Source organism: Coptis chinensis, chromosome 8 (genome assembly GCF_015680905.1).
Source record: "Coptis chinensis isolate HL-2020 chromosome 8, ASM1568090v1, whole genome shotgun sequence".
Classification (NCBI taxonomy): domain Eukaryota; kingdom Viridiplantae; phylum Streptophyta; class Magnoliopsida; order Ranunculales; family Ranunculaceae; genus Coptis; species Coptis chinensis.
The window spans coordinates 68873929-68946017 of NC_141463.1; the positions used below are offsets into that span (position 1 = coordinate 68873929).

At 36.3% G+C, this 72089-nt stretch overlaps 3 protein-coding genes and 4 pseudogenes across 6 annotated transcripts; 3 read left to right on the forward strand and 4 right to left on the reverse strand.

The window, feature by feature from the left end:
- Window positions 1–8859: 8859 nt before the first annotated feature.
- Window positions 8860–9591, forward strand: LOC147482661 (tubulin beta-1 chain pseudogene; annotated as a pseudogene).
- An 11291-nt stretch (window positions 9592–20882) lies between these two features.
- LOC147482662 (cytochrome P450 76A2-like) lies at window positions 20883–22724 on the forward strand. Its single transcript, XM_086577710.1, has 2 exons — window positions 20883–21764; window positions 21930–22724. The coding sequence occupies exons 1-2, from the start codon at window positions 21015–21017 to the stop codon at window positions 22362–22364; spliced, it is 1185 nt and encodes a 394-aa protein (XP_086433836.1). The 5' UTR covers window positions 20883–21014; the 3' UTR covers window positions 22365–22724.
- Window positions 22725–23888: 1164 nt separating this feature from the next.
- On the reverse strand, window positions 23889–25937 carry LOC147482663 (iridoid oxidase-like; annotated as a pseudogene). Its single transcript, XR_015206444.1, has 2 exons — window positions 24983–25937; window positions 23889–24660 (listed from the first exon to the last, which is right to left on the reverse strand). The product of XR_015206444.1 is annotated as an iridoid oxidase-like (transcript).
- An 8758-nt stretch (window positions 25938–34695) lies between these two features.
- On the reverse strand, window positions 34696–41924 carry LOC147482664 (ent-copalyl diphosphate synthase 1-like; annotated as a pseudogene). The gene is made up of 14 exons (XR_015205501.1): window positions 41879–41924; window positions 39725–39810; window positions 39339–39639; window positions 39075–39258; window positions 37742–37956; window positions 37539–37659; window positions 37322–37434; window positions 37003–37230; window positions 36791–36906; window positions 36491–36589; window positions 36176–36412; window positions 35968–36091; window positions 35684–35884; window positions 34696–35227 (listed from the first exon to the last, which is right to left on the reverse strand). The product of XR_015205501.1 is annotated as an ent-copalyl diphosphate synthase 1-like (transcript).
- Window positions 41925–48200: 6276 nt separating this feature from the next.
- On the forward strand, window positions 48201–49214 carry LOC147482665 (cytochrome P450 76A2 pseudogene; annotated as a pseudogene).
- A 1301-nt stretch (window positions 49215–50515) lies between these two features.
- LOC147482666 (iridoid oxidase-like) lies at window positions 50516–52568 on the reverse strand. The gene is given in 3 exon segments (XM_086580990.1): window positions 50516–51287; window positions 51612–51648; window positions 51650–52568. Coding segments are annotated over 3 exon segments (1533 nt in total). The 5' UTR covers window positions 52516–52568; the 3' UTR covers window positions 50516–50657.
- An 8730-nt stretch (window positions 52569–61298) lies between these two features.
- Window positions 61299–70188, reverse strand: LOC147482667 ((-)-kolavenyl diphosphate synthase TPS28, chloroplastic-like). 2 transcript variants are annotated; one of them, XM_086576535.1, is made up of 15 exons: window positions 69930–70188; window positions 68517–68582; window positions 66357–66442; window positions 65967–66271; window positions 65703–65886; window positions 64381–64595; window positions 64178–64298; window positions 63961–64073; window positions 63643–63869; window positions 63431–63546; window positions 63132–63230; window positions 62815–63051; window positions 62607–62730; window positions 62324–62524; window positions 61299–61830 (listed from the first exon to the last, which is right to left on the reverse strand). In XM_086576535.1, exons 5-15 carry the CDS (start codon window positions 65882–65884, stop codon window positions 61597–61599), a joined length of 1869 nt encoding a protein of 622 aa, XP_086432661.1. In that variant the 5' UTR covers window positions 65885–65886; window positions 65967–66271; window positions 66357–66442; window positions 68517–68582; window positions 69930–70188; the 3' UTR covers window positions 61299–61596. The 2 variants fall into 2 exon arrangements, with proteins under 2 accessions (XP_086432661.1, XP_086432662.1); XM_086576536.1 differs by having other exon boundaries at window positions 61299–61818; window positions 69930–70067.
- Between the last annotated feature and the right edge of the window lie 1901 nt (window positions 70189–72089).

A 72089-nucleotide genomic window follows, 5' to 3' on the forward strand; every position in this document is an offset into this window, starting at 1 on the left:
ATTGTAGTTCGCGGGTGGTCGCGCAGAAGCGTTGTTGACACCCGGAAGAGCTTATTGTTGGGCAAGGGGTGCCCAAGCCAAATTCGGATGTTGTTGCCAAGGTGCATTAGGGATGTTAAAAGCACAAGCCTCTTCAGAATATTGGGGTAGGCACTCGTATACCAAAGGACAATAAGAATCGGCATGCTCAGGACTTAAGCGAAGAGGACATGGGGAAGTGTTGGCAGCCATGACCTGTTTGGGTTTCTGATCATTTACTTGAAATGAAAGAGCATCTACCTTTTTGTTTAGGGACTCGATTAGGGTTTTTAATTCCGGATCGGGTTTGACCTCAAACATAGATGTAACTTTGGTATGAGTGTCTTTAGAAGATCTGGAAGAATCAGTGTTTCCCCAATGGGTGCTTCGTGAAGCCTGTTTCTCAAGGAAAGTGTATGCTTCAGTAGCACCTTTGTCCATGAAACAACCGCCATTCATAATATCTAATGTTTCCTTTTGATGGTCAGAGAGACCATTAAAGAATGAACGGACTAATACAGCGATGTCGAGTTGATGATGGGGACATTGGAGAAGCAGATCAGTAAATCTGCTCCATGCTTCCGAAAAGGATTCCTGGGGGTGCTGGCGAAAGAATTGAATCTTCTAAAACATTTCTGTAGTTTTCTTCTGAGTATAGAATTTTATCATAAATGCTTGTACGAGTTTGGCCCATGTGCTAATGGATTGCGGCGCTTGTCCAGCGAGCCAAACTGAAGCTTTATCAACTAAGGTGAAGGGAAACAACCTAAGCAAGACTTGTTCGTTGGTAACGGTTGGATGGCGGAAAGTGGTGACTACTTGTTGCATCTGACGAAGATAATTGTACGGTTTTTCATGGTTTAAATCATGGTAAACAGGTAACAAACCGAAAATGTTTGGCAGAATGTGAAAATCACCTACAATCGCATCGAGTTTAATGCAGGAAGCAGGTCCTTCCTGTAAGGCAGTATAGAAATCCGAAAGGGGTTTCTCGACTGTGGGATTTTCCTGGGCCATAATTCAGGGAGATAATGGCAACAAAGATGTTTGACGAGGTTGGTTTACGGAGGAGAAACTATGTCTAGGAGATAGCATAAGCAGTTGTTTATTGTATTTTCGACGATGATATGTAAGTTCTAATTCCTTATGTTTACCAAACCGTGGTCTCATACAAATACAATTTTAATTCAAGGCTTCATAAGGAACGAATTATGATTGGAGGTTTTAGAATTAAGGAAGGAAGGAGGTGAAGCATGTCTTCCTGAGCTGTTGCTAACTCGAGCAGGTAAGCTAGGACAACGTGTGAATATTCCAGCAGCTAGGTCACTTGATAGAATTGAGGGAGGTTGTTCGTGCTAGCACGTTCCTTAATTAGGCAACCTCAATTTTTTTCAAATTTCCTAGGCACTGATGGAATAGGATGATGATTTATGATGGTGTATTATGCGGGGTGCTATTAAGATGATTAAGATGAAATTTTAATAATTAGGATTTTTTTTTATTTTTTTTATTTTTAAAATTTTTAATTTTTTAAATTTTTAGTTTACGTAATTAATGTATTATGGAGACGTGATTACAAAACCGTAGGAAAGGCCGTCGGAAAATGTCAGTATTTCCCACGGTGTTAGTCTGTGGGGAAAAATTAGTTTTCCCGACGGTTATGGTCCGTGGGATAAGATATTTCCTACGGTCTTGGTTCGTGGGATTTGTTGTTTGCGTAGTGAATTTTGGTTTTTAGCTGGTGTTATTTGACCGTGGGTAAAGTGAACACCATGGGAAGAAGTGCTTTTGCGACGGCTATGGACCGTGGCAGAGTTATTTTTTTTTTTTTTAAAAAAATATTGATATTTTAATTCCTGGGTCATTTCACCTGCAATCAACAAAGACCTACCAAAACTCCCCTAACCATCCTACACCTCAAAATCAATCAATTAATGTAACTTTTCCACATACATTTTTAGAAGATACCCGACTTCGATTATCGACGTAAATCAACAGTGCAAAACAAGATAGCCTAATTTAGCAGGCCATAAATCCATCAATTAACGTAACTTTTCCACAGACGCACACAAGCTATCGAACGATACTAGAACATCCGATAATAAAATAAGGCGGAAGCGAAGCATGCTTCATCACCATGATTCAACAGAAACCAAGAGTCTGATGGAAAAATTAAAAAAATAACACAACTCCAAAACCTAATCTTCATGGGAGAAATAAAAAATTGACCATTTGGTTTAGCAGTTTGTGTGGCAAGGCGAGCCACGAGCATATTAGCAACAACCCCTGCACTAGGAGTGCCTCCTGTAGCTTCAAATATCTCCTCGTCGATTCTGAAAGTCGTGATGTTCAAAGATCTTCATCCACTCGGTCCGTTACATCCAAAAATGCTTCATCACAACTTCTTCACTGTTTCAAGAGATCAAAATTACAATTTTTTTTCTTATAGGTCACATTACGTGGAATAAAAGGGTGAAAATGAAACGAATTACATCTCTAAACATGTACACACCTGCACTCTATTGCAATGCTTATGCAAAATATCGTAAAACTGATTGGCAACCTGCCAATAACAGCACCAACAGATGAATTATAAGGAACAATATAAATAAACAAAAACAAATGTGCAATCTTGAATCCACACATCAATATAAGGAACTCGATGCACTGCTTACCACTTCATAAGCTTCAAAATTATACGGTATAATGTCAAGATGAGGACAAAGAGCCTTTGCATCCCTAACAAACATTTCAGCTTTTACTCCTACAATTATATTATTAATAAATTTATAAAACAGTGTCAAGGGCTCAAGGTACTAGATAAAACATGAAAAACTGAATTATAAGCAGAAAACTCTACAAAAAAGCAATCATAGTCTCGAGCAGGGTAATTTGTAGACGAAATTTTAGTTGTTCCTCTTGGGTTGTTTGAATGGCACACAGCTACAGGCTTGTCTCGCAATTCGGGACGATTTCGAGAATTCTTGACACAAAAAGCAAATTCCTGAAAAGCACATGGTTATCACCCCTAAAAGATGTATTTACAAATTTTATAAATAACATGTGACAGAGAATTTCTCCTCGAGTGTGCCCCACACACACACACACACACATAATTTGTATAGGGAATAACTGTATATCAGATAAGCAGAACCCCCACCCCACACACACACACACACACACAAAACCCTAAATACATAGACTGACAACAATACCAATTGTAATGCATCAGATCAAGTGAAGAGGTAGAAACTTCTAGTTGATAGCATATAATTGCAAACAATAAGATATTGCGGTAAAGCAATCAGGTCAAAATCAAGACTCTAATGGGTCATTCAGTATATTGCATGTAACATTGACACTCCATATTTTCAAATAAAATATGTGTCGGATACACCGGTATGTATCCATGTGTGTTACGAGAAACTGACATAATGAAGTACATATTGGGTTACAATATGCATTACTCTATATTGTAAATTTGTAATGCATCAAATCAGTAATATGATACACAAAATTACCCTGTCAATATGGATAACAGAAGTTCCTTGGTCAACATTAGAAGCATCAACAATGGGATTTTCATGTTTAAACCCACAGCTGGGAAAACGCTTACGATAACGATTCCTCTAAGTTCCAATGAAATGCAGCCTTGAGTTCTACAAAATTCAAAATTCTGGATGAATTGTAATGCAAAATTTTCTTCACCGGAAAATTTCATAAATAAAACACAAACAGTATTATGCCAATAGAGAACCGAACTGCTTGAGATGTTTCTATTTTTTGTATCCTAGCTCACTAAAAAGCATTTTAACAATGCAACATTGTTAAAGAGTTCTAATGATTAAAGATTGCTGATAAGAAAACAATATAACAAGTCAACTAGCTCTTGTCATATATACGGTATACCCGCGAATCTGAATATACATACGATTATGCGTTTCTACCCAAAGATGATCCAATGGTGATTAATTTTGAATTATAAAAATTTATACAAAGTGTCATTATGATGATAGTGCAAGCCGAACTGTCTTATGCCATCATCCAATAATCCTATATGAAAAGTTCGGCTACCTAAACCAATTGGTCATTTTTCAGTAGTATCCACTAACAATACATTAAGCAAAAATAGGGATACAAAATAATAATAATAAACATAAAACTAAGAGAGTGGTTCATAACAAACTTACAGCAACTATCAGCTATTATGAATCTCCAGAAGACTTTGTGCCGCACAGAAACAGACCGAACAGAATAATTTGTCCTCCTGATGATAAGTCGTTTATCTGTTGTCATGTGAATACCAGGTCAACTTCCCAAGTTCTCTAACGGAGCAATTCTACTCTCTTTCCCAGTATATACTACTTCAGAAGATCTATTCATAATATCAGCTTCGATGATCATAGTTCTTTCTTTTGCTTGTATATTAGCATCCATATTGGCCATTCACTGCAGTGACTCAGGAACAAATTCCGCAATTTTCTCAAGAAGACTCTGGATTATATAGAAAAAAGGAGGGGAGGGGAGGTTAACACACAATAATAATTTGCATAAAATAGTCCTAAAGAAAGTTCACCAGACAAAATCACATAAAATTGCATCAGCTGGAAATGCACATACCCTATCAAAATCGCTTGTGGTTCGCACATACCATCTCCAGCAACCACCCCAGCACCTGACAAATTCCTGGGTTCGTTATAATATTTTCTCAGTTCAGCCAAGGAAGAATCATCATTGCCAAGATACCATTTGGAAAAGGGACCATAGCCATAAAATCGACCACCCGAATTCCCATTCTTCAGTAGCAAAATCATCACCAAACAAACCTTTCAGATACTTCGCTTCGCTCTTCCCGAACAAAGTAAGTCTACCATTTGGGTGAGTGAACATGACAAAGTCCTGCTCGAGTACCTGAAACCCACTATCCCCAACTTACCCAAATCTACAGATTTATACAGCAGCTTAAAACCCCAACAGTGACAAATCCAATTAGCTATTCAAACACCGAAATTCCAACCTTACTTCACCAATTATCTGTTATACACAAATGGAAACACAGTAATTAACACAATAAACCCCAAAAAAACTGGAAAGGCAAAGGTACAATCATTAAATAGAAGAGTAAAATAAATGAATATGAAAACCCTTGAAGAAACTAAACTGACCTGGGTTTTGGTTAGCAACGATTCCAAGTTGAGACGTTGAAGGAAAAAAAACATGTCTTTGAGTAATGAAGAGAAACAAAGCTTGTAAACACTGAGAAAATTAAACTTGAAAAAATTTGTCAAATAAAACCCTAGAAAAAAAAATCGATGCTTGAAATAATTTTTTTGATTTCATTACCATTTTCAGATGTGAGAAGTAGAAAAAGGAAAAAAAAAATAGATAAAAAGGTAAGTGGTTAATTGTGCGGGGCGAAGCTAAGCGGTGGTGGGGATTGGGGAAGGAGAAAATAGCTTTAAATCCCTTTCCCACAATAAATCCTAAGAAAATTAAAGTTGAAATACGATTTTTGCTTCAGTACCTTATTGAGATGGAAAAAAAAATTGGGGTTGAGTGGTGGTGGGGGACGAAGGCTATGTGGGTGGAGGAAGAAATACCGTGTCTTTTTTGTTTTTTTCTAAGTGTTTTCAGCCCTAACCCCACGGTCAAAACGCGAAGAACAACCGTCCTGATTAAAAAAATTGTACCCGACAGTTTCGACCGTCGCTCCACCCACGGCCAATTAAACAGTTAAACCGTGGCTAAAGGTATTAAAGCTACAAAATGAGGAAAAACTTATTTGCTACGGTCAAAATTCGTAGGAAACTATGCAAGGGTTTATGACCGTGGCTAAAAATATCGGGAATCCGTGGGAAAAAGTCGATTTTCTTGTATTGGCAACTTAAATATGAGATAGGGGAATGTCGAGAACGAACTCATACAAATGAATACCGCGTACGTGAATTGATGTAATATACACATACAAAAATATTCTAAGCAGGTGGTTTGAAACTACACATACATCCAAATATATTCGAATCATATTAATCGTGTTAACGTGAAGATGTAATAACGAACCACATTTATATGCAAAGAGTTCTCATGCCAACACACAAACATGCAAGGTAAAATAGGTTATAGCAACAACCAAATAATATCCTCGACAAAGTTTGAGGAGTTTAAGAATTTGAAACCTGGCGTCCCGCGATTCCTCGTACAATGATCGAACTAACTCTCGAGCTCGTGAACTTACTGGATAAACTGGACTAGAGAGTCCAAAAGAGTACTGAAAAGGAAAGTGGCTCAGACGAAAACCGGAGTGTTGATACTCGGGTTAGTCTCACTACATTACTAATATAGTCTCGTCCGAGACTCTTTTGTCAGTTCAATGCTTCAAGTTCCTACGGAATACTTAAACTATGCTAATAAAAATAAACAAGATCTGGTTCACAGATATCTGTTAGTAGAAAAAGTTGGGGCAAACAGGTACGTAATACGTTAGTATTACAAAAGAAATGGAAATTAAAAAGATGAGGGGGCAGGGGATTTATGTTTGATGTATTTCAGTTATTACGTTAAATGTCTAGAGTCCTTCGGCGTGCAGCGGCGCCATTTGATATAATGTGAAATTATACGTTTATTGGTTTTAGTTACTTAAGTCTGAAGTCCACAGTCCGAAGTCCGAAGACCAAAGTCCAAAGTCCGTATAGTCGTTCGTTTAGTCAAGTTACCTTACTCACGTGGGTTTGGTAGGATAGGTCGAGTAAGAGATCGTCCAAACCTTAAGGCTCAGCAAGGTTAACAACTGGAATTACAACTTTTAATGAGTAGGATTTTAGGTTTTTTTTGTTGGTTTAATTAAATTAACTGTAATGTAAATAATGTAAATTACTAACGGTGATTTTGATGTAAATAAACAAAGATAGAGAAACAGGGAGAGGGTTAATCATGCTCATGTAATAATTATTTTTTAATAGTTTATATTACCACATCACTACAGCTCTAATTCGTCTCGAGTTCATAGACAAATCCAAGACGACGTCGAGTATTGATCTCTAGCGAAATGCCCACATCTCTGAGCCGCATCGCACTAGCATAAGAAGTTGAACTAATATTTCATCTCTAGAATATCATTTCAGCTCCTGGCTCGATTCTCATCATCACCGGACAAATTGGAGAGTCATCGACACTGAGAGTCGCTACGAGACATTTTGGGTCTCTCGCGAGACTGTTTTGGAGCATCAGCACTCCAACTTTATACAGTCTCAACCATTTTGGGACCGGATGTCTAATATACACCTAATTCCTAAGTAGTGATTCTAGAATATTAAATAGTCAATCCGGATTTTCACACGAGCAGCATAACCCTCCCCCCGAGGTGGGGGGGGATTAGCTCATGGTCATTGAAGGAATAATTAAACTTGCTGTATGCATTAAATAAATAAATGCAGGACAGAAATTAAACTTGACAAGAAATGGCTTTCATTAAGAAGAAAATGACTTACAGTATTTAAGCTGCTGGAATAAAAAGGGATAGAAATTAAGTGCTGAAATGAAAACTAACTGATTGCTAAGCGGAGGCTAAAACATGAAAATGCTAAAAGAGAATATCTGAAGACCCACCCCCTCATATATATATAGGCTAGATGGCTGGAGAAGGATTAATTGAGTTTTGGCCGTTTCTCAATTTGAGACGTTCAAAACTTTGATATTCAAAGTTTTAAATGCATGTGAATTCCTTTTAACCAAAGTTTTGTTTACGAAACAAAACTTTCATTTAATGTTTCGTCCTTTTGTGTTTTGCTTTTGTCCCTTTGCTCAATTTCATTTCAATCTTTGAACAGGTACGTGTCTTCTCACATTGCAAGGTGGCACAAATTTGTGACTATCTCTTGCCACCTGCCTATGCTGACTTGTCATGCCTTTTAGGCCTACCGAGTGGGTCCACTTAGTGTGTCTAGTGGCGGCGCTGATTTTGGCGTTTTTACAATTTTATGTCTTTGCGTAGGGTTCGTCGCCCTGGTCGATCTGGCAGTTCATTAGCCAACGTCGGCATCTAGATTTATCAGATGTGAGCTTCAGAAGTTTGCTGCTTCTTTATATGTGGACCCGTTCTACACTGGTTTTGTTCTTTTGGAAACTTCGGCTCTAGTCAGGCTTTGTTGGGCTTCATTGGGGTTGAGTGGGAAACTTCAAATATTCCAGTATTCCCGTACTTCGATGCATGTTTTATCATTATTTTCATGTTAACTGCGGAAACCTACAAAAGTACAAAATTATAATTATTACATGATTATTAAACACATAATTGATCAAAATGTTATGTCTCTCGGGGTTTAATATTACAGTTTTGAGTGCTTATCACCTACTATTCTTGTACATGCGTTTGAATTGAAGTTTTAGTTACCAACAGTCTTTTACTTGATTTGAAGCCAAAATTCAGTATATTTGTAGTAAGGTTTAAGATTGAACTAAATGTGGATATGGAAGTCCCGCAAGTCTTCTTTAGAACGCAAAAAGTCCCATTGCATTTCATTTTGTTTAAAAAGAGTTACACCCTTCAGAACCAAACGGCACCACCGATCTCCTTTATCTAGGAAAGAACACACAGGAGAAATTTAAGCTCTATTTGAAGTTGTTTTTAGAAGGTGTTTTTTACGGTAATATGTATAACATTCCTCCAATCCATAAAATTTTCTTCCAGTATGTTCCACTATACTTTCTCCCGAGTCCCATACTATGTCTAGATGGTGGGGAATATAGTTACTACAATTGCAGCGTGATGTCTGGTATCTGATCTTTACTATTTCATATTGCATTTTTAGGTGCATGGGGTTCCATACTATCTCAACGGGAGGAGGGACTGGATATGGAATGGGGGCATTATTAATATTGAAAATTAGAGGAGAGTATCTTGATAGAATGATGCTTACTTTTTCAATATTTCCTTTTCCAAAAGTATCTAATATTGTCATTAAACCTTATAATGCGACGTCTGTTCATCAGTTGGTTGAGAATGCTAATGAGTGTATGGTTCTTGATAATGAGGCTCTTTATGATATTTGTTTCAGGACTTTGAAACTCACTACTCCTAGCTGTAAGCATTTTTTTTAAACATGTTATGTTTTGTTTATTTAGTAGTTTTAAAGGTTAGATTTGTTTATTCTTGGTTCAATTTGTTTATTTATAGTTAGAGATTTGAACCATTTGATATATGCTACTATGTCTGGTGTGACGTGTTGTTTGAGGTTCCCTGGACAATTGAACTCTAATTTAAGGAAGATTGTTGTTAATCTAATCCCATTTCCGCGTGTTCACTTTTTTAAGGTGGGTTTTGCTCCACTTACTTCACATGGTTCTCAGCATAGGGCTTTGATTGTGCTGGAGCTTACTCAACAAATGTGGGATGCGAAGAACATGATGTGTGCTACTGATCCACGACATGGGAGGTACTTGACTACATATGTGATGTTCCGTGGGAAAAAGAGTACTAAGGAAGTCAACAAACAGATGATTAATGTGCAGAACAAGAACTCGTTTTACTTTGTGGAGTGGATTCCAAATAATGTGAAGTCTGCTGTTACTGTTTAAAGGTTAAGGTTAATGTGAAGTTTACTATTTGAAGGTTAAGGATAAAACAATAATTATATATATTTTTCTTTTTTTAAAAAAATTTGAAACATTTTAGCCACAGCCACTATCCGTCAAATCCTGTGAGAATATAGCCTTAAAGCCTTATATAAGTGAAATATTTGAGTAATGACATAAGGGAGAAGTAAATTCTGAATAGAGAAATCACACGTCCACTTACTTGATCACTATACCATATCCTAAGCGAGAATTTAGGCCCTTTTTGGATCGATATAGCCAGAAATTCAAACCTATATGAAATTATTTTCCGCTAGTCGCCCATCTGAGCCTTTCTTTAGCCTTTTCATAAACCGCAAATCCTTTACCATTTTACAAAAACAAAATAAAAATAAATTAGCCTACCCATTTTTGAATGAGTCTGAGAATAGAGATGAAATGAAGAAAGGAAAGAGAAAGACCTGTGGAATACAAAGAATTTGTTAGTTGCTTCAAATAAGAAAAGAAAATAAAGTTTCCATCCAAAGAAAAAATAAATAAATAAATAAAATAAAAAGTTAGAACTCCAAAAACATAATCAAATGAGTCAAAAGCCAAAAGAAAAAGGAAAAAAATGACTAAGGATGGAAACAAAGTGTAGAAGCAAAGTAGAAAAAGGTTTTCTTTAGTTACATATTTTGAAGACTCTATTATCTCAGACTTGTCCTTTTGAATATCTATTTCCTTCCTTCTTAAACTATCACCTAATCCCCGCAACACCTAATAAAGACCTCTAGCTCAATTAAGAATAGGTTAATGCAGTGTAGTAAAGGCGTTAAAGCGCACCGAAGGCGCAACACCCTCTTGTGCCTTAGGCGCAAGGCTGAAAGTAAGCGCCACTAGCCTTTGATTGAAGTAGCGTAGTAATAAAAAAATAGATATATCAAATAAAAAAAAAAATAAATATTAAATATGACATGAATTATCACTGGTTTGCTTAGCCAAACTTTAAAATTAATTTTATGTGATTGTAAACATAAAACCATTGTAGTCATTTAAAAGAAAAATCTTAAGCAATAAGTAAAGAGCAAAATAAAACTCATATCTCTCAATACAATCTAGCTCAACTTCAATATACTAAAATAATGAACCGATCGAATTGAGCCAAATGAGTTATTTATAAAATAGAACACGTGGTTCAATTTTAGAATCCCGTAAAACTTCATTTAAAATTTAATCTATCTTTGTGTCTTTTCTCAATCCATACAACTTAACAAAAACTAGTCAAAATTAAGTTTAAAGTGTACTCCACAATGAAACTTACTAAATTTGTACAATTTCTTATATCATACAACAATTGGATCGAGTGTAAATGTGTCACGTATAGCAAAAATTGTAAAAAAACAAAAACAAAAAACTGTAAAAGTTGATAAGGCGCGCGTCTTGTGCGCCTCGACAAAAAGCGCAAAAAAGCACAAAAAGCGCACGCCTTATATGACCTCTCGCGCCTTAGTCAAGGTGAGGCACTAAAAGTGCGCCTTGCGCTTTAAGCGTGCCTTGACTACACTGGGTTAATGTAATAGTAAGTGGCAGATGTGTTGGATCAACTTCGGCTTCCTTGTACGTCATTGAGTTTGTAAAGTAAAGTGTGGCCACTGCGCACTGGAGTGAGCGAAACTTGAGTGGAAAAATTAGAGTGTTTTTGTCTTGACATATTTGTGAGGACCTACTTATGGACACTATTCCAGAGTTTCATAAATGAATCTGTTATTGCATTTCATAGCATAGTTCATTATATATGTGTTTATCCGTAGATGATTGATTATTATGCACATATTAGCTTAGATTTCGAATTGATTATTTTGTATTCATTGCTAGTGAGATGTATAGATATCTGAGAATAAATAAGGAAACAGTAATTTTATTTCTTAGTCGTTGTAGTATAGATGAAGTTTGTGAGTACCTTCTCTGGAAAACTCTCACGAGGCTATAACTTGTCCACTAGGGAATTCCTAGTGGTTTAAGGCCTAATTGCATATGGTCAATTCAATCGCACTCGGTGAAATGAGATTAGTTAAGAACTCCATTTTGGTCACTTATTTTAATTTCTCATATTTGCTTGAGGACAAACAAAATGCTGTTTAGGGGTGGTTTGATAAGAGCCCAAAACTGTAGTTTTAACCCCTTAATAATATTACATTTAGACCAATTATGTGTGTAATAAATAAGAGTTAGTACTGTTTACGTGACGTGCTTTTGTGTATTTCAGGTATTGGAGTCAAATATGTGAAGAAATATGTCACTTTTGCAAGAGAAAGGAGTAAAGGTTGGTTGCTAAGAAGTTCTATGATTAAAGCCCAAGTTTCAAGGAGAAAAGGTCGTTTTAAAGCCCAGTTAAGAACAAAAAGATACACGGTCAACGGGGGGGGGACTCAAGATTAAAGCAAATACATGTATGTTATCCTGTACAAATTCCAAATAATATTTGAAACAATATGTTGAAGTTCCACATACTATTAGACGGTGCTAAAAAGAATAATATCAATTTACCTGACATTCTAGTAGATAGAGTAAATCTTGTTATTAGGAGAAGCACTTATAGCTTCAATTCCTTCTCGGATATGCGTAGGGAGCTCTTGAGTACCCTGAACTGAAATCCAGTTATGCATAATAGTGAAACCAATTAGTAATGAACAGTAAGAAAATAATTAGCTCAGTAAGGCATATATATTAGCTTAAACCAGCTCACGTGATGTGTTATTGACCCATGGATACTACATGCTCATACACGCTATTAGATGGGTAGCTCATTACCATCGACTACACTCATGAAATTAACATCTTGAAAGTTTTATTAATCACCAGGCTTGATGTAACAAACTCACCATTTAATTCATGTGTTCTAAAATCGACATTCAATTGACATAAACAAGTCCTATATAACATTAAAATCTTGAATTTCCCCACAATAAACCTTAATTAACTAAACTAATAAACAATGAAAACAAATTAAACCATGATGGAAATTAAAACAATCGAATCATGAATTCAATAAATTATCACTAACCCAACACTCGGAATAAATAATTATAATAACCAAGCTCACAATAAGACTAACTCCACTAGCAAAACCTACAACATTGTATCCAAATTATCAAACTAAGCTTGGATAAAATTCAAGACATTACACCAAGCCACTATAGAGGCAATCAACTGACTAGTACAGGCCATTACCGGGCTGATACAGGCCATCATCAGGAGACATTATATAGGGACGAGTACAAACCATGGGGGGTTGTGGATTTCAATTTTCAGCACGAACTAAGGTAAGTTAAAGCTATCTAGCCAACAACAAAATGGAACGGATGGAAGAATACATGATCACAACAAAGCGTTCCATCATAAAAAAAAAGCATTTCATATTCATTCATTCAATTCTCCCTTTCTCCTATATAAATCACAAGCATCTCTCTAACTCTCTATCTCCTTTGTCCTTTGCAAATAATTAACTTAGCAATACAGACTTTAGAAAACAAGAAAAAATGTAAGTATAAAAAATGGGAATTGGGTTCAATCGTTCAAGAGAGTAACACCAACATTTGATGAAACCGCTAGAGCACGTCTTTGCCAAAACAATGGTAGCGTGCACTTTCCAGAAGAAAATTCTGCTGAGCTTTTTGATTTTATAAACTCATTTATAGATAAGGATGAAAGAAAGTTTTAGGAAAAAGAGATTGATTTAGAAAAAAAATGGCTCATATTCTAGGACCCATCACTTCTTCTAATTCTTCTGCTGGTACAGAACTGTAGAAACTAGTAAACCGATGACCTTCTTGTTGCTTGGTAATTCTCATAATGGTGATGTAAGAATGAGGATTCGTTCGGAAACCGGACTGGCTTTGAAAGATATAAACCTTACTAAACAGATGAAGAAGAATAGCGAGGGAAAACTATTGAATGAATTACAAAGTCCGATTTCTTACAACAAATACCCAAAATTTTAGACTCCAAATTTTGCAGATAAAAATTAGAAAGAAAATTTTTTCAAGATCAATAATAAGAACCTAATTACAAGAAAAGGGCAACCTTGCATTTATTCAGTAAAGTTTAAGAATTTAAATTAACCAAAACAACAACTTACTTGCTTGAAAAGACCAACGTTGCAACAATATTCAGAGAGAGATAGAATAACCATGTCTGAAATGATGAACGGGACTGGGAGAGAGATGGAGCAGAAACCCTAATTGACCGATTGAAAAGAGGGAGTTTTAGCGCAATGTTCTTTGCCCTATTTTCGTTTTTTTTTTTTTTTTGGTTTTGGGGACCCCCTTTACCCACGGTACGTGTAAATTTTTGAAAAACATAAACCACCTTTTTCAAGAAACAGTGGGGTATACGAATATCCAAAAACAAACTTCCAATATTTGGTGGTACCGTGGTATATGGCATATTATATACCACTGTAGACAGTAAACAGTGGTATTTGCTTGCACCTAAATTGGAAGCTCAAACTGTACCGTGGTAAATGACTATTAGTCACTGTTATTGGAAAAACAGTGGTATATACCATTTGACCAACCGTGGTTAATGACCATTTCTGTAGTAGTGATACCCCATATTTTCTACGGTGATAGAAACCATGCACATGGTGATAGAAACCATACACATTTAACCTTAGTATAAAAATCAATTAAAAATATGTATCATTGGATTTCATGAAAAACACTTATAATAGAGATTCTAACAAAAACAAAATAACAAGAATTTCATGGGGAGCTTTCACTTTTCAAATCGAGTGGAAGTTTAGCCCTCCATGTTGGTAATAAACGTGAAAGAATAATAAAAGACATGCAAGAGATTGAATGAACATTGAAACCGCATTTATTGCTTCGATGTTGATCTTTAGAAAATTATACACTCTAGAGCACTCTTCATCACTAATTAAATGCATGAACTATAAATTCTACTAATTGATTACTATAATGGGATGTCTTCAATTCTAATTGATAAGCACCCAAAACTGTAGTTTAAAACCCTTAATAATATTCTATTTAGGGCAATTATGTTTATAATAATAGGAGTTTATTACTATTTACTTGTTTTTATGTATTTCAGGTCTTAGAGTCAAATATGTGAATAAATATATCACTTTTACAAGAGAACTGAGTCAAATTGATTGCTAGAGGAGTTCTATAGTTAAAATCCAAGTTTCAAGGAGAACAACTCGGGCATAAGAGAGATTTATTGTTTTGTTTTATTTGTTTAATTGGTAGGGCCCACAACATGAGTTAAAAAAATGACAAAAATTGAGGACACTGTGAATCTGTAATAGACTGATAGCTACCCACCTAGCTCTAATGGGCCTCATTATATACATAGTTTAGATAGAGAACAAACCCATAAGACAGAATTGGGGATTAATTTAGCTTCTAGTTTGGGTCAGCAGATAATTATGGCTTAAGGACAAACCAAGTTGACCACTGTTGAAAAACGATATTACCCTCATTTAAGTTTTTATCAGTTAAATCAAAATCAAAATGTTGTGGCTAGTGGGGAAAACTCCCACGTGACTTTTCAATTTTGTTTTTGACCACCTCAGCACACTCAAATTTTATGTTAGGACTAACATGAGAAATTTAATTTATTTTATGTTGTACACATGCATAGTGGTGTTTGCATGTTTGTTGGACACATGCATACTGGTGTGTGCATGTGTGGTAGTAGTGTTTACATGTTTGTTGCGCACATACATAATGGTGTGTGCATGTGTGGTATACACATGCATAGTAGTGTTTGCATGTGTGTTTGCATACGTGTTATACACATGCATAATGATGTTGCATGGTAGTATATATACACATGCATAGTAGTGTTTGCATTTGTGTTATGCACATGTATACACATTGTAACGCCCGTATTTTTAAATACGTATTTTTCTATTTAATTAATTAATTTAAATTATTTATTTTCAAAATTCGTCGGATTGGACTCGGGATACGTGGGCCTGGTTTTGGGCCCGAGTCTGCGTTGGGCTTGGGTTTCGGACCCAAGTATATAAACACATTTTTCTAGAAAATAGGGTTCAGAGAATAATAAAATAATGAAAATGGAGGCAGAGAGAAGCCGGTTTTGTCGAGGGAGGGTGGAGCCATTTAATCGGGCTAGGAGGATTCGTCGAGCTGTTCATACAGGTGAGTAGCTATTTTGCTATTTCACCGGATTTGTAGTTTACACACATCAGCATATATTGTTTCGTTTTTATACTGTTCATTATCCTGTTGTATTGGAATTCGTGCTATTTGTGTTATTAAATTTTATTAAATTCGGATTTGTATTAAACCTGTCCAAACTTTTGATTTGGGTAAACCGTCGAAGTTTCAACAGCATCAATGGCCCCCGTCTATGGCTGTTTTGAACTTCGTTTTATGTTGTTGTGGGTTTGTATTGTTGGAGGTTAGTGGGGGATGGAATACTGTGGTCGAGATGGAGATTAGAGGTGCTGCCAAAGCTTGAGAAGGCTTTAATGGCGCTGAACGCCATTACTGCTATACTGGGACTTGGGGTTTTTGCATTTTTAAAATCGTTTGAACCATTTTGTTTGGATTTCGTTGGTTGGTTAATAATGGTTTGAAGTGGGGTAGTGTAGGGTGTGTTGGGGGCTGTCGATTGGAGCTCGGAGAGAAGCCATTAACGGCGGCGAAAATTTTAGATCTAGGTCGAGGGATAATCGGAATGGAATGATTGAGAGTTATTGGCTTTGTGAAAGTTGTAGGGTTTGTGTAGAGGAGTAAAACCGATTTGATGAATTAGGGGAGTGGTGGCTCGAGAGGAGCCGTGGTGGCGAAATTAGTCTTCTTGGCTATTTGGAGAGGAAATCGGTGTTGTTGGTATTGGAAGGTTGGGTTTGTCTTGGGGTTTAAAACCGAGCTATTTCTATTAGTTTGGAGGGTGGTGGTGGCCGGGCGGCGGGCGAAAATTTGGTGAAGAAGATGAGAAGATGACATCTTCATCTTAGTCAGGCCTGGGCCTTGGTTGGTTTTTGGGCTATTTTGGTTTTGTTAGTTGGGCCAGTTTATTAAGTTTTTGGTTGGGCCCGATTTTAAGTTATTTTTGGACCAGTTTAATTAAGTTTAGTTTGGGCCCGGTTTTAAGTAAGTTTTGGGGACCAGTTCTAATATTAGTCTATGGGCCCGTTTCATTTGTATTTTTGGGACCAACCACTTAACCTGTTTTTTGGCGGTTTCTAATATTGCTTGAGGGCGTCCATTAGGACTTAAAATAGATCTAATTGGGTCTTTAAACGTTTTGACTTTCGGGTTCTAAGGTTTGGGCTTGGCCAGTTGGGTCCGAACCATGACCTTAGCCATGAGCCCATGAACCATGCACCTTTGACCTTAGCCATGAACCATGGCTATGACCCTGGACCTGTCGAACACGGAAACGACAGTTTGACTTTGACCCTGATATGTTGAGTTTGACTTTGACCTTTGACCATGGACGGTTGACTTTCACCTTTGACTTTGACGATGACAGTTTGACTTTGACCATGACATGTTGAGTTTGACCTTGACCATGAGGTGTTTACCTTTGACCGTTGACCGTTGACTTTGACTGTTGACCGTTGACTTTGACCGTTGGCTGTGAATGTGGACTTTTTCCAGTTTTTCATATGTTTGTTTATATGGATATATATAGTAATAAAATATTGTCGATATTGTATAACTTGGTTGGTCATTATCTAATTTAGATTTGACGTGAGTAGTGTGTAAAGCATATATATATTGGGCTTTGATTGTGGATTGTGGACTGTTTATTTGTGCTACGTTTTATGTATATATTATATGGATACATATAGTAATAAAATGATGTGGAAGCTTGTATAATTTGGTGGTCATTATCTAAGAAAGATTTGACCTTGATGTTGTGTATTTTTGACACGTGACGATATTGAGATATTAGGAGATATTATATTCCTAATACGTTATAATAAAAATGTATGTGATACGTTGAAGCATTGTGACATGAGATAATATGCTGGGATATTTATATTAATGCAATATCTTGGAGAAATGTATATACACTCCATTATTTTATATGTGAGATGCTAATATAGTATTGGTGAATATTTGCCCACGGGAGTGTGGTGTAGTGCAATAATATATTGGCACGTGAAAGAATGAAAGTGACTATGAGATATAATTGAGATGTTTCTAGATATTATGGCTTAGTGCAATAAGGTAATTGACTTGCACGTGATATAGTAGAAATGTTTATGAGTCATTAATGTATGACACTGAATAAATTACGTAACGAAAATCCTAGAACCGACTACCACAACTCATGTGATTGGCCTTCCTTAGGCGTTTGATTAATCTGAATGGCCTTCGGCGGCCCTTTCCGGGCGTTTCAAGAAAGTGAATGGCCCTCCTCCGGCGAGCCGAATAGTGGCTTTGATCATTCCGTTCGCAAAATAGAACGATGATCGCATATTTTTATGCCGAATAGTGGCGATTTACATAATTGCTTCCGTGTGAGGATTTACGGTGTCGCGCATCCCGCCGGGTGGTTACGCATTTGTGAGTGGTTCATTATGTAAAGGGGAGGATGTGGATGTACATGTTCGGCGTTGGGTAGCGATTGTGGTAGCCAGGGAAACTAGGTAAGACATAGATATCGGCGTGATTTTAGGGACACGCAAAAGAAAACCTTAATTAATATAATTATGGTAATATGTTAGTTAATGATGTATATGTAGATAGATTATTATATATGGTTTTGCGTAGAAGGGTGGGTCAAACTAATTACTTGGGCGCAGACGACCCACTCTGTGATTGAGCATGAAATGAGGTGCGATATATAATATGTTTGTTTGGTTATTTGTTTAGTTGAACCTAAAACCTCGATGGAGGAACTACATGCCTTATTTATTATGTGTATAGTTTGTTGTGTGGTTAGTGGGAAGTTAAAGCCTCGGTGGAGGAACTACCTTATTTAATTATTATTCTTAAGGATGTTGTATTTGTCGTTGAAAGTTAAAAGCCCGGTGGAGGAACTAACGCCTTGTGGATTGTGTTTATATTTGTATAAGTATATGTTGTTTTTTTAGGCTACTCACACCAGCATTGTTTATAATGTTGACCCGATTTGCATGTTTGCTTATCGGTGTGTTCATTAAATGAACATAGTTGATAAGTCTTGACAGGTTTAGTGATGAAGAAGATTGGTTCTTTGCTTGTGGTTTTATGCGTTAGCATTGCATCTCGGGATAAGTTTTGTTTTCCCTTGAGGTGATATAGATTTTCAGTTGAGATAAGGTTATTTGCATTTTCATTTGTAAATGGTTTTTGGTAATGAAGATGACTGTTGTTTAAGTTAAAATTTTTATTGGTTTTAATTATCCGTATATTTTAAAACTGTTTATGGGTTTTTGGGAGTGGAGAGTGCGTCACACCTCGGAGATCGAAGAGTTGGGGACAAATAATGTTTTTCCGAATTCTGTCGAAATTCGGGGTGTGACACACATGCATAGTAGTATTTGCATACGTGTTATACATATGCATAATGATGTTTGCATGTGTGTTATACATATGCATAATGATGTTTGTATGTGTGTTATACACATGCATAATGGTGTGTGCATATTGGTATACACATGCAGTGCATATCATACATCATAGTGGTGTTTGTATATATATCAAAAAAATGTCATAAATGGTATTAATAAAAAATAATTTGCTGACGTCAGCCCGAAAATGTCTTTATAGTGAAATTATTAATGATTGATGCTGATATCAGTCCATTTTTGTCCTAAAACCGTAATTATTAGTAAACCAGGCTTAAAACTGAAAATATTGGTCAATTTATGTGTGTGGGCCTAAATTTATGTCCCGACCCTAAGGCAGAACCACTAAACTTGTACGATAATTCAAAGGTTACGTGTATTATAAGTATTTGACTTAATCTTGCTCCTGTTTATTGTCTTCTTTTTGGTTGAGGAGGACAACAACATGACTACATGAGACTATATGCATCATTGTATGCTTTTTGTGAGCTCAAAAATGTTTTGGTACATGTTATATATGACTTTTGAACGTCTCCACACTCTATATCTATGTCCTAATTATTCTATTTGATTTCCTCATAAATCTAAAGAACAACTAGGCGATGGTACATGGTTTGCATACACCCGGATATATCCCATGCAGTGGGAGTTGCTTGGAGGTTTATAGCTAACATTGTCAAACATCATTGGAAAGCGGTGAAATAGATATTGTATTATTCATGGAGTACCACGGAGACATGTCTATGTCATGGTAGGGGTGTTGTAAAGATGAAGTTGAAGTGTTCAACTTCGTCGGGTCTTCTTGCATGAAGACCATCTTGGATGAGCCGAGTGTTTCATTAGTAAATTGGATTTAGATTGAGTTGTTACAATTGAGATGTGATGTGCATATAGAATCTCGAAGGTTCCAAGTGGGAGATTGTTAGGTTTGTGGAACCGTCGAGCTTTGCTCCGGTGTCCGATGCCGCGATCTCGACTTTCAGTTTGGAGGAGGAGGCGCACCCTGCGCTCTGGTTGGCTTTGGAGAAAACGAACATGCGCTCAACTTATTGGAAGTCAGCGAAGAAAGGAGCGCACACTGCGCTCAAGCATGCCTTGCCCAAGGCGCACCCTGCACTCATGCCTACCGAAATTTTGACAAAGTTGCGATATTTCAGCCCAAAGCCCATTTTCTCACATTTTTCTATGTGTACCTATATAAAAGAAATAGAATAGGGTTTTTAGACAACTTTATGAGATTCATTTATTGGGTATTATGGGAGCTCTATTGAGCTAGGGTTTGAGTGAGGCCTTTTGTTCTTGATTCTTGTTACCTCTTGTAAACTCTCCAATCTTTACTATAAAGGAAACTCGGCTCTTGTGTGGATGTAGGTAATATTTACCGAACCACCTTAAATCTTTATGTCTCTTTGCATTATTTACTTTCATATTTATTGTTGCTATGAATTGTGATGATAAACTAGTGGTTTTGCTATGTTGAGTTTGTTGTGATAACTACCAAAGTCTTGGGTGGGTAATTTCCTTTGTGTGAGCTCCAAGTTGAAATCATTTGGAATAGAAAGTAGCAAGATTGAGGTGTGACTTTCTAGTGAAATCTCCCAACACTAATGGGGGGTAACACTAACTAACCGTTCATATTTTGCAGAACCTAAGGATGGAAACTTTAGATATGTACTTGAGGTGAACAAAAAAGAATTAGAGTTTAATCATACCGGATTCATATATGGAATGGTCATTGGCTTCTGTAGTATGGTGTGGCCTTTGTTTAGCAGTTATGTTGCTTCTACTTGCAACAATTATGAAAAAGGCAAGAATTGGTGCAAACTAACTTCCTCCTGGGCCAACAGGATGGCCAGTTTTTGGAAACTTGTTTGATTTGGGTGCAATGTCACACGCTTCCTTATCCAGCCTTAGTCGAAAATATGGTCCTGTCGTTTGGCTTCGATTGGGTACAGTGAACACTATGGTGGTATCATCAGCTGAAGCAGCTATGGAAATGTTCAAGAACCATGACCTCACTTTTGCCGGCAGAAATATCACTGAGGCCATGAGGGCCTGTTCTTATAACCAAGGCTCAATGGCTTTAGGCCAACACGGGACATACTGGCGCATGTTGAGACGCATCTGTACCACAGAGCTCTTCACAAATAATCGAATCAATGAAACGGAGCACCTACGTACGAAGTGTATAGACAACATGTTAAGGTGGATGTGGGATGAATCTCATAAGAAAGGCAGCATAGAGTGTGCGCGGTTTGTCACCCTTATGAGCTTCAATGTCATTGGTAATGTCATGCTTTCTGAAGACCTTGTTGATCCACAGTCCAAAGAAGGGGATGAATTCTTCAAATCGATTTCTAGAATTGTAGAGTGGCTTGGAAAGCCTAATGTGGCTGATTTCTTTCCCTTTTTGCAAAGGCTTGATCCACAGCGTATAAAGAAAAATATGACACGGGATATGGAGAATTCACTTGGCTTTGCTTATCGATTTGTTAAGCAACGAATTCTAGATAGGCAAAACAAGAAAAAGAGCACAAAGGTAGATTTCCTCGATGCGATGTTAGACTTTCAAGGCAATCAGAAAGATGGTGAACCTGCAGATATCTCTGAGAAGAACATCAACATAATGATACTGGTAAGAAGAGCTCAATTCAGATGCCTTCACAATATGCACTTGCACATTTTACATGTCACATATACAGAGCACCCTGTTCCTATACTGTTCTGTTCATTTTTTATTTATTTTTATTTATTTTTTCAAATCTTTATATACCTCTAACTAGTTGCCTGGATGATGTAGGAATTATTTGCAGCCTCTACAGACACAACTACTAGCACTATAGAGTGGGTGATGACAGAGCTCCTTCGCAACCCTGGTGTAATGAGAAAGGTTCAGGAAGAGCTAGACCAAGTCGTGGGTCAGAACAAATGTATCGAAGAGAGTAAAATAGGAGACCTACACTATTTACAGGCAGTATTGAAGGAAACACTGAGGTTGCATCCTCCAGTACCATTACTAGTACCTCATAGAGCCATGGAAGATACCAAATTCATGTCATATTCAATACCTAAGGACACACAGATTCTTGTAAACGTTTGGGCAATAGGAAGAGATCCGGTTTGCTGGGATGATCCTTGGTCCTTTAAGCGGAGAGGTTCTTTAGGTCTAACACCGATTATAAGGGACACCATTTTCAGTTTATCCCATTTGGAGCAGGACGTCCGATGTGTGTAGGCCCTACCACTGGTGCATCGCATGCTTCACCTTGCCCTAGGTTCATTGATTCATTCTTTCGAATGGGCTCTTGAGGATGGTATTACACCAGAGGTGATGGATATGACTTATGAGGGAGAGGCTGGGTATAACATTGAGAAAGGCTGATCCACTGAAGGTGGTACTAAAACTTCGTTTGGTGCAGGAAAACCATGATTCAGTCAATTAGATGAAGCAACAGACTTGGACCTTCAGTCTTCCAGATTGTACTTGGTTAGTTGCACATTTCCTTGTAGTAAAATTTTAGTAAATGCATGTAATCCCATCTGGATAGTTTTCTCTTGAGTTCGTAAACTAGAAAATCCTACATTATTGTCGTCCTAGGATCTATCCAATCCACTAATCCACTTAAAGCAGTTCAAATTGTCCGATATCTCGAAATTACCACAATCAATCTAAAAGCACACAAGCCAAAAAAAATTAACCATAAAAAGTTGAAAAATTAAAATGCTGGTGATGTATAAGTTGAAGCAAGACAGCTTAACCACTCTACCGCAAGGCGGCCAGGGATTAGGGATTACTTTAATCAATCAGAACTTCCTTTCATCTATGGAATGATTTCGAGAGTACAGTGAAACATTTAGAATTCTGACAATGTGTTCCCATGCATTTTTAACATATTTTAACCTTACTGCAGTCTACAGGATATATCGCCTACAGGCCGGACAATAAATTTAACAAAATTTTCACTTCTTAAAATAATATTTTAACCTTACTACATGCATTTTTTCGCATGAAAAGGACTAATACAGGATAAACAGTATTCGGTATTATATATATAGTATATGCTTTGAGACAAGTATTCTGCTAGTGCATTGTTTATATATGAAGAAAAAGATTAATATGACAGAGACTGTAAACAGGTGATTCTTCACACCGAAACCAAAAATATTTTAGAAACCATAGTCAAACAAGAAGCTGGTTATATGTTCCACATCAACGACGTACAAAACAGTAGTATTTTGGACGTAGAATCCAATGAGAACCTCATCTCTTGATTGGATAATCCTAGTAGGCTAGTAGCGAACTGGCGTGGCAGGAAAGGTACGGTTCAGGTTCCTACAGTTTTTCCAGCAGCTAGATTTTAAAGCTGTGTTCTCTGTTATATTCCTCCAACAATTCTATCCGTTTTATTGGATTTAATTGGTCTAAGCTGTGGTTGGCTTGGAGCAAAAGTTTGGACACTACAATCAGGGGTAGAGGAGTGATTTGATGGGTTTTATTGCGTCTCAACTTAACAAAGAAAGCCTTCTACCAAATGAGAGCATGATGGTGCAAAACTCCATCAAATTAAACTTTTTATCCCTTACATAGCAAAAAAAATCCTAACAGAAATTCACCAACGTACATTATTATTTGATTTGATATTGTAGAGGCCTAGTGGGAATTCTAACTGGAGATCGATAAACAAATCAACCTGGCCCTCTAGTTCGTAGAGATTTCTTCCTGCACAATGGGAAACCTTAACTTTGGTCCTTCACAAAATGGTTAATATATCAGATGCATTACTATTCAATGAGCCAGATCCAATGAGTAAATGCGAACAAGGCCAATAATTAGAAGTAGATTATTAGTAAACGAGGTTTACTGAAAGAAATTGAGCAACTAAACCAAACAGTGCTGATAGTTAGTCGTTCCTTCCCTTGTATTTCCCCACACGGAGTTTTAATACTGTCTTCAACGGATCAGCCTTTCTCAGTGCTACACCCAACCTCTCCGTCATGTCCATATTTTCTGGCGTTACACCATCTTCAAGTGCCCATTCAAAAGATTGAATCAGTGAACCCAGTGCAAGGTGAAGCGTACGATGTGCCAATGACATGCCTACACATATCCGCCGCCCTGCTCCAAATGGGATGAATTGAAAATGCCGTCCCTTGTAATCAATATTCGAACTTAGGAACCTCTCTGGTTTGAAGGACAAAGGATCATCCCAAAAAACTGGATCCCTTCCAATTGCCCAAACATTAACAAGAATCTGTGTGTCTTTGGGTACTGAATATCCCATAAACTTTGTATCATCCATAGCCCTCCGAGGTATTAATAGAGGTACTGGAGGATGCAACCTTAGAGTTTCCTTCACCACAGCCTGCAAATAGCGTAGGCTTCCAACGTCAACTTCTTCCATCTTGTTCTGAACCAATACCTGGTCTAGTTCAGCTTGGACATTTCTCATTATACTGGGGTTACGAAGAAGCTCCGTCAATGCCCATTCAATGGTGCTGGTGGTTGTATCTGTAGACGCTGCAAACAGTTCCTACATCATTAAGGTGTATCCAGTTAGAAAAACTAATGAAGAAGAATGGGACTATAACAATGCATTTTTTTAAAAACAAAATTGCTCTGTATTAAACCGTAAAATAGGCAGACTGAAAGCATGATCTCATGCATCCAGATTATATAAATCTGGAACGAGTATTACTGAATGTTATCCTTAAATACGTACATGCCAATTGGAGTAAATATTGTGGAAGGGAAAGAGCTAGAAGACTTCTACCCAGCCACCCAGGCTTAGATGATCTGAATAACTGAAACATCGACAATAGCCTAATTTTGCTACAAGTGTTTGCAACACTCACCAGTATCATTATACCGATGTTTTTTTCCGAGATATTTTCTGGTTCACCATCTCGCTGATTGCCTTGAAAGTCCAACAACACGTCCAAAAAGTCCTTTTTTGTGTTTTTTTTCCCGTTCTTTCTCTCTAGAATTCGCTCTTCCACAAAACCATAAGCAAATTTATGTGTATACGCCATGTCACATCTCATCTTCCTCTTTATACCTTGTGGGTCAAGCCACCGCAAGAAGGGAAAGAAATCGGCTATATTAGGCCGTCCACCCAACTCTATAGCTTTGGCAATTGATGTAAAGAACTCAGCATCTTTTGGATTCTGGATCGACAAGGTCTTTGGAAAGCATGACATTACTAGTGACATTGAAGCTCATAAGGGACACAAACCGAGCTACTTCTACACTACCTTTGTTATTTTAGCTTCATCCCATATCCACCTTATCATGTTGTCAATGCACTTCATACGTAGACTTTCAGTGCCATTGATTCGACTATTAGTGAAGAGCTCTGTCGTGCAGATACGTCGAAGCATGCGCCAGTATGGCCCATATTGGCCTAAAGCCATAGAGCCTTCATCATAGCAGTGCACCCTCAATGCTTCATTGGTGGTGCGACCAGCGAAAGAGAGGTCATGGTTCTTAAACATGTCCATTGCTGCCTCAGCTGAGGATACCACCATAGTGTTGACCGCCCCCAGTCGAAGCCATACAATGGGACCATATTTGTTACTAATCTTAGCTAAAGTATGGTGAGCTGCTGCATCCAAATCGAATATGTTGCCAATTAGTGGCCATCCTGGTGGTCCTGGAGGCAGTCTTCCTGAATTTTTCATAAATTTTGTGAGGAGAAGCGAAACAACTGCTAAGTAGAAGCCTGACCAAACCACCAAAGGCCAAGCCAATTCCATCATTATTTACTATTCAACTAAACTTTGTTTTCAATCTCAATCTTGCCGTCTTATAGAATTCCAATATGCTCAATGGCAAGTAGAGATACATACATGAGATAATCTCATTGCTACTGTATGTTATATTTTAATCATCTGTCAGTCTCGATTCATTAGATAAAATAAAAATAACTGAGGTGAGTTATTTTTAGGTACTAAAAACGTGTTCTAATGCCTCAAGGGAAAAAACCACACCATGGTATGTAGAGCACGGTCCTAATTTGACTCCAAGAGTGTGCTCTATTACATTTTATCACAGTTAAAAAATGTGATCTACTGGCTTTTATGTAGTAGTGTAAATCACTAAATTGTTTAGACTTTGGAACTAATTAATCACCTGATCTCGGAGCCAACGTGGTGTGGTATATGGAGTAGATTTAATTAGGGGAATTTTGACTTAACCCCCCAAAGTTTGGTAGCGTTTTGACTAAACCCTCCATTTTAAAATCATTTGAGTTTGCCCCCCACTCCGTCAATTTTGTGTGTAACAGACGTTGGCATTTTAGCTATTGACCATTTTACCCTTAAGAAATAGACGTTGCATTGCCCCCCCCACACACATTAACACGTTAAACCCAAAATTTTCTCGCGAAAACCCCCAAAAGTTGCCATTATTTAATTCTTGTACTCTCTCTCTTGTATTTTACATATTGGCCATTTTGCCTTTATGTTGGGTTTCCTGCAGCATTAAAACGTAATACCCATTTGGGAAAACCACCCAAATATTGCCCTGATCTAATTCTTTTACTCTCTCTCTCTCGATTCTCTCTCTCTTTCTCTCGAATCACCCAAATATTTGCTATTAGAGCTTTTGGTATTCTTGAATCCATTCACAGTTGCTGCTACTACTGCTGCATAGGAAGCTGAGGAGGTGGTGGTGGGGTTGAATTTGTGGGGCTCATGAGATTGTCCAGGTTATGAGTATCAGAATAGTTTGCTAAGGGAGATGCCCATGAAGCCCGAAGAAGGGGAGAGATTGGTCGAAAGCAATCTTGAAGAAGAAAAAAAGAAGAATTACGCCTAGAGTGGGAATTAGAGTTGTTGTTACTTAAGGAAAGGGGGGGAAGAAGGGGTGGAAGGAGAAAGAGCAAGGTCTTTCGTGCTTTGAGGATGACGGATTGAGCGAGGGTTTGGGACCAAAAGCAAGGCCGGTCATCTCCTTCTCGCCATGGTCTTGGATGAGGAGGAGACCCATGATCTTAGATGCATTTTCTTCGGGTCTAAATTTTGAATCCTTGAGAACACTATCCTTGTTTCTTCATAGGCATCCATGGGTTTGGTTGCAACAACCCCCTCTCCGGCACATGCACATGCACACACTCTCGAGCTCTTCTTCACAAGCTCACACACAAAACACCCTCTTGTTGTGTTATTTTGAATAAAACAAGAGGTGAACTTGGGCTTGGGCTTGGGCTCTCTTTGATCCCTTTATCTTCTTTTTGGTAGACCATTTTCTTTAAACTGTTTCGGATAAGTTTGGAAACGAGAATTGGATATGGATTGGGAAACGGATGTGATAGACTTGTAGAATCCAATTCTTATCGAAACTGGATCGATTACCCTATCCGGATCTCTTGGGTGCTCCACGTTTTCCTCTATAAATACTCCTACAAAGCAGACTAATAATGTGTGCAAAAACTATTTTCTATACTAAGTTGAGGGCTTTCATAAGATCGAATCGCGTGGTTTTCTTTTCTTCTTTGGTTTATCTGCGAGAAACAAAGGAGAGTCTATCCCAGGCTGTTGTATCCTCGGAGGTTGGCGCTTTGTGCGCATAAAGAGGAACAGGCGAAAAACAACCTTAAAAAAGTTTGATCCGTGCCTCGGCCCGACCTTCTTATTCCGCAGTTTGTTCTTGTTGGCGGTTTTCGTTTATGGATTAAAGCGATTAAAAGGTGCGTTATTAGCGTTATGATTACGGTATTATCTAGTATATTTTTTTGTCAAGATTGCTCTACTAACAGTTAGTATGTGGAGCGAAGGTGACAACAAAAGTATATTGGTTTAATGCTAATCATGTTTTTTTTAGTGGAAACAATAATCGCCTTGACTCTAGAATTAACACGTCTTGATTCTTGGTTAAAAGGTTTTATTGTTGTTCACTATATGGGGTATAAAGTAGGCCACGGGCTAGAAAATTTGTGTTTGACAATTGATGAGTTATATTGGGTTATGCTCTCGGTTTTGATTAATTTCATTAAAAGATGAATTGTTTAAGTGAAAGAACGTAAAAGGTTTACATCTGCTTTGCTTGAATTGTTTATCATCTTTGTGAACTTGCTGGATGTAATTGGGCATGACTTTAACGCATGTGCAATTCTTGCTTATGCCACTAAAAAGACTGAGAAAGGGAAACACGTTGAGGATGTGTTTTTTTTTTCATGAGATATTGACTGTACGTAAGACGTTATCTATTTAGAATCACATGTGCAAGACATGTTCTATTCTATTTTATTAATGGTATTGATTACCATATATCGTGAAACTCATTTGGTTTTGGTCCATGAACAATATCTGAGTTTGGAATTTGGAATTTGGAATTCGGAGATTGTCGAAAAAGAAGAAATAGTTCGAAATTCGGAATGGTGGGACAGTTCTGACGAAAACGGCTATAATTTATTGTTCGATGATCGGATTCACAATCCGCTTTTTGTGTTAGAAAGCTAACTCAGAGATGTTTCCAACGGTGTATGGCTTGAAGCCTAATTCGTCCAGAACTGATTTAGTTTTACAGTTCTTTATGGGCCAATTTCTCGTCAAATGGCAAAACGTGAAAATCCGAATTTTCAATCGGGATAGGTATCGTATTCCTTACCAAATCTATGAAATTCTTTGTTTTATATTGTGAGATGGATTAAAACATAGAATTACATGCTAGGGTTTTTAATTTAAGGAAATTTAAAACCTAAGTCTATATGTTCTGGTTTTTTATCTAGTAAATATGTTGTGGCACTGGGTGTTGGTTAACATGCTTTGAAAGTTTTTTCATTGACTAGATATAATTGTTTGAGATTAATTTCTCTTTTGTACATATACGACCACCAAGGTTGGTGTCTTTGTTGGTAAGGGATATGCATGTAAGGAGATATTGAAGTTTGTTGATCCCACATCTAGTAGTAATGGAGCTCACGCATTACACTCTATTGATATAGAAACTCACACCTTAAATAAGGTCCAACTGAGGTTTGGGCCAAGTGATGGCTAAGGTTAGGGGACGATGCTCAGTCTTGGGTGAGACATCTGTGAGAGTACCATGGATGGTCCCTAGACTTGGCCCCCGGTCATGCCCGATTTGGTGAGACAAAGCCGATGGTTCGGTTAGACCAGTTTCGGTCCAAGGTGGAGATTGTTAGGTGTATGGACCGAATTGGATGTTGCTGATCTTAATAATATTTTACTTCTACTTACATGATTTCTTGTTCTGTTAATGTTGGCATGGTAGATTATGTCATATTAATAGAAAATATGTTAAGAACATGAGCATACTTGGTTTAATTCCTAATTTGGATAGTGATGATTTTGTACGCGGTGGATCTTGCACTAAGGCCAAAATCACAAAGGAGCGTCACAAGTCAGTTGAAAGAAATACAAATCTGCTAGACTTGGTATACACTGATATTTGTGAGCTTGAAGGTGTTCTAACTAGAGCTGCTCCTTGTTCATATGGAATGAATGGGGTAGATAAACGTAAGAACAGAACACTTAAAGGGATTAATTGTTGCTATGTTGCTTAATTCTGGAGCACCCTCAAATTTTTGGAGGAAGCTGTTTTGATTATTAGCTATATATGTGTTGGATAGAATTGCTAATTCTAATACAAAGATTACACTTTATGAGCTATTGAAGAATAGGAAACCTAATTTGAGTTACTTCAGAATATGGGGATGTTTGGCTTTTGTAAGGAAGCATGATCCCAAGATCTCAAAGCTTGAGAGAAAAGCTTATGAGTGTGTCGTTTTAGGCAATGCTATGGAGAGCAATGCCTATGTTTTTCTAGATATGAAGAGTAATGTTTTTGTTGATCATCTTATATTGAGTTTCTTGAAGATAGATTTCCATATTTATCTAGAAATAGTGGGGGTGCTAGTGGGAGTAGTATCCTCCAAGGCCCCTAATAATGATGTTTCTGACACTGACATATCTAGATTGCATGATAGGATCATGGACACACATGAGATAAACCAAAGAAGATGAACCTAGAAGATATAAAAGAGCTTAGGGTCACTAAGGTTTTGGGACCCGACTTTGTCACTGTAATTTGGAAGGAGATCCCTCCTCCATTGAAGAAGCTCTCATATCTTTTGATTTCAAGTTTTGAAGAGAAGTCATTCGAGTGAGATTGATTCTCTCATGGAAAACAAAACTTGGAAACTTGTTTATTTGCCTATTGGTTGTAAAAAACTATAGGAATCAAATGGGTTTTAAGAAGGAAGTTTAAAACCGATGGTTCAAGATGGATAAGTTTAAAAGCAAGACTTGTTATCAAGGGCTTTAGACGAGAGAGAACTTGGTTTCTTTGACACATATTCACCTGTTACACGGATAACATCCATTAGAGTATTATTTTCTGTTGATGCTGTTCGTAATCTTGTTATTCATCAGATGGATGTTAAGACAACCTTTCTAAATGGGGATTTAGAAGAGGAGATTTACATGGATCAGCCAACAGGTTATGTGAACCAGGTAATGGTAAAAAGGTATGCAGATTACTTAAGTCACTTTATGGGTTGAAACAGGCACCTAAATAGTGGCATGAGAAGTTTGATAACTTTATAATTACCAGTGGGTTCAAGATAAATGAAAGTGACAAGTGCATTTATCATAAGTATTCTGATGGGATATGTGTTATTATATGCTTATATGTTGATGATCTACTAATCTTTAGTTCCAATTTACATGTTGTAAAAGAAACCAAGAACCTGTTGTCTTCTAACTTTGATATGAAGGACTTAGGTGAGGCTGATGTAATGTTGGAAATCAAAATTACAAGATCGCCTAATGGCATATGGTTTGGATCGGATCACACTACATTGAGAAAATGTTGAAGAAGTATAACTACTTTGATTAGCGTGATCGTGAGTACTCTTTTAATTCTGTGTTAAATTATTTGCGAATAATGGTGAACCCAATGAATCGAAGGAATATGCAAGTATCATTGGTAGTTTGAGATATGCTACTGATTGTTTAAGACCGACATTGCCTATGTAGTAGGTGTTATTTGCGGTATACTAGCAAGCAATAGATTCAATTGGAACATCCTTTGAGAAAACTCCGAGGTCACCAAAGGCTATGTGTTTAGCATTGGTGGAGGTGTTGTATCTTGGAAGTCCAAGAAATGCAACCATGATAGCACTGAGGTTGCTATGGAGTATGAGATTATTGCTTTGGCTAGTAATGAGTGAAGAAGCTAGTTGAGTACAAGGCCTTCTTACTCATATACTAGTCTAAGATAGGCGGTATTAATTACAATGATACTTTGTTGATAGCATTACAGCTATTCTTGGGAGAGTCCATATTATTTTGATTTTGTGAGATCTCAAGATAATCTTGCGATTCACAAACCAAAGCTCCGCGAGAGATACAATGTGGACTGCTCTACTAGCATGGGGCTGAAGCCAATTGAAAGGTGAACATCTATGATGGTAACCCAACCTAGGGATTGGAGATCCCAAGAACTAGGTTCAAAGGGAAGAACAAGTCATAGAATGTTGGTTGTGAGACATACATTATTACTTATCCGTCCCAGTAGTTGGATAGTAAAATGTATGAAATCTCGCAAATGATAAATAGAGGTTGAGGTTTTCTCGGAAAAACTCTTAATGAAGTTCTATGGTCCTTATGGTAGTGTATAGCCACAGAGGGAGCACTCTTGATAGACTCACCTAGTGAATGTGAAAGTAGAGGCCGCTTTCTATGAGAATGAGGGCTGATTCTCTAGATCATTCACGAATCCAGGAGAGCACAGGGCCTTTAATGTGCAGAACATGAAAGGAGAACACTGGATATGTTGTGCGTGATTATAACTTATTGTATACTCAAGACCTAAGTTTAAGACTTAGTCACTTATGGTTCTTATACTTTGAGTAATTTTCACTACGTAAAGGTTTAAGTCTTGGACACCTTTATCCTGCGCATAATATGTTGATCTTCGATATTGATTGCCCTTAAGTATATTTTTCTATTTTGTTTTATCAAAAATAAGTGGGGATTGTTGTGTTATTTTGAATAAAACAAGAGGTGAACTTGGGCTTGGGCTTGGGCTCTCTTTGATCCCTTATCTTCTTTTTGGTAGACCATTTTCTTTAAACTGTTTCCGGATAAGTTTGGAAACAGAATTGGATATGGATTGGGAAACAGATGTGATAGACTTGTAGAATCCAATTCTTATCGGGAAACTGGATCAGTACCCTATCCGGATCTACTGGGTGCTCCACGTTTTCCTCTATAAATACTCCTACAGCAGCAGCTAATAATGTGTGCAAAAACTATTTTCTATACTAAGTTGAGGGCTTTCATAAGATCAGAATCATGGTTTTTCTTTTCTTCTTTGGTTTATCTGCAGTAAACAAAGGAGAGTCTATCTGGCTGTTGTATCCTGGAGGTTGACGCGCTTTGTCTGCATAAAGAGGAACAGACGCGAAACAACCTTAAAGAAAGCGTTTGATCCGTGCCTCAGCCAGCCTTCTTATTCACAGTTTGTTCTTGTTGCAGCAATTGTTACCAACACCTACTCAGCAGTGAGGAGAGTGCATCAGAGAGGGAGTAAGTCAAGTGATAAGTAGAAGCTAACATCTATGTATTTATCTTGAGATATCTCAAATCCCACCTAACATCCTCTCCTTTTGCAGCACTGCAAAAGAAAAGGAGAGAGGGGCAAAAAAAAATAGAGAGAGAAAAGAAATGATAAAAAAGGAGATGAAAATAGTTTTATGATAGAGTATTCTCGTGTGTGAAATGGGAAATACAAAAAGGTGATGAACTGATGATTATGATTTTTATCTTGTTAAATTGCTCGAGAGAAAGGGAAGTTCCAAAAATACACTTCATGTCCTTTCTTGTTCTGCGTGGAGTACTACTGCTGAGATGCTTAAGGTGATTCTCATTTCTCTCACTAATAATTCCATGATTCTATATAAACTTAGCTGGCGAGACCGCTGCGGGGTTGTGGAATGCAATAGGCTTAATAGGAGTAATGAGAACTGGGGTTCTAGACATGCCTGTTGCCTCTTGGACCTGTGCTAGAGGAGGAGGGGTTTCCCAGAATCTATATTGTGGAGGGGGAGGAGGAGCTGGTGGAGGATTTGAAACACTACTAGTACCAGTACTAGTTCTCTCTCTCGATTTCTCCCCTCTTGGCTCAAGAGAGATCGAGAGAGAGAGAAAGTGAAAGAATTAGATCAGGGCAATATTTGGGTGGTTTTTCCAAATGGGTATTACGTTTTAATACGGCGGAAGCCCAACATAAGGGCAAAATGGCTAATATGTAAAAAGAGAGAGCAAGAATTAAATAATGATAATTTTTTGGGGGATTTTCGCAAAGCTAGGTTTAACGTGTTAATGTGGGGGGCAATACAACGTCTATTTCATAAGGGTAAAATGGCCAATAGCTAAAATACCAACGTCTGTTATACACAAAATTGACGAGTGAGGGGCAAACTCAAATAATTTTTAAAAATGGGGTTTAGTCAAAACGCTACCAAACTTTGGAGAGTTAAGTCAAAATTCCCATTTTTAATTATTATGGTCCTGGGATCAGGCTCTTATAAGAAAGAGTCCAAACTTCACAAAAATTTCTACTACAAAAAATATTCAATTTGTCTCCAATAATTGCTTACAGTGATCGATCTATTGGAAGGATAAAAAAATGTTTTTTTTTTTTTGAAATATTAAGCTGGGGTTAAGACAGACCCCAATGTGCTATATTGCAAATAGTTAAACTTTACAAAACATCCCTAAGAGTAGATCATTAAAAGGAGACACACAAAGACACAACAATAACGATAGGCTTCAAGCCTAACATACTTAAGATAACACATTGACGATGTTACATTTGAACCTATGAAAGTAGAGATAGTAATCCTACTTCATAATCATGATGTCCTTAACAATATTTGAATGATCCTTCCTTCCTAAGATAAATCTGCACTTTCTCCTTAACAATATTTGAATAATCCTTCCTTCCTAAAATAAATATGTGCTTTCTCATAGTTACAAAAGAATCCTTCGGTTTAATTGCACAAATGCACAATAGTACGTCCAACAAAATGCACACACTCTTGATAAATGAATACAAGATTAGTAGGCTTTTGAAAAATATTTATGTCTTATGTTTTGGCATTACTTGGTAAAGATAGATTCAGAATTTCTTCAAACTTTTTGTTTTCAGTTAAATGGAATCTTCTAAACATGCACTTTGATAAGGTCGTCCACACCAAATTAAATTTATAGTACGTTATATTCTGAGTCAGGCTTGGAACTTACTTAGTGTTCCCAATACATTATTCATGCCACCATGTTTTAATAAAATTTCCTTTTGGTTATATATCAAGTCGATTAATATATAAAACTAAATCGAGCCAAGTTTACAGCCTTACAAAAAATATACACAGTTCTAGCTTTCAGTGGGAAGAGAGTAGGTTGATTTACATTTTGAACATACAACAGAAGTAAGCAAAATGTACAATCCATCTTGTTTTCATTCTTCAACAAAATATACCTTTAGCATATATAATATAAAGATTTTGGCAACAACCAAAATAAAAGAAAAAATAAACTAAAAGAGAATAAAAAAAATTCAATTTCCTGGTAAAGTACATTGAGGGGCAGGACAATTCTTGCTCATAACCCAAGATCTTGGAAAGGATATCCTCAAAACTTTGCAGCTAGTGGTAATTTTAAATTTCTTATGGAGTCTGCTTCCACTATTACAGAATTTGATAATGAGGATTATATTCTGCTGCTAGTACAAAATAAATTTATTGTAACACTTTACAGTTTACTCACATTACACCCTGCTATCAAGTACAACCAAAACCTTTGAATTAGTTTACCTTGAACTGTTGAGTAACAACATCACAGTACTGCGTCAAATAGTACTTTAGAAATATGGCGGTTGATGGTCGTAGGCTCACAGTGGGCAGTGTAGTAGTAGCTCTTTGCGACAGTTAAAAATGTCTGTTTAATCTCCGGATGTATTCCACCATCTCTCTTCAGTACATGTTGTAAAAGTTGTTGCATATCTAGTTGTACTGATTCCATTGGTTGGTGGATAGTTATTTCCACGTTGTTGTTTTCCTTCCATCCAGCCTAGGAGTGCAAAGTAATTTTAATCATACGGGTCCGACAATATTAGGACTAAATTTTTTTTCCGGTCAAATTGAGGACCAAAATTTTTAATTTTTGCAATGTAGGGAAATTTTTTTCCGGTCAAATTGAGGACAAAATGTTTAATTTTGCAATTGGAATTTCTCACTAAATTTCTCATCGATGTTTTATAATTTACAAGTTATATACATTGTTATACACTTTTCTTATCAAAGTATATCCATACTACAACCTCATGACCATATAAATTAATTGAATTGTGACACGGTGTGAAATTTAGATGTCATGTTACATGTCCCCCCATTACAAAAATTAATAAGTTTGGTCTCCAATTTGACGGAAAAAAAAGTTTAGTCTCTATATTGTCAAAACTTGTAAGGTTCGATACTATTTTTAGTCGTTTTCGTAAGCAGAATAAGATATAGTAGAAGTTCTAACCTTGAAGTTTTGGTTTTGATGAAGGCGGTTGCATATTTTATTGGTTAAGCTTGTGAAGTAGACATACTCGGGTTGAGATGTGAGATCTAATGAGTACAGGTCAGCGCACAACGCCAGAGTACACACTAAGAGCTCTGCTTCATTGTTAGGGATAAGGTACCTGTCTTCTTGAGTTTGCGAATTCCGCAGCCATGCATTCCACTGTAAATTGAAGGAAAAAGGAGGTTAGATAAATAATCATAATAGCCTTGGGTTGCTGTCAAGGGACAGTACATGCACTTTACAAAATTCTTAAGAATGTGGTCTACTTCTGTCCCGTGCACCTCTTGGATTTTGAATCCGATATCACTCAAGGTTTTGAGTATGACCTCTACAAGTTCATTCCTAATTCCATTGGTATCCAATTTCCTGCAACCAAAACTAGTTTAGTATCTCCAAGTGTTATCCTTGAAATTGTGGTAAGATGATAAGAGCACCTTATAATTGATGTACCTGTCGTTACTATGGACACTACTATAATGAAAAGCTTCTATGAAAGTTCTTTGTTGCTCAATCGAGATTGCCTTGAAGTAAAAGGAAACGGCTTTCACCAGTACTGTGGACCGAGCCCAGGCAAGTCGCTCAGTTGCTCGCTCTGGCTCAAATATACTAGACACTGCTTGGAAGTAGGCTTTGAGTAGTTCATCTTTACTAATCCCGAAATCTCTCAGGTTGAACTCTTCATACCATCTGCATGAAGTTTGTACTTATTTTTTTAACATTTTAGCTTTGTTTATTCATTGACAAAATGATGGTGAAGTGACTTACTCTTGGATATCAACCCACTCCATTTGATGCATCTTTTGGCAATTATTATAATCCAATTTGGCAAGCTCAAGGTATTGCTTGTTGCTTACATTATACATCCTTCAACAAGTCAATATGATCACTTTAGTTCTATTGATCGATTATCTTAATGAAGTCAAAAAAAAATCCCACATTGTTTTAAAATTAAGTCTGTAGTGAAATTTTATGGATGGTTGGAGTCAGCCTTAGCCCATGCATCCTTCAGAAATTATTACATCAACTGGCCGAGCTACACATAATGTATATGAAAATATCAATTACCTGTATAGTACTTTTGCAATCCAAACATCATCGTCTCCACCATACTGGTCAAGGTAGTACCTTGTCTCTATACGAGGTAAGTTTGCATACCATGGAACACACATATTATAATCTACCTGATAGATTCAATGAAAAATTACTCTAGTCTGTTAGATGTCTTCTTGTCTAGAAATAACCAATCAATTAGGCAAAAAGATCTTTTTCTTGATTACCTCTCCTACTAAGTCCTTTGTGATTATCCATCTATCTGAAACTTGTCCAAGACTCTGTTTCTCTCTTAGAAACTTAGACGCAAACTCCTTTGCTTCTTGAAGAATCTGCTCTTTAGGAAATAGAACTTGAGAAGCTCTGTATAAGCTTAACATTTCTGTAATTCCTTGGCTTGTTTGTCCAACGAAACAAAAAGAATTGGCCGTCTCTCTCAAAATGTTGAAATGCATCTGCAACAAATACAGAAAACTTAATCGTCATTGCACAAATCAAAATCAAGTATTATTCTCTAATACTTATGAAAACTGTTTGTCAACTTACTTGCATTAACATCATAACCATGTAAGCGTAACATCCTAAAACCCATAGACGTGTCATCAATATCAAATTCGATAGTATCTCGAGACCAACTAATTCCATTAGGTGTCCAATTTCTGCCAAATAGTGATGTCAGGAAAGTAGGGACATGAACTAGCACAAAGCCAATCCAAAGTAGTTTGTACACTTTATATACTCATCAGGTAAATAATTACCATACCGGTACACATAGTCAAGGCACTCTTTGATTTCTGACTTGAAATATCGTGATATTCCTAGGCGCTCCAAGCGGTCAACAATCCAAAGACGTTCAAATAATTCAATTGGGTAGCAATGTGGTGCTATACAATGAAATCCTTCGTCAAAATCCAAAGGAGCAATATAAAACAGAAAATTAATTTAACGGTAGCAGTTAAAGTTTACCTCCTCCTTTAAATCTCTCAACTACTTCTGTTAGATATTTCAGACACTTCTTATCTTTAGTTTGCATGAGAGCATAAGCCGTTGAGGATGTTGAACATAGGAATGAACCATTTGGGTGTTGCAGCTTGACAAGCTTTTCCCAGTCTAAATCAGGGATTCCTTCAAGACTATGTAGTAGCGTTGTAGGTACCTTGTGCAGCACTTCCATTGGTATCCTACATCACACTCAAGGACTAAAATATCGATATCGGTGAATGTATCAGTATACTCAAAAACCGATATATATCAGATATATCTATTTTTTTTGTGACCAGTCCAAACTATTTAAAATATCAGAAATATCAGATATATTGGAAATATAATATCAGAATATCAGAAATATTGGATTTATATTAAAAAAATTGTCAAAAAGTCAAACGCGATATATATCAATTATATCGGTGATATAAAGTTTTATATATCAAAATTTCCATATATATCGGAAAAAAAAAATTCAATATTCGGTGGATATATATCGGAAATATCGATATCGGTATACCAAAAAACGATATATATCGGTGATATATCAAATATATCGGCGATATTTTGGTCCTTGATCATAATATATAAAACGTGAAATGCTTGTAAAAATATATATATAAATCTGTGATGGTAGTTTTTTTTTTGAAGCACAAAGAAGAAGGCGTCCTTTCCTGATGATCTAACTTAACTTTGATTAAGATATCTGTCGTCCTCCTAAGCACTATTACTTTGATATGGAAAAAAACAGGGGAAGGAACTTTTATAATGAACACTTACGGTGCAGTTTTAATAAATGTACAGGAAATCAAGAAATTATTGATCTGAAATATGTAGTTCTGTTTTTGCTCCTTTTTTCTTCTGCCACTAGCTAGCTAAGGTGGTGGTAGCCGGTAGGATCTTTGGCTCTTCTCGAAGGTCAGAACAGATGTTCAGCTAAGAATAGTGGTGCCTTGGTTTCTAGGGACTAGGGAGAGCAGTTTTTGAAATAAAAAAATTGCATTTCAATATTAATGCACCTATTTCTCATGTGTTTCGAGAAGGTAAATATGGTTGCAAATGCGCTAGTTAATAATATAATCAAACGTCTTTAAAGGTGGATTGCTGGCCTAATTTTACTAGATGAAGAGGGTCTTTGTATTCAGAGCTAAATTTTGGTTTTGACAGTGAATATAGTTTCATGTTTTGTAGTACAGTTTAAACTATTTTGTTTTGCACATATTAATATAGAAGGCATTTCCCCCTTCTATTTCCCATTCTACAATACTTAGAAAAAATGTTGATGAGAGTAGGATATACAAATAAAAATGCTTACCTTTTCAATTTAAGTTCCCTTTTTGCATATAAATCTTGCAAAACAGTAGGATCCTGTAAAACTTCTAATCCCAATTTCTGAGCCATCTCAATGAGAGTAGGAAATGCAACTTCAAAACCACTCGGCTGGTGCTCAGGATCTTCATCATTAAGCTTATGCAAATATTGTCCAAGAAAGGACATTCCTAGTAAAAGAGTAAAATAGTGTGAAAAAACCAGATTGGATATTTCCAATGAAGCCATGTGTGATATTCCTTTTTGTTACCTTTTTCCCATTTCTCTTGGTCACAGTTCCAAGTTTTGAGTGCAAGTACGCAAGCCAAAGTGCATCTTAAACGGTCATAAGCAGAGAAAAAACTATCGCCCCATGAACCATCAGGAAATTGATTATTGACTATCCATTCCAGACTAGAAGGAAATTGAGGAGCATCATTTCCATTTATATCTTTGACTAGTGCCACCCAAGCTGTGTCATAAGCCGAGATACTTAGTTCTCCATCGTCAAGAGATTGTAACCTCGCTCTAATGACCCCTACTTGTTCGCCAATGTTGTTGAACTCAGAAACCTTCAACCACGGCATCAGTTTAGTTTACCGGGTAGTTAAGACAATGCAAAATCATATGTATTTTGTATGAAAATATATTAATGACCTGTTGAGCTATTCCATTTTCCTTGTTTGCTTTGAAATCCTTTTCTGGCAGTTGGGTGGGTTGTACGTAAGTATATTGTGAGGAACCTGTTACGATGGAAGTTCATTTATGCTTAAGTGAAGGAAAATTATTCTTATAGCATGCTTATACACATTGGGCTTTCTTTCATCCAAAAATAAGAATAAAAGATATACTAGATAACTGCAATGCAGCGGGGCGTGAGCCGAGGGTGGAGAAGAGAGAGAGAGATGGGTTTCGGGGGAGAGAGAGTTGGGTTTAGTTGAGGAGGGTTATGGGTGAAGGAGAGTCATGAGAGAAGGAGCAAGTGAAGAAGAAGAAGGAAGATAATTTTTCACCAGTTTCCTATTTCCTACTAAAAAAACGTAAAAAGTCTTCAATTGAATCGGTAAAAGTCTCCTAATTCTCGATGGTTTACCCATTTTTTCCGTTTTTTATAATGACAGATAGTTTTCTGTATATTTACTTTAATATTTTATTTTCTAAATTGTAAATATTTGTAGGATATTGTAAGAAATATAAGACTTTGCAAATTGGAAATATTTTCTAATCTGAATTGTAAATATTTTATCTTACACCAGTTTCCTATTTCCTACTAAAAAACGTAAAAAATCTCAATTGAATCGATAAAACCCTCCTAATTCTCGATGGTTTACCGAATTTTTCCGTTTTTATAATAACGGATAGCTTTACAGATATTTACTTTAATATTTTATTTTCTAAATTGTAAATATTTGTAGGATATTGTAAGAAATATAAGACTTTGCAAATTGTAAATATTTTCTAATCTGAATTGTAAATATTTGTAGGATATTTTATATATATATTTGCAAATTTTGAATTTGATATATGCTCAAAGTAACCATAGCATGATGCAAAATCACACATTGCATATTATTTTATGTCTTAATTATTTATGGATTTCCCAATTTTTTGAATTGTTTGACTAATTAACGATTTCATCCTTGCGAATTGATGTCTAATTCAATTTGTGACTATGCGTGCTACACACCAATGCGTTACCATTTATTTCAAAGAGATTGTTCACAAAGCATTGTTTACAATATTTGTATATTATAAAGCATAAATGTATTTGCATGTCAAGGTGGTGAAAGCAAAGTTGCGTGAGAAACTTAGATGGCATTCTAGAGTTTGAATAATTTAACTTTTTATGTTTTGCACCCTCTTCTTCGTTTTGATAGTGAGAGATCTAGTTTTGTCAAATTCTTCTAATAGAGTTATTTCCACAAAACCTAAACCATCGGTAAAATTTAGAGTGATTAAAATAGATAATTCTAATTATTCCACGAGATAGTTGATATAAATTTAGAAAAGTTAGGGAAGTGCTTCTAAATTATGAGAAAAGAGATAACATAAATACATTCCTTGAAAGTTGAGGTGGGTTTTAGAGAAGGTCGGCAATCCAATAGTGTAGAGATTGATTCTTATCTTTCTTTGTTTAATTAAGAGCTATAGGCGGAACACACCAATTTATAGTCTCTTTTAGTCATGTGGAAGTGATACCTCTTCTAACCTAACCTTTGATACCATATTGAATTGCTCATTTCTCCATAGAGCAAATTTCGGCCATGAATATAAAGAGGATGCCCAGGGATAGACATAGGTGGGACACACCTGTTGTAAATAGGGGTTAGAAATTGAAAAGATGTAAAGGACAGATGGATCACGAACTATCAAGGCATGTGAATACACTGTGCTTAAGAAGAGATTTTGCTCCCTCAAATGGTGTAAGAGGTTTCATAGGCATCTCTACTCACAGAATTCAATAACAGAAATAGACTAAGATACACTTCAACAGGCTACTCTCAAGAACATCAATACAACTCTCTTTGGTGGATTAAGGGAGATGAGAATTCCAACAACACCTAGACATGGGGAGAAATAATTTTAACAACATCTTATTACTTACAGTCTCACTCATATATGTATAGGCTTGTAGAGGAAAAAAAAATGTATAAATGTGATAACCACTAGTTTTGATGAGTATCTAGTTCAAGGGCGAGAATTACTATTTAGAAAGAGCGTGGGCAACTTGTAGCACACTTGTCCCCTGCTACCTTTATATGTTTTATTTTAAACATACTCAATAAAAATGGGAAATGATAAAATCATTACCACTATCACAACTTATATGAAAGCCTGTTTTTATTGTTGCTTCCATGATACCCTAGAGATACGATAAAAGAAAATAAGAAAATTGTAATGCTTTCAGTGAAACTGTAACTCTTTTCTTAAGAAAGTATAAGAAGGTGTATATATTATATATCGAACAAGTTCCGTTTACCATATTTTTATACCTGGCAGTTTATACCACACCCCTCAAGATGAATTAAATGCTAATAATTTGTGGATATGATTTACTAACCACGGATAAAATCTCCATAAAAATTCATCTCATTTGGAAATCTCTAACCTAGTTAAAAAGTAGTTGTAAACTTTGATTTTTTTTTTTAACAGTTTAGATTTTTTTTGATTTTGTAATCATTGTTTGACATAGTTAAACATTATCAAATGAGGTGAAATTTAATAGAGGTGATCTTCATAGTTAGTTGAATACATCCACAAAAAACTAGGTTATAATTCATGTTATAGATAACGTTGTGGGGGTATGGTATAAACTATAGTATAAAAAATATGGTAAACGGAATCTGCTCGATTATATATAGATGTTATATAACAAAAAGAAATAAAATCTATGAATTAAAATATTTGTACTGAAATGAGTACGAAAGTATTGAAATTGAAGCTTTTGTAGTCGGCATATTTAGAAGTTAGGAATTGATAGTGTACGTATTGATATTGCGAATTTACAACTCCCCTCTCGTCACATGCTTCCTTAAAGTTGTGTAATGGGGCAAACCAATCGACTAGCCATAGTCGAAAATAAAACAAAAAATAAAAAGATTAGAAGTATACACATATTTTTTTTGAAAATGTGAAATTCTTTTCCCTAGGGGCGGACCTAAAGCATGACTAACAGGGCTATAGCCCCAACTTTCTCAAAATAAAATTTGTACTATAGCAAATTATGGGCCTATACATATGGAAGGGCAGCCGGCAGGTATCCATCGATCGATATTTAAGTTATGGGCCTAATCAAACCCAATCAAACATCCTTGATCTAGGCCCACCCTATATATACGCCTACCTACAGGCTACATCCAGAAAAGCAACGGAAGAATCCAAATCAGGGCGTTTTCTACAAAATCAAAAACGGCCGAACATCGTCCACGAACCAACCCGACCCTTATATTCCAGCTTCTCCAGCAGCTAGCATACAATCTCAAACCCGGCCTCGATGCCCGCAGCTGAATCATATATATATATATATAATGATGAAGTCTACATTATGCTATCGTTAAGCGTAGACTTCAGAGTACGTTGAGAAAAATGCAACAGACAAACAGATTAAGGCAGAAAACAACATATATAGAGAGGTGTGTATATCATATTATCATGTCGATCACAAAACAGTATGAACTGAAATTTGATTTTCGAAACAGTTTAAATCTGTATAGATATGTACCATTAAAGAAGGAAGTTGGAGTCCTTAACGGAAGAAAAGTGTTGATGGCTTGGGAACATATTGTGGGGAGCTGAGTAGTGTTAGCTGGGATATCATTCTGTCTCAGTTGCTTGTTCCGCGACAAAGGACTGCATGAAATTGAGACACCTCGCACCATTTATATAGACTCCTAATTAACAAGGCTCGACGAGCATTAATGTTTCAAACAGTTACCACATGAATTATGACTTTGGAAGAATTATTCAGTGCAAGTGTATCATTCATTGTGCGTTAGCTGTACATAAATTCAAGTCAAGATAAGGCCACGGTTAGACTTTGAATTTTTTTTGAGAACATAAATTATAGTCTTATATTAGACTTGAATTCTGCAAATGCTTAGACTTTCCCCACTGAAATACATTATATATTCTACTAATTCTTTGTCAGCAAATCATTGTGTCGGTACGTGGAGTCGTGGACTACAGTTTGGATCCACATCCCAAGTCGTGGATAAATATCAAACATAGACTATTCTTCTTCTGTTTTTTTTAACATAGACTCTTCTTTTCTTTTGAAATTGAAACTAGGCCCATTGGTGTTGTAGATATTTAGATGTTGATGGCATCTGGTTGAGAGTTGCACCCAATTTCCGGGATTTTACGACGGGTGGGTTTCTTATAATTTGTAATAAGTTGTAACCTTTGGCTTCCAAAATTCAGAAATGATCTTTTGTGGTGTCCGTATATATATATATATATATATACTAGCTATGAGCAAGTGGATATATACCCACGTATCTTTTTCAATCTCGAGGGAGATAACTCTAGATTACACTTTTTTAATCACTCACTTGTGGTTGGGTAGATGAAATGGTAGGTAGATAAAAGGTCAAGTATATTCTTGGCGAAATTAAAATGGCTCGGGTAGATGAAATGTCGAGTATACTTTCACGATAGATAAGGAAATAATAAAAGCGGTTTCCCAACCGAAACAACTACTGATGTATATAGTATGAACAATCGTTGTTAAATACATTAACATATTTATGAATATTTATTATTCATATGAACAATCATTGTTGATTATTAGTCTATTTGGAATATGAACAATTACTATTCATACATCAACAATACATAATGTCAATATTAAAAAGACTTGTGTGACTAAAAGCTGTCATGAAATAGGTTTCATGACATTTTTGTTAAAAACAACCATCATTATAGAGCCCATCATAAAGTTTACAAAAACCGATATTAAACTTATGGCCCGGTTTGGCAAAAGATGTTATGTATTTCAAAGATTTTATGTCAAAGATAGAGCTAAAACCGTCATAATAGGAAAAAAAATATTAGCTTACATGGAAACCCTTGAATTAATTTTTGATACAGCCGTCATAATTTTCAGTAAAAATTGTCAGAAGAATATTCGGTTCGGTTGTGTTGGTTTTGGCTAAGCCGTCATAAAAGATAATTTTTCGAAAAAAATATTTTATAATATTTATTTTATACCCTAAAATTATAGAAATAACACTACACCATAACAACTTATTTTTGTAGCAGATATACATCCATTACAAAAATATGAGTAACGACATTATCTTGCGTTATAACAAATGTGTGACAAATATTAATAATGGATATTAAATGGGGTTATAAAGTGTTAGAAAATTTACTAACAGTTATCAAATATTACTAAATTAATTTCAAAGAACACATATCAACCGTTAGTAAATTTATTAGTAACGGTTATTAATTTTGTTCTTAATTCATTTCCAAATAAATAAAAGTGTTAGCAATTTTCATTTGGTGGATGCTTAACCGCTACTTATGCTTCAATTAGTAATAGATAATGCAACCTTGGTAAATTTGGAAACATCTGTAAAAAAATTAATTAAATATTCTCGTCCTAATCGTTCCTAAATACATACAAGATACATCCCACATATTATACACAACATGGCTCCATCCCACTAAAAACTTAAACATACACTTGGGTACAATAGCGAGAAAAGAAAAACACTTGAACCAAACATACTCCACAATTCATTTATAAGTTGTAAGTCTTAACTTGGATTACATTTTATTCAACAAACGATAATAACCAAAAATATAATAACAATCAATAAACTCATTAAGTCTTTTCACTACTAAAAATGACTTGTGATGACGGCTTTAGTCGTCATGAAACAGGGTTTAATAACATTTTTTCGTTTAAAAAAACCATCATTTTAGAGCCCGGTAAAAGTTAACAAAAGCGTCATAAAAAGTTTGATGATGGTTCCTGAGAAGCTAACATCAAAGCTTAGACTTATTATGACAAAAATTTATTTATAAACGCTATAACTAGGATCCTTTTGCATGACAAGTTTTACTATCCATCATAGTTTATTAGAAAAGTGTCAAGAACTAAACTAGCCGTTTATAGTTTGTTTTATTTAAAGTCACCACGAGAAACAAAAGCATCAAAAATTAATACTAAAAGCTGTCAAAATTGGTATGCCACCGACATTTCTTTGGAAGCCGTCATAACTATATATATATTTTTCCTGTAAATCTAAAATTCCGTAAATTTGGAATTCAAGCCAATACATTCGGACATCGACAACCTGAGTCCATTACGGAAACAAGAATCATACTTTTAACATAAATCATTCCAAGAACTTGTTCATATTACATGATTTATTCACGGAGAAAAAAATTAAATAACTCAAACACTTGATTCAAAATCAAGTCTCATAATCAACATACTACAATGCAATTTACATAACCCATCCAACAAATTGTTAATCAACCGATCCATCTCAAACAAACTTAATTGAGTTATCGTGTTTATCTCACTATAACCTAAAAACAATATGAAGAAGAATGTGTTAGTTTGTTTAATAAGTAAACTAATTAAAAACATAATCATACAAACGAACTTCTACGATTATTAAAAATACACAAACAATGTGTTATATGGTTTAGTAAAATAATTTTAAGAACTTGTATTATGCATTGACACATTCATACGTAATACGAGTACATCTGGCAAGTATGACCGCCAGGTCTACTTTTGAAGGCTTCGCGGGTAATGACTTCCATCTATCTCCCGTTTTATGGATGATATGCTTATTGCTTCCAAAAGCATGGTGTGGAGAGATGTTGAAATCCCCAACCTAGTTCGAAGCTCGAGATGAAAGACGAAGGAACGCTAAGATAATCGGCAATGGAGATTGACAGAGATAGGAAGAAGTTTAATGGATAGTTGTATCCTAAGAAATACATCCGTAGCACTGGATTTGGTATGGAGAATGCAAAGTCGGTTTCTACTCCTTTAGTCAGCATTTTGAGCTTTGTTGAGTCTCTCCTAGTTAGGAGAACAAAGATATGGCTAATGTTCCTTATCATGCCGCGGTAGTTTGATGTATGCTATGGTGTACACTCGCATATCTACGGTTAGTGTTGTGAGCGGTGTATATGGCAAATCTGAGGCGGCATTGGGGAAGCGATGAAATGGGTAACGGCGTACTCGGGCGGTAACTTTGGATGTGGGATTTAAACATGGTGGAGGTGCACTTGTTATGTCCGCCGGTTTTGTGGATTCCGGGATTACGCAGTGATCTGTGATAGACGACGATCGACCACCGGTTATGTTTTTATGATGGCTGGTGCAACCGGTAGTTGAGGTTCATGCTATAAAGCTTGCTCTATCACTACCGGGCGCAGTATACGGCAAAGCGCGGGCATTTGAAAGAGGCACCTACGGCTTCGGCGGTCTTCTAGATGATTTGGGTATCGGCGAGCGCATCAAAGTTACCGTGGTATCAGGATAGTCGAAGCATATTCATTTGGCGAACCACGAGTTAAATCATGGTCGGACCAAGCATATTGATGTCCTATATCACTTTTATACTTTATGTCGCCAGGATGGTGATGTAAGACCGAGAAAGACACCCATGACAACCCCCGCCGGATATGTGAAAGTTGTCACCGAGTTAAGTTCCAACACCGCTTTTGCTCCAAATCCTACATGTTTGAAAAGAGCCCCGGTAAGGGCATAGCTCTTCGGGCGATCAGCGAAGTCTTCCTCTTGTCGAGGTGTTCCTACCGGATGTGATCTTTGTGGATGTGCCCGCTTGGTTTTATGTGTTAAAACCTCACCGAGGTGAGAATGTGTAGAGAAATTACTTTCTCACGGGTCGAGCGGCGGAGAGGGCGCCACTCGCCACTACCCGTTGTTTTTACTCGATGTTTAAAGAAGGCGCCGCCGCCCATGGTTTTTCATCAATATGGCGGCCAGAGTAGGCGCCGCTTCGGCCAAAGTTTTTATGGCCTCAAGCATACAAGAATCCAGCATTTTTGGTTTTGGTATAAAAATAAAATCAGTTTTTTGAAAAACCTAACTTTTCCAAAACCAAGAAAGAGAGTGATTACAAGAGAACAATTCTTTGTGAGTTGAAATTGTTCATTCTTGTGAAACAATTGAGAGAGACTTGTAACTGCTATCCCATTATCTATTAAAGCTTGAACTCGCCACGTGGATGTAGGCAAATTGCGAGGAATCCACTATATATATCTCGCCTTTGCGGTTTGTTCCTCTTTACATTGATTGTTTTATTTCATATGCTTGTATTTGATATTGGTGAAGTTGTCGGATATTGCTTGAGGGTGTTGAAGTCTTGTCTATTGAGAAAGATCAATCTTTGCAGGATTGATCCGTTTGGTGCAGGGTAACGTTGTTTCGCGAAGCTTAATTATTCACAACATCACCCTTATGAGCTTCAATGTCATTGGTAATGTCATGCTTTCTGAAGACCTTGTTGATCCACAGTCCAAAGAAGGGATGAATTCTTCAAATCATTTCTAGAATTGTAGAGTGGCTTGGAAAGCCTAATGTGGCTGATTTCTTTCCTTTTTGCAAAGGCTTGATCCACAGCGTATAAAGAAAAATATGACACGGGATATGGAGAATTCACTTGGCTTTGCTTATCGATTTGTTAAGCAACGAATTCTAGATAGGCAAAACAAGAAAAAGAGCACAAAGGTAGATTTCCTCGATGCGATGTTAGACTTTCAAGGCAATCAGAAAGATGGCAGAACCTGGTAGATATCTCTGAGAAGAACATCAACATAATGATACTGGTAAGAAGAGCTCAATTCAGATGCCTTCACAATATGCACTTGCACATTTTACATGTCACATATACAGAGCACCCTGTTCCTATACTGTTCTGTTCATTTTTTATTTATTTTTATTTATTTTTTCAAATCTTTATATACCTCTAACTAGTTGCCTGGATGATGTAGGAATTATTTGCAGCCTCTACAGACACAACTACTAGCACTATAGAGTGGTGATGACAGAGCTCCTTCGCAACCCTGGTGTAATGAGAAAGGTTCAGGAAGAGCTAGACCAAGTCGTGGGTCAGAACAAATGTATCGAAGAGAGTAAAATAGGAGACCTACACTATTTACAGGCAGTATTGAAGGAAACACTGAGGTTGCATCCTCCAGTACCATTACTAGTACCTCATAGAGCCATGGAAGATACCAAATTCATGTCATATTCAATACCTAAGGACACACAGATTCTTGTAAACGTTTGGGCAATAGGAAGAGATCCGGTTTGCTGGGATGATCCTTGGTCCTTTAAGCCGGAGAGGTTCTTTAGGTCTAACACCGATTATAAGGGACACCATTTTCAGTTTATCCCATTTTGGAGCAGGACGTCCGATGTGTGTAGGCCTACCACTGGTGCATCGCATGCTTCACCTTGCCCTAGGTTCATTGATTCATTCTTTCGAATGGGCTCTTGAGGATGGTATTACACCAGAGGTGATGGATATGACTTATGAGGGAGAGGCTGGGTATAACATTGAGAAAGGCTGATCCACTGAAGGTGGTACTAAAACTTCGTTTGGTGCAGGAAAACCATGATTCAGTCAATTAGATGAAGCAACAGACTTGGACCTGCAGTCTTCCAGATTGTACTTGGTTAGTTGCACATTTCCTTTGTAGTAAAATTTTAGTAAATGCATGTAATCCCATCTGGATAGTTTTCTCTTGAGTTCGTAAACTAGAAAATCCTACATTATTGTCGTCCTAGGATCTATCCAATCCACTAATCCACTTAAAGCAGTTCAAATTGTCCGATATCTCGAAATTACCACAATCAATCTAAAAGCACACAAGCCAAAAAAATTAACCATAAAAAGTTGAAAAATTAAAAATGCTGGTGATGTATAAGTTGAAGCAAGACAGCTTAACCACTCTACCGCAAGGCGGCCAGGGATTAGGGATTACTTTAATCAATCAGAACTTCCTTTCATCTATGGAATGATTTCGAGAGTACAGTGAAAACATTTAGAATTCTGACAATGTGTTCCCATGCATTTTTTAACATATTTTAACCTTACTGCAGTCTACAGGATATATCGCCTACAGGCCGGACAATAAATTTAACAAAATTTTCACTTCTTAAAATAATATTTTAACCTTACTACATGCATTTTTTCGCATGAAAAGGACTAATACAGGATAAACAGTATTCGGTATTATATATATAGTATATGCTTTGAGACAAGTATTCTGCTAGTGCATTGTTTATATATGAAGAAAAAGATTAATATGACAGAGACTGTAAACAGGTGATTCTTCACACCGAAACCAAAAATATTTTAGAAACCATAGTCAAACAAGAAGCTGGTTATATGTTCCACATCAACGACGTACAAAACAGTAGTATTTTGGACGTAGAATCCAATGAGAACCTCATCTCTTGATTGGATAATCCTAGTAGGCTAGTAGCGAACTGGCGTGGCAGGAAAGGTACGGTTCAGGTTCCTACAGTTTTCCAGCAGCTAGATTTTAAAGCTGTGTTCTCTGTTATATTCCTCCAACAATTCTATCCGTTTTATTGGATTTAATTGGTCTAAGCTGTGGTTGGCTTGGAGCAAAAGTTTGGACACTACAATCAGGGGTAGAGGAGTGATTTGATGGGTTTTATTGCGTCTCAACTTAACAAAGAAAGCCTTCTACCAAATGAGAGCATGATGGTGCAAAACTCCATCAAATTAAACTTTTATCCCTTACATAGCAAAAAAATCCTAACAGAAATTCACCAACGTACATTATTATTTGATTTGATATTGTAGAGGCCTAGTGGGAATTTAACTGGAGATCGATAAACAAATCAACCTGGCCCTCTAGTTCGTAGAGATTTCTTCCTGCACAATGGGAAACCTTTAACTTTGGTCCTTCACAAAATGGTTAATATATCAGATGCATTACTATTCAATGAGCCAGATCCAATGAGTAAATGCGAACAAGGCCAATAATTAGAAGTAGATTATTAGTAAACGAGGTTTACTGAAAGAAATTGAGCAACTAAACCAAACAGTGCTGATAGTTAGTCGTTCCTTCCCTTGTATTTCCCCACACGGAGTTTTAATACTGTCTTCAACGGATCAGCCTTTCTCAGTGCTACACCCAACCTCTCCGTCATGTCCATATTTTCTGGCGTTACACCATCTTCAAGTGCCCATTCAAAAGATTGAATCAGTGAACCCAGTGCAAGGTGAAGCGTACGATGTGCCAATGACATGCCTACACATATCCGCCGCCCTGCTCCAAATGGGATGAATTGAAAATGCCGTCCCTTGTAATCAATATTCGAACTTAGGAACCTCTCTGGTTTGAAGGACAAAGGATCATCCCAAAAAACTGGATCCCTTCCAATTGCCCAAACATTAACAAGAATCTGTGTGTCTTTGGGTACTGAATATCCCATAAACTTTGTATCATCCATAGCCCTCCGAGGTATTAATAGAGGTACTGGAGGATGCAACCTTAGAGTTTCCTTCACCACAGCCTGCAAATAGCGTAGGCTTCCAACGTCAACTTCTTCCATCTTGTTCTGAACCAATACCTGGTCTAGTTCAGCTTGGACATTTCTCATTATACTGGGGTTACGAAGAAGCTCCGTCAATGCCCATTCAATGGTGCTGGTGGTTGTATCTGTAGACGCTGCAAACAGTTCCTACATCATTAAGGTGTATCCAGTTAGAAAAACTAATGAAGAAGAATGGGACTATAACAATGCATTTTTTTTTAAAACAAAATTGCTCTGTATTAAACCGTAAAATAGGCAGACTGAAAGCATGATCTCATGCATCCAGATTATATAAATCTGGAACGAGTATTACTGAATGTTATCCTTAAATACGTACATGCCAATTGGAGTAAATATTGTGGAAGGGAAAGAGCTAGAAGACTTCTACCCAGCCACCCAGGCTTAGATGATCTGAATAACTGAAACATCGACAATAGCCTAATTTTTGCTACAAGTGTTTGCAACACTCACCAGTATCATTATACCGATGTTTTTCCGAGATATTTTCTGGTTCACCATCTCGCTGATTGCCTTGAAAGTCCAACAACACGTCCAAAAAGTCCTTTTTTGTGTTTTTTTTCCCGTTCTTTCTCTCTAGAATTCGCTCTTCCACAAAACCATAAGCAAATTTATGTGTATACGCCATGTCACATCTCATCTTCCTCTTTATACCTTGTGGGTCAAGCCACCGCAAGAAGGGAAAGAAATCGGCTATATTAGGCCGTCCACCCAACTCTATAGCTTTGGCAATTGATGTAAAGAACTCAGCATCTTTTTTGGATTCTGGATCGACAAGGTCTTTGGAAAGCATGACATTACTAGTGACATTGAAGCTCATAAGGGACACAAACCGAGCTACTTCTACACTACCTTTGTTATTTTTAGCTTCATCCCATATCCACCTTATCATGTTGTCAATGCACTTCATACGTAGACTTTCAGTGCCATTGATTCGACTATTAGTGAAGAGCTCTGTCGTGCAGATACGTCGAAGCATGCGCCAGTATGGCCCATATTGGCCTAAAGCCATAGAGCCTTCATCATAGCAGTGCACCCTCAATGCTTCATTGGTGGTGCGACCAGCGAAAGAGAGGTCATGGTTCTTAAACATGTCCATTGCTGCCTCAGCTGAGGATACCACCATAGTGTTGACCGCCCCCAGTCGAAGCCATACAATGGGACCATATTTGTTACTAATCTTAGCTAAAGTATGGTGAGCTGCTGCATCCAAATCGAATATGTTGCCAATTAGTGGCCATCCTGGTGGTCCTGGAGGCAGTCTTCCTGAATTTTTCATAAATTTTGTGAGGAGAAGCGAAACAACTGCTAAGTAGAAGCCTGACCAAACCACCAAAGGCCAAGCCAATTCCATCATTATTTACTATTCAACTAAACTTTGTTTTCAATCTCAATCTTGCCGTCTTATAGAATTCCAATATGCTCAATGGCAAGTAGAGATACATACATGAGATAATCTCATTGCTACTGTATGTTATATTTTAATCATCTGTCAGTCTCGATTCATTAGATAAAATAAAAATAACTGAGGTGAGTTATTTTTAGGTACTAAAAACGTGTTCTAATGCCTCAAGGGAAAAAACCACACCATGGTATGTAGAGCACGGTCCTAATTTGACTCCAAGAGTGTGCTCTATTACATTTTATCACAGTTAAAAAATGTGATCTACTGGCTTTTATGTAGTAGTGTAAATCACTAAATTGTTTAGACTTTGGAACTAATTAATCACCTGATCTCGGAGCCAACGTGGTGTGGTATATGGAGTAGATTTAATTAGGGGAATTTTGACTTAACCCCCAAAGTTTGGTAAGCGTTTTGACTAAACCCTCCATTTTAAAATCATTTGAGTTTGCCCCCACTCCGTCAATTTTGTGTGTAATGAGACGTTGGCATTTTAGCTATTGACCATTTTACCCTTAAGAAATAGGCGTTGCATTGCCCCCACACACATTAACATCGTTAAACCCAAATTTGCGAAAACCCCCAAAAGTTGCCATTATTTAATTCTTGTACTCTCTCTCTTGTATTTTTACATATTGGCCATTTTGCCTTTATGTTGGGTTTCTGCGGCATTAAAGCGTAATACCCATTTGGGAAAACCACCCAAATATTGCCCCGATCTAATTCTTTTACTCTCTCTCTCTCGATTCTCTCTCTTTCTCTCGAATCACCCAAATATTTGCTATTAGAGCTTTTGGTATTCTTGAATCCATTCACGATTCTTTGCTACTACATCATGCATAGGAAGTTTGAGGAGGTGGTGGTGGGGTTGAATTTGTGGGGCTCATGAGATTGTCCAGGTATGAGTATCGAAATAGTTTGCTAAGGGAGATGCCCATGAAGCCGAAGAAGGGGAGAGATTGCTGAGCAATCTTGAAGAAGAAAAATAAGAAGAATTCTGTCTAGAGTGGGAATTAGAGTTGTTGTTCGCAAGGAAAGGGAGGGGGAAGAAGGGGTGGAAGGAGAAAGAGCAAGGTCTTTGCGTGCTTTGAGGATGACGGATTGAACGAGGGTTTCGGGACCAAAAGCAAGACGAATCATCTCCTTCTCGCCATGGTCTTGGATGAGGAGGAGACCCATGATCTTAGATGCATTTTCTGGGTCTAAATTTTGAATCCTTGAGAACACTATCCTTGTTTCTTCATAGGCATCCATGGGTTTGGTTGCAACAACCCCTCTCCGGCACATGCACATGCACACACTCTCTGAGCTCTTCTTCACAAGCTCACACACAAAACACCTACTGTTGTGTTATTTTGAATAAAACAAGAGGTGAACTTGGGCTTGGGCTTGGGCTCTCTTTGATCCCTTATCTTCTTTTTGGTAGACCATTTTCTTTAAACTGTTTCCGGATAAGTTTGGAAACAGAATTGGATATGGATTGGGAAACAGATGTGATAGACTTGTAGAATCCAATTTATTATCTGGAACCGGTCGACCCTATCCGGATCTACTTTGGTGCTCCACGTTTTCCTCTATAAATACTCCTACAAAAGAAAGACTAATAATGTGTGCAAAAACTATTTTCTATACTAAGTTGAGGGCTTTCATAAGATCGAATCGTGGTTTTCTTTTTTCTTCTTTGGTTTATCTGCGGTAAACAAAGGAGAGTCTATCATTGTTGTATCCGGAGGTTGACGCTTTTGTGCATAAAGAGAACAGGCGAAACAACCTTAAAAAAGCGTTTGATCCGTGCCTCGGCCGACCTTCTTATTCCACGGTTTGTTCTTGTTGGCGGTTTTAGTTTTATGGATTAAGCGATTAAAAGGTGCGTTATTAGCGTTATGATTACAGTATTATCTAGTATATTTTTGTCAAGATTGCTCTACTAACAGTTAGTATGTGGAGCCGAAGGTGACAACAAAAGTATATTGGTTTAATGCTAATCATGTTTTTTTTAGTGGAAACAATAATCGCCTTGACTCTAGAATTAACACGTCTTGATTCTTGGTTAAAAGGTTTTATTGTTGTTCACTATATGGGGTATAAAGTAGGCCACGGGCTAGAAAATTTGTGTTTGACAATTGATGAGTTATATTGGGTTATGCTCTCGGTTTTGATTAATTTCATTAAAAGATGAATTGTTTAAGTGAAAGAACGTTAAAAGGTTTACATCTGCTTTGCTTGAATTGTTTATCATCTTTGTGAACTTGCTGGATGTAATTGGGCATGACTTTAACGCATGTGCAATTCTTGCTTATGCCACTAAAAAGACTGAGAAAGGGAAACACGTTGAGGATGTGTTTTTTTTTTCATGAGATATTGACTGTACGTAAGACGTTATCTATTTAGAATCACATGTGCAAGACATGTTCTATTCTATTTTATTAATGGTATTGATTACCATATATCGTGAAACTCATTTGGTTTTGGTCCATGAACAATATCTGAGTTTGGAATTTGGAATTTGGAATTCGGAGATTGTCGAAAAAGAAGAAATAGTTCGAAATTCGGAATGGTGGGACAGTTCTGACGAAAACGGCTATAATTTATTGTTCGATGATCGGATTCACAATCCGCTTTTTGTGTTAGAAAGCTAACTCAGAGATGTTTCCAACGGTGTATGGCTTGAAGCCTAATTCGTCCAGAACTGATTTAGTTTTACAGTTCTTTATGGGCCAATTTCTCGTCAAATGGCAAAACGTGAAAATCCGAATTTTCAATCGGGATAGGTATCGTATTCCTTACCAAATCTATGAAATTCTTTGTTTTATATTGTGAGATGGATTAAAACATAGAATTACATGCTAGGGTTTTTAATTTAAGGAAATTTAAAACCTAAGTCTATATGTTTAATTTTTATCTAGTAAATATGTTGTGGCAATTTGGGTGTTGGTTAACATGCTTTGAAAAGTTTTTCATTGACTAGATATAATTGTTTGAGATTAATTTCTCTTTTGTACATATCGACCACCAAGGTTGGTGTCTTTGTTGGTAAGGGATATGCATGTAAGGAGATATTGAAGTTTGTTGATCCCACATCTAGTAGTAATGGAGCTACGTACACTTCTATTGATATAGAAACTCACACCTTAAATAAGGTTCAATCGAGGTTTGGGCCAAGTGATGGCTAAGGTTGGGGACGATGTCGATCTTGGGTGAGACATCTGAGAAGTACCATGGATGGTCCCTAGACTTGGCCCTGGTCATGCCTGACTGGTGAGACAAAGCCGATGGTTCGGTTAGACCAGTTTCGGTCCAAGGTGGAGATTGTTAGGTGTATGGACCGAATTGGATGTTGCTGATCTTAATAATATTTTACTTCTACTTACATGATTTCTTGTTCTCGTTAATGTTGGCATGGTAGATTATGTCATATTAATAGAAAAAATATGTTAAGAACATGAGCATACTTGGTTTAATTCTAATTTGGATAGTGATGATTTTGTACGGTGGATCTTGCACTAAGGCCAAAATCACAAAGGAGCGCACAAAGTCGGTTGAAAGAAATACAAATCTGCTAGACTTGGTATACACCGATATTTGTGAGCTTGAAGGTGTTCTAACTAGAGCTGCTCCTTGTTCATATGGAATGAATGGGGTAGATAAACGTAAGAACAGAACACTTAAAGGGATTAATTGTTGCTATGTTGCTTAGTTCTGGAGCACCCTCAAATTTTTGGAGGAAGCTGTTTTGATTATTAGCTATATATGTGTTGGATAGAATTGCTAATTCTAATACAAAGATTACACTTTATGAGCTATTGAAGAATAGGAAACCTAATTTGAGTTACTTGAATATGGGGATGTTTGGCTTTTGTAAGGAAGCATGATCCCAAGATCTCAAAGCTTGAGAGAAAAGCTTTATGAGTGTGTCGCTTTAGGCAATGCTATGGAGAGCAATGCCTATGTTTTTCTAGATATGAAGAGTAATGTTTTTGTTGATCATCTTATATTGAGTTTCTTGAAGATAGATTTCCATATTTATCTAGAAATAGTGGGGGTCTGCTAGTGGGAGTAGTATCCTCCAAGGCCCCTAATAATGATGTTTCGACAATCGACATATCTAGATTGCATGATAGGATCATGGACACAAATGATAAACCAAAGAAGATGAACCTAGAAGATATAAAAGAGCTTAGGGTCACTAAGGTTTTGGGACCCGACTTTGTCATTGTAATTTGGAAGGAGATCCTCCTCCATTGAAGAAGCTCTCATATCTTTTGATTTCAAGTTTTGAAGAGAAGTCATTCGAGTGAGATTGATTCTCTCATGGAAAACAAAACTTGGAAACTTGTTTATTTGCCTATTGGTTGTAAAACTATAGGAATCAAATGGGTTTTAAGAAGGAAGTTTAAAACCGATGGTTCAGTGGATAAGTTTAAAGCAAGACTTGTTATCAAGGGCTTTGGCATTGCAGAGAGAACTTGGTTTCTTTGACACATATTCACCTGTTACACGGATAACATCCATTAGAGTATTATTTTCTGTTGATGCTGTTCGTAATCTTGTTATTCATCAGATGGATGTTAAGACAACCTTTCTAAATGGGGATTTAGAAGAGGAGATTTACATGGATCAGCCAACAGGTTATGTGAACCGTAAATGGTAAAAGGTATGCAGATTACTTAAGTCACTTTATGGGTTGAAACAGGCACCTAAATAGTGGCATGAGAAGTTTGATAACTTTATAATTACCAGTGGGTTCAAGATAAATGAAAGTGACAAGTGCATTTATCATAAGTATTCTGATGGGATATGTGTTATTATATGCTTATATGTTGATGATCTACTAATCTTTAGTTCAATTTACATGTTGTAAAAAGAAACCAAGAACCCATTGTCTTCTAACTTTGATATGAAGGACTTAGGTGAGGCTGATGTAATGTTGGAAATCAAAATTACAAGATCGTCTAATGGCATATGGTTTGGATCGATCACCACACTACATTGAGAAAATGTTGAAGAAGTATAACTACTTTGATTATTTATTTGTGAAGTACTCTTTTTAATTCCCCGTGTTAAATTATTTGCGAATAATGGTGAACCCGTGAATCGAAGGAATATGCAAGTATCATTGGTAGTTTGAGATATGCTTCTGATTGTTTAAGACGACATTGCCTATGTAGTAGGTGTTATTTGCAGGTATACTAGCAAGCAATAGATTCAATTGGAACATCCTTTCTAAAACTCCGAGGTCACCAAAGGCTATGTGTTTAGCATTGGTGGAGGTGTTGTATCTTGGAAGTCCAAGAAACATACCATGATAGCACAGTTTGCTATGGAGTATGAGATTATTGCTTTGGCTAGTACGAGTGAAGAAGCTAGTTGAGTACAAGGCCTTCTTACTCATATACTAGTCTAAGATAGACGGTATTAATTACAATGATACTTTGTTGATAGCATTACAGCTATTACTGGGAGAGTCCATATTATTTTGATTTTGTGAGATCTGAAGATAATCTTGCAGATTCACAAACCAAAGCTCTGGCCAGAGATACAATGTGGACTGCTCTACTAGCATGGGACTGAAGCCAATTGAAAGGTGAACATCTATGATGGTAACCCAACCTAGGGACTGGAGATCCCAAGAACTAGGTTCAAAGGGAAGAACAAGTCATAGAATGTTGGTTGTGAGACATACATTATTACTTATCATCCCGTAGTTGGATAGTAAAATGTATGAAATCCCCGCAAATGATAAATAGAGGTTGAGGTTTTAGGAAAAACTCTTAATGAAGTTCTATGGTCCTTATGGCGGAGTGTATAGCTACTGAGGAGCACTCTTGATAGACTCACCTAGTGAATGTGAAAGTAGAGGCCGCTTTCTATGAGAATGAGGGCTGATTCTCTAGATCATTCACTTAATCCAGAAACCACAGGGCCTTTAAATGCGCGAACATGAAAGGAGAACACCGGATATGTTGTGCGTGATTATAACTTATTGTATACTCAAGACCTAAGTTTAAGACTTAGTCACTTATGGTTCTTATACTTTGAGTAATTTTCACTACGTAAAGGTTTAAGTCTTGGACACCTTTATCCATGCATAATATGTTGATCTTGATATTGATTGCCCTTAAGTATATTTTTCTATTTTGTTTTTATCAAAAATAAGTGGGGATTGTTGTGTTATTTTGAATAAAACAAACAGGTGAACTTGGGCTTGGGCTTGGGCTCTCTTTGATCCCTTATCTTCTTTTTTGTAGACCATTTTCTTTAAACTGCTTTTCGGATAAGTTTGGAAAACGAATTGGATATGGATTGGGAAACAGATGTGATAGACTTGTAGAATCCAATTCTTATCGGAAACCGGATCGAGACCCTATCCGGATCTCTTGGGTGCTCCACGTTTTCCTCTATAAATACTCCTACAAAGCCCGACTGACTAATAATGTGTGCAAAAACTATTTTCTATACTAAGTTGAGGGCTTTCATAAGATCGAATCATGGTTTTTTTTTCTTCTTTGGTTTATCTGCGGTAAACAAAGGAGAGTCTATCCGGCTGTTGTATCCTGGAGGTTGACGCCAGCTTTGTCTGCAGATAAAGAGGAAATGCGAAAAACAACCTTAAAGAAAGCGTTTGATCCGTGCCTCGGCCAGCCTTCTTATTCACAGTTTGTTCTTGTTGCAGCAATTGTTACCAACACCTACTCAGCAGTGAGGAGAGTGCATCAGAGAGGGAGTAAGTCAAGTGATAAGTAGAAGCTAACATCTATGTATTTATCTTGAGATATCTCAAATCCCACCTAACATCCTCTCCTTTTGCAGCACTGCAAAAGAAAAGGAGAGAGGGGCAAAAAAAAATAGAGAGAGAAAAGAAATGATAAAAAAGGAGATGAAAATAGTTTTATGATAGAGTATTCTCGTGTGTGAAATGGGAAATACAAAAAGGTGATGAACTGATGATTATGATTTTTATCTTGTTAAATTGCTCAGAGAAAGGGAAGTTCCAAAAATACACTTCATGTCCTTTCTTGTTCTGCGTGGAGTACTACTGCTGAGATGCTTAAGGTGATTCTCATTTCTCTCACTAATAATTCCATGATTCTATATAAACTTAGCTGGCGAGACCGCTGCGGGGTTGTGGAATGCAATAGGCTTAATAGGAGTAATGAGAACTGGGGTTCTAGACATGCCTGTTGCCTCTTGGACCTGTGCTAGAGGAGGAGGGGTTTCCCATAATCTATATTGTGGAGGGGGAGGAGGAGCTGGTGGAGGATTTGAAACACTACTAGTACCAGTACTAGTTCTCTCTCTCGATTTCTCCCCTCTTGGCTCAAGAGAGATCGAGAGAGAGAGAAAGTGAAAGAATTAGATCAGGGCAATATTTGGGTGGTTTTTCCAAATGGGTATTACGTTTTAATACGGCGGAAGCCCAACATAAGGGCAAAATGGCTAATATGTAAAAGAGAGAGTGCAAGAATTAAATAATGATAATTTTTGGGGGATTTTCGCAAAGCTAGGTTTAACGTGTTAATGTGGGGGGCAATACAACGTCTATTTCATAAGGGTAAAATGGCCAATAGCTAAAATACCAACGTCTGTTATACACAAAATTGACGAGTGAGGGGCAAACTCAAATAATTTTAAAAATGGGGGTTTAGTCAAAACGCTACCAAACTTTGGAGAGTTAAGTCAAAATTCCCCATTTAATTATTATGGTCCTGGGATCAGGCTCTTATAAGAAAGAGTCCAAACTTCACAAAAATTTCTACTACAAAAAATATTCAATTTGTCTCCAATAATTGCTTACAGTGATCGATCTATTGGAAGGATAAAAAAATGTTTTTTTTTTTTTGAAATATTAAGCTGGGGTTAAGACAGACCCCAATGTGCTATATTGCAAATAGTTAAACTTTACAAAACATCCCTAAGAGTAGATCATTAAAAGGAGACACACAAAGACACAACAATAACGATAGGCTTCAAGCCTAACATACTTAAGATAACACATTGACGATGTTACATTTGAACCTATGAAAGTAGAGATAGTAATCCTACTTCATAATCATGATGTCCTTAACAATATTTGAATGATCCTTCCTTCCTAAGATAAATATGCACTTTCTCCTTAACAATAATATTTGAATAATCCTTCCTTCCTAAAATAAATATGTGCTTTCTCATAGTTACAAAAGAATCCTTCGGTTTAATTGCACAAATGCACAATAGTACGTCCAACAAAATGCACACACTCTTGATAAATGAATACAAGATTAGTAGGCTTTTGAAAAATATTTATGTCTTATGTTTTGGCATTACTTGGTAAAGATAGATTCAGAATTTCTTCAAACTTTTGTTTTCAGTTAAATGGAATCTTCTAAACATGCACTTTGATAAGGTCGTCCACACCAAATTAAATTTATAGTACGTTATATTCTGAGTCAGGCTTGGAACTTACTTAGTGTTCCCAATACATTATTCATGCCACCATGTTTTAATAAAATTTCCTTTTGGTTATATATCAAGTCGATTAATATATAAAACTAAATCGAGCCAAGTTTACAGCCTTACAAAAAATATACACAGTTCTAGCTTTCAGTGGGAAGAGAGTAGGTTGATTTACATTTTGAACATACAACAGAAGTAAGCAAAATGTACAATCCATCTTGTTTTCATTCTTCAACAAAATATACCTTTAGCATATATAATATAAAGATTTTGGCAACAACCAAAATAAAAGAAAAAAAATAAACTAAAAGAGAATAAAAAAAATTCAATTTCCTGGTAAAGTACATTGAGGGGCAGGACAATTCTTGCTCATAACCCAAGATCTTGGAAAGGATATCCTCAAAACTTTGCAGCTAGTGGTAATTTTAAATTTCTTATGGAGTCTGCTTCCACTATTACAGAATTTGATAATGAGGATTATATTCTGCTGCTAGTACAAAATAAATTTATTGTAACACTTTACAGTTTACTCACATTACACCCTGCTATCAAGTACAACCAAAACCTTTGAATTAGTTTACCTTGAACTGTTGAGTAACAACATCACAGTACTGCGTCAAATAGTACTTTAGAAATATGGCGGTTGATGGTCGTAGGCTCACAGTGGGCAGTGTAGTAGTAGCTCTTTGCGACAGTTAAAAATGTCTGTTTAATCTCCGGATGTATTCCACCATCTCTCTTCAGTACATGTTGTAAAAGTTGTTGCATATCTAGTTGTACTGATTCCATTGGTTGGTGGATAGTTATTTCCACGTTGTTGTTTTCCTTCCATCCAGCCTAGGAGTGCAAAGTAATTTTAATCATACGGGTCCAAAATTTTCCTTTTACATAAATTTTTAATATGCAAAAAAATAATAAATAGGACCAAAAACGATTTTTGAACTTTTTTTGACAATATTAGGACTAAATTTTTTTCCGGTCAAATTGAGGACCAAAATTTTTAATTTTTTGCAATGTAGGAGTTAGCATGTAGTCTAAATTTCTCACACGATGTTTTATAATTTACAAGTTATATACATTGTTATACACTTTCTTATCAAAGTATATCCATACTACAACCTCATGACCATATAAATTAATTCGAATTGTGACACGGTGTGAGAAATTTAGATGTCATGTTACACATGTCCCCACATTACAAAAATTAATAAGTTTGGTCTCCAATTTGACGGAAAAAAAAGTTTAGTCTCTATATTGTCAAAACTTGTAAGGTTCGATACTATTTTTAGTCGTTTTCGTAAGCAGAATAAGATATAGTAGAAGTTCTAACCTTGAAGTTTTGGTTTTGATGAAGGCGGTTGCATATTTTATTGGTTAAGCTTGTGAAGTAGACATACTCGGGTTGAGATGTGAGATCTAATGAGTACAGGTCAGCGCACAACGCCAGAGTACACACTAAGAGCTCTGCTTCATTGTTAGGGATAAGGTACCTGTCTTCTTGAGTTTGCGAATTCCGCAGCCATGCATTCCACTGTAAATTGAAGGAAAAAGGAGGTTAGATAAATAATCATAATAGCCTTGGGTTGCTGTCAAGGGACAGTACATGCACTTACAAAATTCTTAAGAATGTGGTCTACTTCTGTCCCGTGCACCTCTTGGATTTTGAATCCGATATCACTCAAGGTTTTGAGTATGACCTCTACAAGTTCATTCCTAATTCCATTGGTATCCAATTTCCTGCAACCAAAACTAGTTTAGTATCTCCAAGTGTTATCCTTGAAATTGTGGTAAGATGATAAGAGCACCTTATAATTGATGTACCTGTCGTTACTATGGACACTACTATAATGAAAAGCTTCTATGAAAGTTCTTTGTTGCTCAATCGAGATTGCCTTGAAGTAAAAGGAAACGGCTTTCACCAGTACTGTGGACCGAGCCCAGGCAAGTCGCTCAGTTGCTCGCTCTGGCTCAAATATACTAGACACTGCTTGGAAGTAGGCTTTGAGTAGTTCATCTTTACTAATCCCGAAATCTCTCAGGTTGAACTCTTCATACCATCTGCATGAAGTTTGTACTTATTTTTTTTTAACATTTTAGCTTTGTTTATTCATTGACAAAATGATGGTGAAGTGACTTACTCTTGGATATCAACCCACTCCATTTGATGCATCTTTTGGCAATTATTATAATCCAATTTGGCAAGCTCAAGGTATTGCTTGTTGCTTACATTATACATCCTTCAACAAGTCAATATGATCACTTTAGTTCTATTGATCGATTATCTTAATGAAGTCAAAAAAAATCCCACATTGTTTTAAAATTAAGTCTGTAGTGAAATTTTATGGATGGTTGGAGTCAGCCTTAGCCCATGCATCCTTCAGAAATTATTACATCAACTGGCCGAGCTACACATAATGTATATGAAAATATCAATTACCTGTATAGTACTTTTGCAATCCAAACATCATCGTCTCCACCATACTGGTCAAGGTAGTACCTTGTCTCTATACGAGGTAAGTTTGCATACCATGGAACACACATATTATAATCTACCTGATAGATTCAATGAAAAATTACTCTAGTCTGTTAGATGTCTTCTTGTCTAGAAATAACCAATCAATTAGGCAAAAAGATCTTTTTCTTGATTACCTCTCCTACTAAGTCCTTTGTGATTATCCATCTATCTGAAACTTGTCCAAGACTCTGTTTCTCTCTTAGAAACTTAGACGCAAACTCCTTTGCTTCTTGAAGAATCTGCTCTTTAGGAAATAGAACTTGAGAAGCTCTGTATAAGCTTAACATTTCTGTAATTCCTTGGCTTGTTTGTCCAACGAAACAAAAGAATTGGCCGTCTCTCTCAAAATGTTGAAATGCATCTGCAACAAATACAGAAAACTTAATCGTCATTGCACAAATCAAAATCAAGTATTATTCTCTAATACTTATGAAAACTGTTTGTCAACTTACTTGCATTAACATCATAACCATGTAAGCGTAACATCCTAAAACCCATAGACGTGTCATCAATATCAAATTCGATAGTATCTCGAGACCAACTAATTCCATTAGGTGTCCAATTTCTGCCAAATAGTGATGTCAGGAAAGTAGGGACATGAACTAGCACAAAGCCAATCCAAAGTAGTTTGTACACTTTATATACTCATCAGGTAAATAATTACCATACCGGTACACATAGTCAAGGCACTCTTTGATTTCTGACTTGAAATATCGTGATATTCCTAGGCGCTCCAAGCGGTCAACAATCCAAAGACGTTCAAATAATTCAATTGGGTAGCAATGTGGTGCTATACAATGAAATCCTTCGTCAAAATCCAAAGGAGCAATATAAAACAGAAAATTAATTTAACGGTAGCAGTTAAAGTTTACCTCCTCCTTTAAATCTCTCAACTACTTCTGTTAGATATTTCAGACACTTCTTATCTTTAGTTTGCATGAGAGCATAAGCCGTTGAGGATGTTGAACATAGGAATGAACCATTTGGGTGTTGCAGCTTGACAAGCTTTTCCCAGTCTAAATCAGGGATTCCTTCAAGACTATGTAGTAGCGTTGTAGGTACCTTGTGCAGCACTTCCATTGGTATCCTACATCACACTCAAGGACTAAAATATCGATATCGGTGAATGTATCAGTATACTCAAAACCGATATATATCGATATATATCTATTTTTTGTGACCAGTCCAAACTATTTAAAATATCGAAATATCGATATATTGGAAATATAATATCAGAATATCAGAAATATTGGATTTATATTAAAAAAATTGTCAAAAAGTCAAACGATATATATCAATTATATCGGTGATATAAAGTTTTATATCAAAAATTTCCGATATATATCGGAAAAAAAAATTCAATATTCGGTGGATATATATCGGAAATATCGATATCGGTATACCAAAAAACGATATATATCGGTGATATATCAAATATATCGGCGATATTTTGGTCCTTGATCATAATATATAAAACGTGAAATGCTTGTAAAAATATATATATAAATCTGTGATGGTAGTTTTTGAAGCACAAGAAGAAGGCGTCCTTTCCTGATGATCTAACTTAACTTTGATTAAGATATCTGTCGTCCTCCTAAGCACTATTACTTTGATATGGAAAAAAACAGGGGAAGGAACTTTTATAATGAACACTTACGGTGCAGTTTTAATAAATGTACAGGAAATCAAGAAATTATTGATCTGAAATATGTAGTTCTGTTTTTGCTCCTTTTTCTTTCTGCCACTAGCTAGCTAAGGTGGTGGTAGCCGGTAGGATCTTTGGCTCTTCTCGAAGGTCAGAACAGATGTTCAGCTAAGAATAGTGGTGCCTTGGTTTCTAGGGACTAGGGAGAGCAGTTTTTGAAATAAAAAAATTGCATTTCAATATTAATGCACCTATTTCTCATGTGTTTCGAGAAGGTAAATATGGTTGCAAATGCGCTAGTTAATAATATAATCAAACGTCTTTAAAGGTGGATTGCTGGCCTAATTTTACTAGATGAAGAGGGTCTTTGTATTCAGAGCTAAATTTTGGTTTTTTGACAGTGAATATAGTTTCATGTTTTGTAGTACAGTTTAAACTATTTTGTTTTGCACATATTAATATAGAAGGCATTTCCCCCTTCTATTTCCCATTCTACAATACTTAGAAAAAATGTTGATGAGAGTAGGATATACAAATAAAAATGCTTACCTTTTCAATTTAAGTTCCCTTTTTGCATATAAATCTTGCAAAACAGTAGGATCCTGTAAAACTTCTAATCCCAATTTCTGAGCCATCTCAATGAGAGTAGGAAATGCAACTTCAAAACCACTCGGCTGGTGCTCAGGATCTTCATCATTAAGCTTATGCAAATATTGTCCAAGAAAGGACATTCCTAGTAAAAGAGTAAAATAGTGTGAAAAAACCAGATTGGATATTTCCAATGAAGCCATGTGTGATATTCCTTTTTGTTACCTTTTTCCCATTTCTCTTGGTCACAGTTCCAAGTTTTGAGTGCAAGTACGCAAGCCAAAGTGCATCTTAAACGGTCATAAGCAGAGAAAAAACTATCGCCCCATGAACCATCAGGAAATTGATTATTGACTATCCATTCCAGACTAGAAGGAAATTGAGGAGCATCATTTCCATTTATATCTTTGACTAGTGCCACCCAAGCTGTGTCATAAGCCGAGATACTTAGTTCTCCATCGTCAAGAGATTGTAACCTCGCTCGCTCTAATGACCCCTACTTGTTCGCCAATGTTGTTGAACTCAGAAACCTTCAACCACGGCATCAGTTTAGTTTACCGGGTAGTTAAGACAATGCAAAATCATATGTATTTTGTATGAAAATATATTAATGACCTGTTGAGCTATTCCATTTTCCTTGTTTGCTTTGAAATCCTTTTCTGGCAGTTGGGTGGGTTGTACGTAAGTATATTGTGAGGAACCTGTTACGATGGAAGTTCATTTATGCTTAAGTGAAGGAAAATTATTCTTATAGCATGCTTATACACATTGGGCTTTCTTTCATCCAAAAATAAGAATAAAAGATATACTAGATAACTGCAATGCAGCGGGGCGTGAGCCGAGGGTGGAGAAAGAGAGAGAGAGATGGGTTTCGGGGAGAGAGAGTTGGGTTTAGTTGAGGAGGGTTATGGGTGAAGGAGAGTCATGAGAGAAGGAGCAAGTGAAGAAGAAGAAGGAAGATAATTTTTCACCAGTTTCCTATTTCCTACTAAAAAAACGTAAAAAGTCTTCAATTGAATCGGTAAAAGTCTCCTAATTCTCGATGGTTTACCCATTTTTTCCGTTTTTTATAATGACAGATAGTTTTCTGTATATTTACTTTAATATTTTATTTTCTAAATTGTAAATATTTGTAGGATATTGTAAGAAATATAAGACTTTGCAAATTGGAAATATTTTCTAATCTGAATTGTAAATATTTTATCTTACACCAGTTTCCTATTTCCTACTAAAAAAAACGTAAAAAATCTCCAATTGAATCGATAAAACCCTCCTAATTCTCGATGGTTTACCGAATTTTTCCGTTTTTTATAATAACGGATAGCTTTCTGTATATTTACTTTAATATTTTATTTTCTAAATTGTAAATATTTGTAGGATATTGTAAGAAATATAAGACTTTGCAAATTGTAAATATTTTCTAATCTGAATTGTAAATATTTGTAGGATATTTTATATATATATTTGCAAATTTTGAATTTGATATATGCTCAAAGTAACCATAGCATGATGCACAATCACACATTGCATATTATTTTATGTCTTAATTATTTATGGATTTCCCAATTTTTTTCGAATTGTTTGATCTAATTAACGATTTCATCCTTGCGAATTGATGTCAATTCGAATTTGTGACTATGCACGTGCTACACACCAATGCGTACCATTTATTTCAGCAGATTGTTCACAAAGCATTGTTTACAATATTTGTATATTATAAAGCATAAATGTATTTGCATGTCAAGGTGGTGAAAGCAAAGTTGCGTGAGAAACTTAGATGGCATTCTAGAGTTTGAATAATTTAACTTTTTATGTTTTGCACCCTCTTCTTCGTTTTGATAGTGAGAGATCTAGTTTTGTCAAATTCTTCTAATAGAGTTATTTCCACAAAACCTAAACCATCGGTAAAATTTAGAGTGATTAAAATAGATAATTCTAATTATTCCACGAGATAGTTGATATAAATTTAGAAAAGTTAGGGAAGTGCTTCTAAATTATGAGAAAAGAGATAACATAAATACATTCCTTGAAAGTTGAGGTGGGTTTTAGAGAAGGTCGGCAATCCAATAGTGTAGAGATTGATTCTTATCTTTCTTTGTTTAATTAAGAGCTATAGGCGGAACACACCAATTTATAGTCTCTTTTAGTCATGTGGAAGTGATACCTCTTCTAACCTAACCTTTGATACCATATTGAATTGCTCATTTCTCCATAGAGCAAATTTCGCCATGAATATAAAGAGGATGCCCAGGGATAGACATAGGTGGGACACACCTGTTGTAAATAGGGGTTAGAAATTGAAAAGATGTAAAGGACAGATGGATCACGAACTATCAAGGCATGTGAATACACTGTGCTTAAGAAGAGATTTTGCTCCCTCAAATGGTGTAAGAGGTTTCATAGGCATCTCTACTCACAGAATTCAATAACAGAAATAGACTAAGATACACTTCAACAGGCTACTCTCAAGAACATCAATACAACTCTCTTTGGTGGATTAAGGGAGATGAGAATTCCAACAACACCTAGACATGGGGAGAAATAATTTTAACAACATCTTATTACTTACAGTCTCACTCATATATGTATAGCTTGTAGAGGAAAAAAAATGTATAAATGTGATAACCACTAGTTTTGATGAGTATCTAGTTCGAAGGACGAGAATTACTATTTAGAAAGAGCGTGGGCAACTTGTAGCACACTTGTCCCCTGCTACCTTTATATGTTTTATTTTTAAACATACTCAATAAAAATGGGAAATGATAAAATCATTACCACTATCACAACTTATATGAAAGCCTGTATTTATTGTTGCTTCCCTGGCTGATACCCTAGAGATACCTGATAAAAGAAAATAAGAAAATTGTAATGCTCAGTGAAACCTGTAACTCTTTTCTTAAGAAAGTATAAGAAGGTGTATATATTATATATCGAACAAGTTCCGTTTACCATATTTTTTATACCACAGTTTATACCACACCCCCTTACAAGATGAATTAAATGCTAATAATTTGTGGATATGATTTACTAACCACAGATAAAATCTCCACAAAAATTCATCTCATTTGGAAATCTCTAACTTAGTTAAAAGTAGTTGTAAACTTTGATTTTTATTTTAACAGTTTAGATTTTTTTGATTTTGTAATCATTGTTTGACATAGTTAAACATTATCAAATGAGGTGAAATTTAATAGAGGTGATCTTCATAGTTAGTTGAATACATCCACAAAAAACTAGGTTATAATTCATGTTATAGATAACGTTGTGGGGGTATGGTATAAACTATAGTATAAAAAATATGGTAAACGGAATCTGCTCGATTATATATAGATGTTATATAACAAAAAGAAATAAAATCTATGAATTAAAATATTTGTACTGAAATGAGTACGAAAGTATTGAAATTGAAGCTTTTGTAGTCGGCATATTTAGAAGTTAGGAATTGATAGTGTACGTATTGATATTGCGAATTTACAACTCCCCCTCTCGTCACATGCTTCCTTAAGTTGTGTAATGGGGCAAGCCAATCGACTAGCCATAGTCGAAAATAAAACCAAAAATAAAGATTAGAAGTATACACATATTTTTTGAAAATGTGAAATTCTTTTCCCTAGGGGCGGACCTAAAGCATGACTAACAGAGGCTATAGCCCCAACTTTCTCAAAAATAAAATTTGTACTATAGCAAATTATGGGCCTATACATATGGAAGGGCAGCCGGCAGGTATCCATCGATCGATATTTAAGTTATGGGCCTAATCAAACCCAATCAAACATCCTTGATCTAGGCCCACCCTATATATACGCCTACCTACAGGCTACATCCAGAAAAGCAACGGAAGAATCCAAATCAGGCGTTTTCTACAAAATCAAAAAAACGGCCGAACATCGTCCACGAACCAACCCGACCCTTATATTCAGCTTCTCCAGCAGCTAGCATACAATCTCAAACCCGGCCTCGATGCCCGCAGCTGAATCATATATATATATATATATGATGAAGTCTACATTATGCTATCGTTAAGCGTAGACTTCAGAGTACGTTGAGAAAAAATGCAACAGACAAGCAGATTAAGGCAGAAAACAACATATATAGAGAGGTGTGTATATCATATTATCATGTCGATCACAAAACAGTATGAACTGAAATTTGATTTTCGAAACAGTTTAAATCTGTATAGATATGTACCATTAAAGAAGGAAGTTGGAGTCCTTAACGGAAGAAAGAGTGTTGATGGCTTGGGAACATATTGTGGGGAGCTGAGTAGTGTTAGCTGGGATATCATTCTGTCTCAGTTGCTTGTTCCGCGACAAAGGACTGCATGAAATTGAGACACCTCGCACCATTTATATAGACTCCTAATTAACAAGGCTCGACGAGCATTAATGTTTCAAACAGTTACCACATGAATTATGACTTTGGAAGAATTATTCAGTGCAAGTGTATCATTCATTGTGCGTTAGCTGTACATAAATTCAAGTCAAGATAAGGCCACGGTTAGACTTTGAATTTTTTTTTGGACATAAATTATAGTCTTATATTAGACTTGAATTCTGCAAATGCTTAGACTTTCCCCACTGAAATACATTATATATTCTACTAATTCTTTGTCAGCAAATCATTGTGTCGGTACGTGGAGTCGTGGACTACAGTTTTGGATCCACATCCCAAGTCGTGGATAAATATCAAACATAGACTATTCTTCTTCTGTTTTTAACATAGACTCTTCTTTTCTTTTGAAATTGAAACTAGGCCCATTGGTGTTGTAGATATTTAGATGTTGATGGCATCTGGTTGAGAGTTGCACCCAATTTCCGGGATTTTTACGACGGGTGGGTTTCTTATAATTTGTAATAAGTTGTAACCTTTGGCTTCCAAAATTCGAAATGATCTTTTGTGGTGTCCGTATATATATATATATATATACTAGCTATGAGCAAGTGGATATATACCCACGTATCTTTTTCAATCTCGGGGAGAGATAACTCTAGATTACACTTTTTTTTTTAATCACTCACAATGACTGGGTAGATGAAATGACTGGGTAGATAAAAGGTCAAGTATATTCTTGACGCGAAATTAAAAATGGCTCGGGTAGATGAAATGTCAAGTATACTCCTGGTACAAATGAAATAATAAACAGCTCAGCCCAACCGAAACAACCTGATGTATATAGTATGAACAATCATTGTTCATACATTAACATGAGCTATGAATATTTATTATTCATATGAACAATCATTGTTGATTATTCGTCTATTTGGAATATGAACAATTATTATTCATACATCAACAATACATAATGTCAATATTAAAAAAAAGACTTGTAATGACAGCTAAAAACTGTCATGAAATAGGTTTCATGACATTTTTTTTGTTAAAAAAACAACCATCATTATAGAGCCCATCATAAAAGTTTACAAAAACCGATATTAAACTTATGACGGTTTTGGCAAAGATGTTATGTATTTCAAAGATTTTATGTCAAAAGATAGAGCTAAAACCGTCATAATAGACGGAAAAAATATTGACTGTTACATGGAAACCGCCATTAATTTTGATACAACCGTCATAATTTTCAGTAAAAATTGTCAAGAAACATGTTCAGTTTGTGTTGGTTTTGGCTAAGCCGTCATAAAAAGATAATTTTTCTCGAAAAAAAATATTTTATAATATTTATTTTATACCCTAAAAATTATAGAAATAACACTACACCATAACAACTTATTTGTAACAGATATACATCCATTACAAAAAATATGAGTAACGATTATCTTGCGTTAACACAAATGTGTGACAAATATTAGTAACGGATATTAGTAAGGGTTATAAAGTGTTAGAAAATTTACTAACAGTTATCAAATATTACTAAATTAATTTCAGCAACACATATCAACCGTTAGTAAATTTATTAGTAACGGTTATTAATTTTGTTCTTAATTCATTTCCAACAAATAAAAGTGTTAGCAATTTTTCATTTCGAACGGATACTTAACCGTTACTTATGCTTCAATTAGTAATAGATACGTAACTGTTGGTAAATTTGGAAACATCTGTAAAAAAAAATTAATTAAATATTCTGGTCCCAATCGTTCCTAAGCCACCTGCTTCTAGCATACATCCCACATATTATACACAACCTGTCCATCCCACTAAAAACTTAAACATACACTTGGGTACAATAGCGAGAAAGAAAACACTTGAACCAAACATACTCCACAATTCATTTATAAGTTGTAAGTCTTAACTTTGATTACATTTTATTCAACAATGAGATAATAACCAAAAATATAATAACAATCAATAAACTCATTAAGTCTTTTCACTACTAAAAAAATGACTTGTGAT

Coding starts and splice junctions, on each gene's coding strand:
- LOC147482667 (XM_086576535.1), bottom strand. CDS start 65,884: ATGTCCTTTCTTGGACAATATTTGCATAAGCTTAATGATGAAGATCCT. Junction 64,596..65,702: donor AGGGAACTTAAATTGAAAAG/GTAAGCATTTTT, acceptor AGTGTGATGTAG/GATACCAATGGAAGTGCTGC. Junction 63,052..63,131: donor GAGTGGGTTGATATCCAAGA/GTAAGTCACTTC, acceptor AACTTCATGCAG/ATGGTATGAAGAGTTCAACC.
- LOC147482662 (XM_086577710.1), top strand. CDS start 21,015: ATGTCACACGCTTCCTTATCCAGCCTTAGTCGAAAATATGGTCCTGTC. Junction 21,765..21,929: donor ACATCAACATAATGATACTG/GTAAGAAGAGCT, acceptor TGGATGATGTAG/GAATTATTTGCAGCCTCTAC.